Below are 72,089 nucleotides of genomic sequence, written 5' to 3'. Positions count from 1 at the left end.
CGGTGCAGGTGACACAGCGCAACAAGACACGGTGACTATCGCAAACCCGCCCACACAGCGCCTTTGCCACGGCACGAAACCTACCAGAGCAACACGTGTGAGCGCTCAAAATCCGAACAACGCCGCCATTGTGGCCCAAAAGGCGTGGCCATACAGCAAAAAATAAAAATAAAAAAGCAGCAAAAAAAAATGAGAACCTACCACGTCATTTCCGCCACACTTTTCTCCTAGCGCGCGGAGGGGGTAGGGCCTCTCCTTAGTTTCCTTCCTCCGTGACTCAAGCTCATGAAGGAACTTTAGCGTAGACGTACGTGAGCGGCCTGATCGGTCTGCACGGTCCAGCCACTTGTTGGCGCAGCGCTTAACCAGCCAAACAAAGCGCTAATATTGCTCTAACCAAGTGTAAAACATTTTAAACATTTATAAAAACAACGTGTTGATGATTACACTCCTGCGAAAAATACACACCAGCAGCAAAGAAGAATACACTTCGTTGCTGCTACTGTGTATGGTTGAGCTCTGTGCCACCAGGTAGTTGCACCGTGCATACCATTCACATTTGCGCTTCTGCTCATCTCATGGCTCATCCCGTTACGGCACAGTCAAGCGGCCAGACCCTGTCCCCTTGCGCTTGCGTTTTCCCTAATAGAGAGTTTTAGCCCAGCGGGTTTACGGCCAGCGGAGCGGAGCGGGCGAGCGGAGATGCGACTGCGCATGCGCACCACGCTGAGGCGGCCAGCGGTTTTACGGAGCAGCGTTTACGCCCGCTGGAAAGCACTCCCCAGCGGAGGGTATACGCAGCGCGCGAGCGTGCGTAAGCGCGCGCGGGCGTGTATGGGAAATGCAGGATGGCAGCCGCGAACATGAACGCCGGCAGTTCTGCATCGACGACGGCGACTGCGGCGTTGACCCGTACATTAGTACTCAGCACATTATTAACAAATAATGTACTGAGAACATGTAATATATCTTTATTCAACATTTCTTGTTTAATAAAAGCAAGCGTAATTCAATTTCATTTCTCAGTAACTCCTATTCGGACCACTAGGTGGGGCAGCAGAGCGCCCTGCTCTTTACCCCGCTCGAGCGCGGGAGAGATCCGCTGGGCTAAAATTCTTTTTTCGCTAGCCGCTCCGCTGGCGCAACGGTGGAGACCGCGAGCGGAGCGCAACGTAAACCCGCCGAGCTAAAAGTCTCTAATACCGGACTCGCGAAACGCTATTGCGTTAGTAATCTTCCGGTGTAAAGTGACGGCCACAAACGCGCAAATCCTGGCGCTGATCAGATAGCGGCAGTCCGATGCGCAGCAGCCAGTTTGCTCGTATGCTGCCTTGCAGAGGGACACGATGTCGCAGCTTGACATATTGTCACTCGCTACGTTTGCAGTCCACAAGGCAGCAAAGTCGAATCATAGTGCTCGCGAAATGACTGAGACCGACTCTGACCGCGGAGCTCTCGTCAGAATGGAGTACGTTGTAACACAAGCAGACGACACTTGCTGTGTGCCGGAAGTGCTTAAGTGTACTAAAAAATTGTTCTTGTGCATTCTCTGTATGTTACTGTCTTTTTATAAAAACAAATGAACTAACATTCCAACTATTACGAAGATCATTTGTTTACCATAAAGTTGGAAAAATTGTCGATCATGCGCCCTGGTCAGCCAATCAGATAGCTCGCCCCACTCACGTCATATGGGTGATTAGCGTCATATTGATAGGGGCGGCTTAAAATTCCGCCGCGCAGTGTGCTGCGAACGGCAGCGGTGTTCATTATTAAAACCTTATAATGAATTACATGCTTTACGCAGAACACTTAGATGCGTCAATTAATGATCAGAAGGACCTCAGAAGGACGACTCAGTACGTTTCAGGGTCCCTTTAAAGGGACTCTGAAACGATTTTGGCGATTTTCTACAAATGTGCTGAGCCTCCTCCTTATAAAATTTGTCGAGGGATCAAATACATTATTATTAACTGCATTGCCATTAGAAAAGATGCTGCAAACGAATTCTTGAGCGCTACACATCGTCAAGACAAGTAAAATATGCATTTCTTCATAAAAGAATATACTCGTATGTCTCAAAAATTGCGCTCGAAATAATTTATATCAGTGCTTCCACGTTTTCTGTCTATTTAATACGTAAAGAAAATATCACACGAACTTTAGAGTTATATCAGTTTGAAACCAGCAAAGCAGTGCATGCCGCTGATAAGAAAAATGTAAAGGCCATGAAATGAACAACTTGAGGACAAATATTTTAATGAAACTTTATCATCCTCTCTTCTTTCTCTCATTTGCATCTCTCTCTGTCTCATTCAGGAACCTCGTTTACATTTTTGTACATATACAACGACCAGGGGGAAATCTCAATGACGGTGTCCTATGTTAGAATGTATTGCGCAGGAGCTGCTGTCATCGTGTATTGTGAGTAATGCACCGAAATTATAGTCGCAACAGAGAGCACATATAAAAAGCAGGAGTTCTGCAAGATATGCGAGGGCGAGTCAAATAAAAGTGAGTCAATGCTAATATATGACTAACGGCGTACTTTATTTAAAAGCAGTATCCATGAGCATTTAGACATCTGTCCCACGGACTAACGAGTCGCGTGATTCCCGTCGCACAAAACTTCTTGGGTTGCTGCTTCGAAAAGTCTGTAACTGACTCTTTCACGGCATCATGCGACACGAATCTGGTTCTGTTAAGCTGTTTCTTTTTTCAAATGCTCCAAAATGTGGAAGCCACAAGATGACAGGTCTAGACTGTGTATGGCGGATGTTGCAGCGTTTCCCACTTGAACTTTGCCAGTTTTGTGTTAACCACATCAGCGTCGTGGAGACGGGCATTGTCGTGGAGCAAGATAGCCCATTCCTCAATTTTCCACGTCGTTTGTTCTTCATTGGGGCGCGCAGCCGATCCGACGTTTTACAATATCACAAACGATAGATAGTCTCTCCAGGTTTAGCGAATGGCCGATGACAACAACAACAAAAAAAAAAAAGTCAGGAACACCTTTCCGGCGGAAATGACAGCCTTTGCTTTCCTTGGGGGTGGTGAATTCAGATGTTTCCACTGTAAGCTCTGCCGTCGTGTTTCAGGCTCGTAGTAGTGGCACAAAGAGTCGTCACCCTCATTGTGATACCCGATTAGAATAATCAAAGCAAAGCAGCGCCGAACCTCTCAGTCTTCTGGTGGTGGTTCAAAACCTTGCGTATCCGTTGCGCACACAAGATCCGATAACCGAGATGTTCATGAATTTGGCGTGACCCAAACCGGGACTGATGTTCACACGCCCTGCCAATTCATCGATGCTTATCATTCGTCGTTCTTTAAGAATAAGTATTTGCAATTGTGTTGGGATGATTGCACAGTGGCTTTGGCACGGTCTTGGATCGTCTTTGCAACGTTGGAACCGTTTTCTCCAACGCTTCACAGTGGCCAATGAAATGCAATGTTCAACGTACACGGCAGCAATACGGCGACTAATTTATTTTTGGGAAACATCTTCAGCTGCCAAAAGCGTCACGACACCACGCTGTTAAACTTTTGGAGGGTCCATTATGCCACGAAACCAAGTTCAACTAGTGTACGAGAACATAAAAGGGCCCCTCGCCAGGCCACATAGCAAATTTTGGTTATACGCTGGAAGTTGTTACATGTCCTCTGGGGTGTGTACTGCCGCAAAAAATTTTCAGATCGCTCCATTAATAGCCGAGATAAAAATATTTCAGTGCCGCGAACCCATGATTTCAGGAGGCAAGCTCCACTGCATAGTGAGACTCTCTCAACTCGCCCCGTCTAGCCTCCGCAAGCGAAATTCTTTCCCTGCGTTCCCCCATGCCGGACCTCGAAATTCGCGTGACACGTACCTCATGGGCCCCACCTCCAGCTTTTTTTCTCCTCGCTTTTCTTTTTCGGCGTCGCGCGCGAGCTGTTATGGTTTCGCGCGTTGTGCACAAGGGCACATGACTAGCTCTACAATTCAGTGCTACACGAATAATGAGGCAGAACAAGTGGATCGCAGAACATGATCACGCGCTGGAGTACGGTAGAAAATAATGGCATAGTTTCGGTACCTGCGCACGTGATCGCACGACCATGCGAAGAAACAGACGAAGCGGAAGTACATCTCTCTTGCTTCGGTGTGAAGTAAAACAAGAAACACGCAGACATTTCGTTTGTGTGTTTTATTATTTCTCTAAACTTCAATTCGTCAATTCAAGCAACAGATCACACAGATAACAGATGTCTTGAATGACTCTCGAATTCGCATGTCACCACGAGCGACGTCACACTGCGAACACCAGTAGGTAGGCGCGGGTACCCGATAGGTATACGTCATCCTCCGGCTTGGAGCGCGTGGGCCGCGAGGAGCAGGGACAACGGCGTTCGGTTTGAAATTTCAGATCTTTCCGCGGCGCAAGATATTTAAATATACGTATAAATCTCCAATAAATCTACGTATCTAAGAAAAAGTCACTCTATATAATGAGTCAAACAAGGCATATAAACATGTTGCGCAACAACAGAAACACAGATCCTCGCTCCACTCTCCCTGATGTATCGCGTGCGACAGGAGGCGGCGCACTTCCTCCACGCGTTTCTCCCTTGTGCACAAAAGACTGAGTCAACATCGTCGGCTCACCCATTCCAGCCCCCCCCCCCTCCCCTCCCCTTACGCGTTCACTCGCAAATACAGCAGGCGGCGCACGGTCACGATGTTATCGCACTTGGACTTCATAGGGAAAATGACGACGACGGCAGGAATGCGCCTAGAGTGTCCATATAATTGCTATCGCAATAATACAGTAAGAGTATCCGGCAACTGAAGCATTCCCTGGCCCATTACTTTCCGCAAAAGAAGTAACAAAATTGAAATTTCACCATGCGACAATTTGCTGCGCCGCAACAATGCCTTTTTTTTTTCTTTTTGTGGGGCGGAGGCATGGAAATGAAATAAACGCAAGGAAAGCATTTTTATCACAATCAAATGCCTACTTTGAGCGCCTAATGTGGCTACCAAAAGAATATAGAAGAAAACGTGAGACGCTTCGTCCACAGAGAACCATAGGCATACTGCTCGGTGTTCTACACCGGCGAGACAAAATTTTGCTGAGAGGTTGCGCTCAAGCGAACGCGTTGCAAACTGTCGAGTCCCCGCAGTGATTGCGGCGAGCGATCGTGCAGTGTTTCTTTTTCTCGTCTGCTATCCAGAAAGCGTCCAAAACTATGCCAGGCGAAAATCCACTCGGCAAGAGAAAAACGAACGCGCATCGATGTGAGCCGCGCGGTGGTCGGGGCAATACGAGAAAAACGCATGCGCTCTGGCTGGTTCCGGCACCCCGCGGGTAGCGAGAACAAAGAAAAAAATGAAAGGTTCAATGTGTCCTTGCGAATAAAAGTCAAAGTATAAGAATACATGAGACCGTAGTTACATTTGCTGGCTTTAGTGCCTTGACATGGATGCTTTGGCGGAGGTGAAAAAAAATGTTGGTATTCTTTTCTGTGACATAACGGCACAAATGAACCACCACAACGTTTCGTCTCATCGGACCCCACTGCGCGCTTTGTCAACTTGTCTGATAGTATGTTGATTTGGCATGTCTCGTTGTATGATCCTATGTACGACTTTAGGAAAGTCAATGCACCTTTGGCGTCGAATGTTTATAACAACATTAAACCCAGAAAGTCCCGGAGTTGAAAATCTAAAGCACGACTTTGGAAATGTCAGTGCACCTTTCGCATCAAAACTTTATGAGAACTTTATACCGTAAAATTTCAGAATTGAAATCCGTGCGGCTCCGTAGATTCCGCGGCCTTAGCGAGATGCCGCGACGAGCCCGCTCACCATCAAAACGCCCTTGAAACGTTGTACTCGGATGGGGCTGCTTGGTGCGTTATGCGACTCCCGGTGCGTGGACGTTGCCGCGAAATCCAAAAAATCTAGCATGATTTACGGCGCCGGTGGTTGTTTTGGTCGGCGGCGCACGACAGCACGAAAACATTTCGGGGCGGGGGGCTGAAGCCCCATAAGCCCCCCCCCCCCCTGGCTACGCCCCATTATATATATATATATATATATATATATATATATATATATATATATATATATATATATATATATATATATTCTCATTTATGGGATCGAATGCGAGCGCTGTTGCTTTGTTTCTGCGTGTAGTAGTTAAGTTTAAGGGAGGAGAAAAAAAAGAAGAAAAGAATTACTGAAGCATAATTGCAGCGCCGTGGTTCTAAAGCGCACCCGCGGTCGAGAAACGGAAGGAGATATAAACTTGCGTGGCCATGGTACGCAAGCGAAAAACTGCCTTAAAGGGAAGCTGAAACACTTTTCGAAAAAAATGAGTTCTCTGCGGCATTCTACAGTTTTGAGTCCCCTGAACACGAATATCTGGTTCAAAAAGGGCGGAAACAAACGCAAGCGGCTGCTTTTTCAAGAAAACTCGCACCAGCGCCTCAGGGCATCGCGCGAACGCCGCTGTTGCCCGTGATTGGTCGGGGCCGCTGTGACGTCGTTGGCGGTAGTCGCCGGTCGGCGCCGCCGCATGTCTCCGTTTCAGAGCGTAGCACCATTCCTTTCTCTCTGGTAGCACGCGGTTCTGCTGTTCTGGCTTCATAGCTGAGTTGTAAGATGGAACGTTCTCGCTGTCTCCGACAGCTTGTATTTTCGCCGTACATGTTCGAACCGACAGCCGATACGGAAAACGATGGCGGCAACGGCGGCAACGACGATGTTGAGTGTGCCAACAGCGAGAGCGATGTGTGCACCTTCTCGCGCACTGGAAATCTTAGCTTCAAACTCTTCATTATATGCCTGTGTCACACTGGCTGCTTCAAAATCTTCGATTGGTGATGGTAGTGGAACAGGTTCATCAGGGGCTCGGTTCTCAAGGAGCTCTGCTAGTATCTGAAAGAGTGCAAGGCATGGATGTCATGAATTTCAGCATATCAGTATACATGACAGCAGTTGGATTACTTACAATAATTGAAATACTTTTTCAGTAATTTATGTGATGGATTAGTTGTCGAGTGATAGTAATGTAAAATATTTTGTTTGTAATTTCATGGCTAAAGTAATTTAGTAATTGAGCTAAATATGCACCAGTAAGCTGTGTACGGCGTCAGAACGTTGGTAATGTGGTGAGGTGTCGTTGAGAAACAGGGGGGGAGGGCATGAAAGTGTATGTTACCTTAAAGAAAGGTAGGACGAATAACAAATATCACTGAATGCGCAAGCGTACCCCCGGCCAGTTATTTCACCGTATCAGAACAGCGCCGAACAAACAGCTATAGTACAGTGTTCCGTGACAAAGCGGAGAGGCAAAACAGGATGAAAACGGCAAGCACTTTGCACGTAGGTGCATATTCCCGGCTGTGCCTCCACCTCGCTTCGTCGTAGACCGTTTGTTCGACACTAAGGTGATCATCTGGTAAAAAATTGCCCGTGTGCACATTAAAACCCTTACCTCACGCTTTCTCCTCTTGGCGAAGGCCGCTTTTGGAGGTGGCGAGGTGTTTCTCTTGTAGGAGAATATAGACGGAACAACGCCGGGCTTCAGTCGCGCCGATTTAACTGGAATACCGATTGCCCCGCATCGTTGTCAAGCTCCGATGATAGTCACTGTCGCGGAAATGGTCCGAGCACAGCACAATTGATTTCGTCGGCACGAACTTATCTCTCCTCACCGCACGTACCCACTGCGTTGCAAGCTTCTTTTCCTTCGGGAATTTGTGAAACACCACATCGTCTCGCCCGCCTGTGTTCGCGCAGCCGAATGCTGCACAGAACGAGGGCATGTTGGGCGCCCTTGGCTGTAGGCACTCACGCAGCACAGAAGGAAAGAACAGTTTACGAAAATCGCAAAACAAACGTGAGCGGCGGCGGCGGCGGCAGATCTCTCGTAGCATCGTTCAGTAAAGCGCAGGACGGAAAGAGGCATGCCAGCACATGTCAGCACGCCGGTCCGCAGCTCGGTTGGCTCGGTCTCCGCCCATGACGCCGCTCTCGCCGGTTCTCTCCTCTGGCAACAACCTCACCCGGCGCTCCGGGAAGCGATGGGGGCGTGTCCGCGCGGGTGATTTAGAAAGCGATTTCCGCCCCTTATATTAAGAAAACGAAAAAAAAATTTAGGAACCATAAATTATTAGGTCTGTTCTTCCCAATCCCAGCAATTCATGGAAATTGAAAACCGTTTCAGCTTCCCTTTAATAAATTTAGAGACTTGAGAAAAAGTTTCGTTAACAAGGCAATCGACACTCGAATGCGACAAGAGAAATTATTGAGACATGGAAAATTCCCTTGAACTAAGTATGGTTTGCGAGAGAAATGCTTCTAAGTATTGAACATTTTAAAAGGTGAGGGAACATAAGATAGTCTCCGCGCTTACCGAGAGGATGGCGTCCGCACGAGACGACACCAGGCACCTTACTGAGAGAGAGAGAGAGAAGTGGTTCTTGAAGGGATAAGGAAAGGTTGACGCTGTTTTCTGCAGCCCTTGCGGGAGCACGGCTCAGCGTGACATGGAGCTCTGCGGCCGGTACAAAGCCCCTTTCTCTGCCGGCCGGGCGTAGATAACGCGCGTTCCGATCGCCCAAGGTTGCGCGGACATTGTTTAGTTTGAATCGAGCGGCTCTAGAGACTAGAAAAAGCTTAAGCAGGTGCGAGACGAGCGCGGCACGCTTAGCGTGGGAAGCTAGCCCAAGTAACTATCCCAAGGACTGCTGCTCACGAGAGCGAAATACCTTTGTATAATTATAAAAACCCTAATATGACTATTTTCGAAAACAAAACGGCCCCAGAGGGCTGTACTACAAGTGCTATGACTTTCTCTCTCTCTCTCCCTCCCCTCCTCTCTCTCTCTCCCTATACACACACACACACACACACACACACACACACACACATATATATATATATATATATATATATATATATATATATCAGTGGCGCAGCCAGAAATTTCGTTCGGCGGGGGCTAACGCAGCGGCTGGGCCTCCAGCTGTGTCGAATTATTTTGAAAGAAACTTTCCCAGGTGGTCAGATTACTTTATTGCAGATCTTGAATGTACAAAATGTATAAAGTTGGAAATAAATAGTAAAAAAAAATTAGGAACAGTATTTTAGTGTCGGCATCACTCAGAACTGCAAAGTGTTTAATAGTATTTCAGAGTGTGGTACACCTTGAAACACTGCTCTACGCACAGCGCCTTATCGCAGTCTGCACACCTAAAATGCGTGTCTGTCCTCCTCTTGGAGCGACGAGCTGTGTTGGCGCACACATGACATCTCTGCGTGCGGCTGCCTTGGGCAGAGGTCTGAGGCACCCTCTCGCACAAGCGCGTTGCCACAGAAAGCGAGAAAACCTCGTGGGTGGTTGTAATAAACAAGCTAAGCGCAAATCAAGATAGAAATCAACTTCCGCCGCCTCTGCGAGAGCTTGCCGACAAAGAGAAAAATCGCGTTTCGCGCGCCTCCGTTGCGATCACGCAGCGGAACAGAAACCGTGAAAGCGCGTTGCCGCTGAGAGCGAGAATACCTCGCGAGCGGCGCTGATAAAGAAGCTAAGAGCAGTGCCAATCAAGATAGAAATCAACTTCCACCGCCCTGCAAGAGGGTGCCGACAAAGAGAAAAATGACGTTTCGGGCGCCTCCGATGCGATCACGCGGCGAAACCGAAACCGCAAAAGGGGTGTTGAGCTAGAAATCAGTTCTGTTTATCTCCCCAAGAAGGTAGCGCAAACTTCAAACGCATCTTCCGGTGAGGACCTCCCAGTGAGCACGCATCGTCATTATGGCTCGAAATTTCAAACGGAGGGTCGAAACCGTACCCGTACGGCAAAAACCTTCAGAGGGTTTTAAGAGAACGAGTTTAAGGGCCTGTTTATGCCTGTGCGCGGGAACAAATGTATGGATATCCGTAACTGGAGTTACTAATGCGCTGTTCTCTCTCTCTCTCTCTGTATATATATATATATATACATATATATATATATATATATATATATATATATGCGCGTAGTGCGCGCCGATGGACGCGCCACTGGTGGCGGCCTTGTGCAGAACACACGGGAGAGGAGCCAGGCGCGCGCCGTAGTTCTTTGTGTCGTTGATAGTGCTTCTCTGTCTTACTCATGTTTTCAGAGCAAAATAGGCAACACCCTTCGCATGTGTGGGGTGGCCAAAGCGTCAAGGAATGTCGAATAAGAATTTTGGCACGGTGGGGGGCTCAAATACCGGCGAAAACGTGCCGGCGACACGGTTCTAATCAATCCCCGCAAAGCCTCATCAGCGGAAGCAACGGTAGCAAAAATGGATCGTCGCTTCGGCGCGAAATTTCTTGTTCTCATCCTTTCCTTTGTCTCGTCGGTGTTTTTTTTTTTTTCACTCCATCATAGTTAGACGCGTAAGCGACAAAGTTCGTCTTCAGTGCAGCATGCGGTTTAAAGGCATTTCGCAAAGTTCGGAATGCCGTTTGCCGCTTATATTGTTTTCCGCTTCTTTACCGCGTTGCGCTAGCTAGGCAGCACGACTGCACGAGCGCATCGTGTTGTATGTTAAAGTGACTGAAGTTTGCAAGAACTGAAATTGTTGGTTTTATGTGGCCCGGTAAATCCTCGCACCGGCTTTCGCGCACTTTGTGCTTTTACATTTATTTTATGCGTGGCTACGCACATGTTTAACTGTTGCTAGTTGCTCCATGCATAACTTGTTGATTCTTTTGAGCTGCGAGGTTTTCACCCTGCCTCGTTTGTACAGGGTATAAATCACGCTGTGTCTTATCGGAATGATACCAAGGAAGTGCTTCTTTAACAGCTTTATTCTTTTCGCCCGAGGGCATCTTCGATATTGTTTTTTTTAATGTGTTAAGAAAATAAGTAGTTCAGGGCGAGAATTGCTAATAGTTGCTGCATATGGTATTTCTGTTCCATATTTCGCTGAAAAGTTCGCGTCACGTTTGGGAAGTCATCGCACCTTGATGCTTGCTGCCTGTGCAGACTTAAAACGCCGAGTGATTTGTTTGTTTCACAACGTAGTCCCTTCTTGCATGTGAATTTTGTACTCAACTTAATTCTTTCTTATTATGATTACGCTGCAGAGGACTAAACCCGGCCTTGTCGACAGCGCTCATCTACTTTGACTGGCGCTGCTCTGCCTTTAAATATATCATGTGGCACCTCTCTCTAGTAATATAAAAAAGTACTGAAAAGTTAGTCAGTCATTAGCTTTGTACGTTTCCAAGCAGCTCCCTTGGGGAATTTGAAATTGCACAAACTGCAGCGGGAACGGAAGTTCATCGGCGTATGCAGCAGAATTGCATCGGCGGTACAGTACTAACACGCGCTTTTATTAACCCGTGTGTTTAGTGACTTCGTTGACTAGTGTATTCGTTTCCATAAATTCCCAGTTACTCTTCTCGAGGCGACTTCGACTGCACTTATTCGGCGATGTCACATGTATTCATCGGCATAAAAATCACAACGGCATATGCAAACATCGCTCCATGCGGGTTTGTTTGATATAAGTCTGCACTAAGGACGGGTGCTGATTATTGAGGTACAGAAGCAGCATTACGGCAAGGGTAGAATTAAAAGAAAACAATCGAGAGATCCACTTCATGTAACGGGTTCGTGGCGTTTGGCTGCGGGACGCACGTAGCACTTATGTCGACCATATTGTCCCAAACACCGGTAACATCGGGTTCATACCCGCTCCCACAGAGGTCAGCGTCTTCCCTACAGCTGTCACCACAGAAGCAGCAGCCTGGCACCCGAAAAAAGGAGGAATCGTAGCCGTGAACTTCAGCCACCCTTGCTGCAAAGGATTGTCGTCTGCTATTGCTCCCGCGCGTACTGTTGGAAGCGCCCGCTAGGTGGCTATCAGTGGCGCCTCTATAGGCGGTGCACGAGGCGTGAGACAGAGTTGCACTGTCCACCCCTCTTCACTGTTTTATAACTGTGCAATTACCATTGTTAAGCACGAGCTAATATAGTATGTAGTATATCACTATATATAATATATGTTTATCATCATCATCATCAGCCTGGTTACGCCCACTGCAGGGCAAAGGCATCTCCCATACAACCCCGGTCATGTACTAATTGTGGCCATGTCGTCCCTGCAAACTTCTTAATCTCATCCGCCCCTCTAACTTTCTGCCGCCCCCTGCTACGCTTCCCTTCCCTTGGAATCCAGTCCGTAACCCTTAATGACCATCGGTTATCTTCTTCCCTCCTCATAACATGTCCTGCCCATGCCCATTTCTTTTTCTTGATTTCAACTAAGATGTCATTAACTCGCGTTTGTTCCCTAACCCAATCTGCTCTTTTCTTATCGCTTAACGTTACACCTATCATTTTTCTTTCCATAGCTCGTTACGTCTTCCTCAATTTGAGTAGAACCCTTTTCGTAAGCCTCCAGGTTTCTGCCCCGTAGGTGAGTACTGGTAAGACACAGCTATTATACACTTTTCTCTTCAGGGATGATGGCAACCTGCTGTTCATGATCTGAGAATGCCTGCCAAACGCACCCCTGCCCATTCTTATTCTTCTGATTATTTCCGTTTCATGATCCGGATCCGCCGTCACTACCTGCCCTAAGTAGATGTATTCCCTTACCACTTCCAGTGCCTCGCTACCTATTGTAAATTGCTGTTCTCTTCCGAGACTGTTAAACATTACTTTAGTTTTCTGCAGATCGATTTTTAGACCCACTCTTCTGCTTTGCCTCTCCAGGTCAGCGAGCATGCATTGCAATTGGTCCCCTGAGTTACTAAGGAAGGCAATATCATCAGCAAATCGCAAGTTACTAAGGTATTCTCCATTAACTTTTATCCCCAATTATCTACACTGACTGCTGTGCTGTCAAGCACTTTCAAGCTGTTTGCAACAGCTTCTCGCTCGAAGGACCCCAACAAATTGTAACGACTTGTTAGAAATAAAGTTCTGATTATTAGTTGTCTCCGTGCTCGTACTGTGACAGAAAACTGGAATGCACGTGCATAATTAAGGAACTCGTGCTGTGTCTCCTCACAGTGGCCCCTTTGCATTCGTGGTATACTTCACCGCAGTGTATTACAGCAAAGTTGACTTTAAGGAACCGAAATTTGCAACGCTTCTAGATTCGCAGATTTTTTCATCGCCGCGTCTAGCCATAACCGCTATGGTCTAGCCCCAGGGAGCCCAAACAGAGGAAACGAAGGTAGAAATGAACGATAAAGGTAATCTAAAATGACGCAGGAACTAGGCAGCCACCGTACCTGCGGTTAATCAAACATTCAAATTTTGACACTTCGCGTGCCAAAGCCGAGATCTGATAATGAGGCACACCGTAGCGGTGAACTGCGGATTAATTTTCACCGCGCGGGATTCGTTGACATGCATTCAACGCACGGTACAAGGGTGTTGCATTTTCACCCCGTCGAACCCCATCGGAATGCGGCCTCCACGACCGAATTGTGATCTCACAACCTCACTGTCGCAGCGCAACGCCAAAACCAGTAATGCAACATGGGGGGTATACAAGCCGTCAGAACAGTTTCAGTTGGCTGGACCAATATACCATATTGCTTTTCGCAAACTCCCGCAAAAGATGCGGAGTCCGACGTGACGGTCTAACGTGAGGAGTTTATTTCGAACTTGTTTCAATGCCAGGGCAGAATACTCAGACTTCGCCAACGTTACATCGCGATTGCATCTTTTGTCAGAATAGTAGATGCTTTCTGATTGCTGCAGGCGCGCGCGCGCAGCCCACGCGGTTCGTGCGCGGTTGCGGGCCGGAGGAGAGAGATATGCACAGGAGAGGATATCTCCACGCCTTTCGACGTCACTCATTCTTCGCAGAGTGACGTCAGCGTCTCTCAGCTTTTTCTTTCCTCCGTGGTCAGAGCATCCGCAGATATAAAATGCCCGCTCGCGCGCACTTTGAATAGTTACGTTATCGGTTTTTAGGAAACCCATGCATTTCTTCGCGGTCTCGCAATGGCGAAAGTTGCTTCCTTTCAATGTCAGTACTGCGACCGGCGGTTAGCGAACAATCGCAATCTGCAGAGGCACATAAAACTTGTGCACAAAATCGCTCACCCGAAGTACAACTGCGACGAGTGTGAAGAAGTGGCCCCGACTTTGAAAGAACTGGAGTCCCACCATATTAACGTGCATTTCTTCGAGCCGGAATATGAGGAGCATCACTTTCCGACAATGCCAGGTAAGAAAGACACTTGCTTATTCTCTCAAATCAACGCGCGATTATTGCTGCACCTGTTATTTTTGCATTACGGGCTTAAAGTGAGAACAATTCACTTGTTCGCTTATTGCTTGAAATGTGGTCATTTATGGTGCTTTCATGCTTTAACGTTTTATCTGACCATGCACTAGCTGCAACTTATACCGTCATACATTAAATTGTATGCTGATCATTGCTGTTTTGAATCGAGGCAACGCAGAATAATTGATGCGATTTTTTTTAGGAATCGCACTTCTAAGTTAAAAAAAAATGTACCCGCCGCGATGGCTTAGCGGCCCTGCTAAGCACGAGGTCGCGGGATCAAATCCCGACCGCGGCGGTCGCATTTAGATGAGCTAAATGCAAGAAACGCCCGTGTGGCACGTTAAAAATCCCTAGTGGTCAAAATTAATCCGGACTGCCCCACTAGCTATGGCGTGCCTCATAATGAAATCGTGGTTTTAGCGCATAAAACCCTAGAATACATTAAACTTTAAAAAAAAAGTGACTGGAAAAGCATGAATGAAGTTAATGATTTGCTATTTTTAGTATGATTAATGAAAGAGAAAAATGTACAAAGTTTGAACCCCGCTTCTAGTTCCCAACTTCTGTAAGGTAAACGATGCAGTACAATATATGCAGATGTGGTAGCATGAATATTAGCCGTAGTGGTGGCCATGCCATGCAGGGAAGCACTCGCTTTGCAAACTTGAAAACGGGTAAGCACCTATAGTATGGTACGGGAGAAATTTGCTTCTCCCCATTGCAGCAAGCACCTACTTTTTTTTTACTGCATTCTTTAGGGTCTAGAAGCAATAGTCAGGTTAGATATCATGGACAAGCCTCCTCGTGCATTATTAATAATGTGTTAAATCAGCTTTTCTGTTCAAGAAATATGGTCTAATCTTGTGCCTTAAACTGGTGCTGGAGCTTGCATATGCTTTACAGTCGTTGTATAGTTATGCACAGGCTTGCGCGGTATTGCACCGTAATGAATATAGGCAAGTGCACAGGTATGAGATTGCACTTCTGCCTAAGGTCGATCTGCAATCGACTGCATAGCTTTGTGTGAGCGAGACCTCCATACAACGGAAAGGATTGCGTCTAAAAACATGTACACACAGCAGGAAAAAATAAAGTAGATTAGTCTTAACACAAGAAGTAAAAGCTGAGCCAACCAAAGCGCAAAATTCGCATTCTTTGATTAAAGAAGTGCTAGAAGTACTGTACACTAGTTCTAATGATAGCTCCTGTGGAAAGTTTATATTTCCTGAATCCCCAACGTGCAAAAAATTTAAATCTCACTAATTTTTCAGTTAAAACACGGGGAATGCGGGAGATGGAAATTCAAGCCGATGAGCAAAACGAGAACAAGGTGAAAGCAGGAGCCAACGTTTCGACAAGTGGACTTTTCTTCAAGGCGACGTATGCTTTCCTAGCCACCATAGTATATAGGCCGTTTTTTTTTCGTAGGCGCCGCCATATTGTGAACGCAGTGGCGCCGCCTGTGAGCAGCGCCATACTGGCTTGGGTGAAAGCGGTCTTTTGTACGGCAGGTATACGCTCGGCGATAGGTTCTGTCGTTTGCTTTCGCGGAAGTGCGGTCTGTTTAGTATGACGTGCGTCTTCTACGTGGTAAACTGTTCTGTGAGACGTGCTGAAGTGGTTTAAGGCGTCATGTCATGGCCGGAATTTCTGCTGGCGTTGAGGTGGACGGAACACGCAGCGCGATGTGTGCGCGCATATTTGAGCCTACAATCAGCCTCGGAGATCAATTCCCACGAAACACAGAACCTCTTAAAAACTTCTTGGAACGGCTACAAACGGCTATAGACGTCTTGGTCTATGACAAGACTGAAAATAGAATTTCTTCTAAACATAACCTCCGCACTTGGAATATGCTAGTATATATTCTATCTGCGGCAAAACCCACTACTGGTGTCACTAGAGTGTGTTTTGGTAAACACATTCAGAATGTCTAACTCAAGAACTTTTCTAGATCTTTTTGTCTAAAAGTGCATAAAATGCCAAACGACGTGTTAAAAGTGCGGTTACCGTCGGCCGTCGGCGTTAGCGAATAAAAGACGCCACAGACAAATCGAACTCGTTGGAAGCAACATAAGTTAATTGGCTTTGATATTAAATAATTTCACATCAGAAATTCAACAATCAAGGGCGTGTTATTGTTTTCCATACGGGGCGCGCACACGACGCCAGGAAGCCATTCTATGCTCGCGCAGCTGACAGCAGCAGGAGCGAAACGCCGGCGTTGCACAGCGGTGTCACAGAGCCACCGCGCTGCTATGGTGGCTAGAGGGGGGTAGTGTGACGGGCGCCTCATCCGCGCCGTGGAGGAGGAGCGCGCGGAACGCGGTGAAAATTTAGCCACCGCTAGGGGCACTGCTGTGTTCAAAGGTGCCACGCTTGCGACGGCCGGGCACTGACAAGGCTTCGCCGGCTGCGTTGACGCTTCGCTGTCGCCTCTGTCGTCGTCTGTGAAATTTGTCTGCAGTGTTGGGTCGTCGCGTTGCCACACGAGGAATGGCCTCTTCAGATTCAGGCTGTTGGATGTAATGAACCCTGCCGTCAAGCCGCTCAAGCACGTGCTTTATACCTGGATGCAAAGGCAGGTATCGATCTTTCTCGCAAAAGCTTTCTGTGTTTGAAAGCCCCAACTGATGTCTTGCGAAGGGAGCAGTGGACCTGAAATATTAAACGGGCTGAAAAAGAGCTTACCAACGACAGCGTGGTTTGTGAACGGCACTTCGACGAAAGGTTCGTCGAAAGGACCTACCGGCACACAGTCAACGGTGAAGTTGTGGAATTGCCGCGCGATCGTCCACGTCTGAAAGAAGACGCCGTGCCCACTGTGTTCCCTGAGGCACCTAAGTATTTCACGAAGCTCCGATGAAAAGGAAAGAGAGAAATATATGCGAGCAGCTTGGACCTGCTGCAAAACGGCAAAAGCTGAACGCAATCAACAGGCAAGACGCCCAGCAAGAAGACACCGTAGCGCACACGCAGCTACGCCAGGGGCCAGATATACCAGATATCATTGCCTCAGATAAACAGCACGCCGTGCAACTTGAGCGTGCGTGTCATAATGGTTGCCTACCTGATGCAACATGGAATAAGGTAACGTTTCCAAGTGAACGCTACAGTGTGTTTTTCGGAACCAGTGAGCTCGAGGGCGAGCAGGTTGACCACATCTTGGTGCCGAAGTTAGTGAAATTCAAGTCGGAAAGCAACCAACCGGAGTCGTTGTGTTGCTCTGTATTCCTCAGGGGCCAATTGCGCTCACAGTGCACTGTTTCTTCGCCGGAGGAAGCGCAGTCAGTGCTCCACAGCACACATGGCACTTATATTGTGTGGAGGCTGCGGCGTGAAACCAGAGGAGAAAGGAAGATATATATCGTTTGCTGGGTGTTACCTTTCCATCAAGTGCACTTACGTATGTGAAAGTAACGGCCCCTGCATTCATTGCAAATACTTGAGAAAACTGCTGCAGAATCAATTTTCACGTAAGCGACGGAACGGGAGTGAAACAGTTAAAAAAATAATGAATGAAAATGTTCGGTGCGACAGAGCCCTGACTACAGCATTGCCATTTCTACTCTAAAAATATAAGCTCTCCAAAGAAAAAGAAAAGAGAAAATTCAATTTAAATTATTTCAACACTGAACAAAACCTTCGAGAGCGAAAAATAAACACGCGAACCATTGCTTCTTATAAGAAGAAATATTAAGCAGTTTACACTAAAAAAAAGCCCATAAAGAAACAAACACTCAAGACATAGTTTGACTGCGCTCACGTAAATGGATTAATTCACATGAAGTTGGCGAAACATGTCAAATCTGGTCAATGCTGAGAAACATTTAATTATAAGCTAAACGCCGCTTACCAGCTGCGTCTGTCAGAAATATTGTGGTTTTCGTTTATGTTAAGTAGCACCATTTAAGATTTCAAACGCACGCTTTTCAACGAACTAACAAAATGACTAGTTCATGTCCTTTTAACACGGACGCGGCGTGTAATTATTGGAAACAAGGTGAAAGTAAAAACACGCGGTCCAACGCGAAACCGGCCAGCCCCGCTGGCACCTGTCGCGCAGCCAGCGCCATCTACTGGGGCCGCCATCTTTCATCACAAATTTGTGCACCCCTCCGCTCCCGCCCGTCACACTACGCGCTGCGATCACTTCGGCGACACAATCCAAATTTGTCGGACATCTCATTCTGTGCTGGAAACACTGGGAGGCAGGAAGTTTGAAAAAACGGCCACTGCCGCCCCCAATGTCTCGGTCGTGGGTTCGTTATGCTACTTGTGCGTCATTCTAAGCCGTTCTGTACATTTATACTGGATATTAATTGGAGTCATTTAGCTGTGCTGATTCTGCTTGCCGTGTGTTTTGCATCAGTGCTTCGTGACATCGGCTGTATTGCGTGTTTTCGCCGACGGCTTACTACCACAATGGCGTGATCTGCGTTCGCCGCCTTCGTGTCTCGGTGCGTCTTTGTATACGTCGCACGTTCGGACAAAACTTTTTCCGGTAAGTGAAATACATTGCACTTCGTTTTTTGTCAACAATGTGAATATTTTTAGGTGTTACCCGCGACAATTCTTGATATATGGGCTCATCTGCCCTGCGAGTTTTCGTCATTACTTTTATACGAGGGTTCTTCTTGTGTTTAGCCGTTCAGCACTACCGCGCTCCACGACTTTCGCAACACCAGTCAGAACTTTGCCCTGCTTGTTAGTCTTTGTAGTTAACGTAGCACGAACCAACCGAAAGGAGTGCATTCGAAGACGACGCGCTGGCTGTAATGCTGAACCAGACTGAACTCGCCCTATTTTGTGTCCCTTTGTTGTTACGTGTGCGCGCGTGTGTGTCAGTGACTATGCAGTTTGTAGCGTTCCCACTTTATAGCAAAGCAAAAATATAACTGCAATGTTAACTTCATCTATACAATTCTAAATGAAATCGTCTGCTGATGTACAAATTTCACTTGTGTTCTAAATAAGCAGCAACACCTTTAACCTAGTAGGTGCTTCATCTGGGAGTGAAAACACGACAGCTTGGCATTTATTAATTAATGACTGTGACTGGGTCACCTTATTTGTAATTGCAAATCTGCCTTTCAACTGACTTGATGCTATCTTATTTTGTTCCTTTCACTCTATAGACGGCTGGACATCCTTCTTGTACCTTGGCGCTAGCTGGATGACGGGACCTCATCATGATCAGTGTAAGCCAATGTACTGTACCCTCTCTGGTCCTCCCAGTGCTTTTTATATGGGTTAAGGCCAGGTAGTGCTTCGTGGTAAAATAGCTAGTTGGTGTCTCACAAACGGGCATTTTTTTTTTGCACTGGTCCATTATAAACTGCCACTATTACAACCAATTTCTCAGTGCCAGTGTACATACGCAGTTCTAGTAATAATTAGTTTCCCTAAGCCTTACAAAATGTACCTGTAGGTAGTCATTGCTATGTAAGAACTCAAAAATTAAGTCTGCTGTGTCATACAAGTATACCATACATAAGTAAAAATTTGCTACAACAGTGTACATTGCACCTTGCCTCCCTAATGCACAAATGTATTCAAGCCAGTATTTGATTAGTTTGGTGTTCTAAATGTTTTCTGTGTGATTTAGTTTCTTTACGGGAATTTACTGTACAGCATCAGCAAGAAGTCTAATTTAAGATTTATGTGTGCTGCAAAAGGTGTGCTTTGCCGCTAGAATTGATAAAACATGGGCCGTGGCTTCCATACAAGGACAAACTTCAATTTCGCTCTACCACTATCAGCACTTGGCTGGCGCTTGCAAAATGAATCACATCAGGTAGCTTGTGCCAGACTGTTTTTAACCTTATTGTGAGGAGATCACAAAGTGATGTGTGGAGGCGCCTGCGTCTGAGATGTAGATTGCGCTGCAACATATGTGCATGTAGAACAGGCATGATGCTGAGGGTTCCAGCAGTTTGCTGAGGTGCTTTTAAAATTTTTTCATAACTGCAATTTTACCTGTGCTGTTTTTTATCACCTATTTCAATAATATCATTGGAGGTGTTATCAGAATTTAGCAATCTATTTGCCCTAGCCCATTAGCCTGCCACATTTGCCTTTTCACTAGGTGGGAAATTATTCAGCATGGACCATTACTTGAATACACCTTTTTGTGTGCAGTGGCTTCTCAATTGCGAGTCAACATAGATTCTCAGAATTATCTGAGGCTATAGATGCACTGATGAATTTGCTACCTATATGAATAACTTTGCACTTTCTTGCGCAAACAGCATGTTAACACTTCCAAGACAGTGGCCAATGTTATCGTTTGATCACATCATGAGATACTTTCAATGTTGTATGACGCATCATCCAAGGTGTTGCATCATTTGTGTGAGGTATTGCCCTAATCCAATTAGGGTCACATGAAAATATATCAACAAAAGTGATTGATCCAGCTAGGAGTGTTGCTTTGGAACAATACTTTATCACCAGTCCTCCTTTGCACGCTACCTGCTTACTGTGTACTGTGTCATGTTTAAGTTTGAAAGAAAGGCAACAGCTAGGCAGCGCAAAATGCCAAACTTACTTTTAGTTCAACAATTTAAAACGCTATTTAACTTTTTAATTAAGTTAGTACATCATTTACCTGCAGAGTGAATTACTGTTTTAAACTGATTATGTTTTGCAGGAAGCTTCTCAGAATTGTGTGACAGGTTGATAAGTGGCTGTTTAGCCCTAAAACACCATAAAATAATTTAAAGGCTGACTCTGCTATGAAACTTAATGACTATATGCCAGGAACAAGGTCTCCGAGTTGTGGCGCTGGCTGACACTCCCAGGGTTCTACTAGAACACATAAATATCCAAGAAAGTGGATGGGAAAACGACGCCACTGTAGCTCAATTGGTAGAGCATAGCACGCGAAATGCGAAGTTTGTGGGTTCGGTTACCACCTCCGGCAAGGTGTTTTTTCATCCACTTTAGTTTTCATTAATTTATCGTTTCTTTATTTCATTTATTAAGCACAAGTAATTTCCCCTATGTTGTCCTTGGTGTCAGTGTTTGTTGGCTTCTTATGATAGGAAATATACTAGTCATTTTAAACATCATCGCATACATACCTTAAGATACCCGTAATTTAAGAGAAAGGAGTGCTTAAATTTATTTTCATTGTGAGCCAAACTTCTTACTTAGCACATATTACTAATTGAAGTTACAATTTCAATATTCCCATTTCCTCCCTCACCTTTTTTTCCCTCTTCTGTGCAGGTATTGCTTGCCTATGTCTACAAGAACTGTCACGCGTGGCCTGTGACAGCAAGCTTTTGTGGGCAGCAAGTGCTCTCCTACGAAGGCTGGCCTACTCTGGCAGCGGCGGCAATCATCTTCAAGATTTATCCGTGATCACCTTTGCTGCTATTTGTCACTCTTGTTGATTACACTTTCTGCATCTTTTCTAATTTATTAGGTAATAAAGTATGAGTATGTGACATGGTGTGAAGTTGATGTCTTGCTGCATTTTCGCATGCAATCATCTTTTATACATGAAAAGCTCATCATACAGTTTATGAAAAAAAATAACAGCATATTATGATTTATCTTTAAGTTCTGGTAACATGCAATGGAATTCACTAATGGATGGTATGCCGAAGAACGGGCCATTATTTCTGCGTGATGCTGTGCAAGCATGTGGCGTTACTTACAAGAGGCACCCACAAAGTAAGTTACAATTTACTTTTAAATGAAGCATGGACATCAGAAAAAATATATTTATATTGCTAGTTAGAGTGGTTCGCAGAGTGTTTTTCCAGATGTGTACTATCCATTATTTTTTAACTCATTGCAGCACAGTGTTCTGTTTCGTATACTGGTGTAAGGCTATTGTGCCCCCTGTAGCTGAAACCAGGATGTAATTTTTGCCTGAACTGCAGCATCACTGACAAAATTTTTGTTTGCTAGAAGCTATTTCAATTTGGTGGAGACCCAGCAGGGCGAAGTTTTTTCAATAATGACGTGTTTCACGCAGAGATGTTCTTGTTTAGGTCAATGGGTGAACATCGGAATGATATCAGCATACAATACAGATCTTGTTTTATTTGCAAAATAATTCTGACAGGCGGCATTCAATTGATTGGTCTAATTAAAAAGCACTAATTGACCAATGAGACTGTACTACACCATTCCCATGGTTCACATCTGGAAAAACTACCCGTGCATCACGATCCGACAACATAAACTTATTTTCTGATGTCCATGCCTCGTTTAAAATAAATTGTAACTGTGGGCAAACGTCGTGCTACTGTAACAGCTGCCGCAAAAATTTGAGGGAATGTCTAATAAAAGTCTTCAGTTGTTCTTGTCAAGCTGTCCATTAGCCAACTTTTAGCGTAACGTTAGCAGGGCTTACTGAAGTACTTCTAGACGTCCATGGCTACAAAATGTCTTGATCAAGACAGCTACTAGGCTTTTGAATTAGCCGTTCAAGACATCTTTTAGACATCAAATAGCTGCTTGCGTGTTTCGTGGGTTGTGTATTTCTAAATGTTCCAATCACTAATGTGACCTTATTGCAGTAATGCAATAAGGTCACATTGGTCACAATAAGGTCACATTCCCCGTGCCGCCGAGTCCTTAGTGGACTCGGCGGCACGGCCGTGACAATGTTGGCTCACGTACCTTTGTACATGCAGATTGTCTTCGAGAGCTGCTTCATCGGTGGCAGATCAGTGGGACGGGCAGATGGAGTGCACCTTTCTGCGAAAGCGCCGCTGATCTCGCCTTCGTCTATCGTCGATCAAGGCTGTCTCCCCAATGCAAGGGCCGTTTTTGGCAAGCCATCGTTCCATCTACACGTGGACACTGTCTACCGCGCACCCACCTGGAGCACCCTGACGTCACTAAGAAGACATCGGCATGACTGTTTCTTGGGTATAAAAGAAGCTGCAGCAGTGACGGCCTTCAGTGGACTCAGCGGCACGGCCGTGACAATGTTGGCTCACGTACCTTTGTGCATGCAGGTTAGTGATAAGAAATATGTATTTCGTAGCGATTACCTTTGTCTGGTCATGCTGCCGTGTCCACATACTATTGCGAGTTGTATCGGCAAACATTTCTCTTTGGCAGGGATGTTGTCGTTATCAGGGGATGTTGAAAAAAATCCTGGGCCTACTAACACCGAAATGATCAAGGAACTTCTTGACACGTAGAAAGTGATTTTGGGTAAACTTTCTGAAATCCAGGAAAAACAAGCCTTTTCTGAAGCAAAGTTGGTTCAAATGAATACCAGGCTTTCTTCCATAGAAGAAAGTTTGAAGGAATTCGACGTTGTTAATAAGAGACTATCTAAAGTTGAGGACTATCTGCATGTACATGACCGGAATTTAGATGCTCTCAACCGAAAGGTTGATCAACTTGAAAACAGGTCCAGGCGAAATAACTTGATAATAAGAGGAATTGGTGAGGAAGCACGGGAAACTGATGTTTTGTTGAAAAAGGTGAACGGTGATGTGTTTAGCGGCATTTTGAAGCTGAAAATCAATTCAGTTGAAAGAATCCATCGCCTAGGCAAAAAGATTGAAGGTAGAGACCGTCCCATAATCTTGAGGGTGGCTGATTTCAGAGACAAATCTAAAATTTTGCGTCATCGCTCTATGCTTAAAGGTACGAATATAAGCATCAGTGACGATTATTCGAAAAGGATTGTTGAAGTACAAAAATGTCTATGGGTTTCTACACAGGAAGAAAGGTCAAAGGGAGCAAAAGTTAAACTACCATATGACAAAATAAAAGTCAATAATGTCCTTTATGCGTGGAATGAAATCACTAAAGAGCGCTATGAGTGTCAAGCACACCCTCAGGGTGACCCTGCTTGAATTTTGGAAAGCGATTCCTTCAGGATACTGAATGTGAATGCAAGAAGCATATTAAATAAGGTCGAGGATATCGAAGCTATGATTTTAGAGCATGACCCGGATATTACAATGATTACTGAGACATGGCTTCATAAAGGTATATTAGATAGCGAGGTAACTCCAAAGTCTTATGTAATGGTAAGGAAGGACCGGGATGGTAGAGGTGGTGGAGTTGCGTTAATGATTCGCGATAACATTGACTTTATTATACTTCCTGTCCCTGCTGATATTGAGGCAGTTTGGATTAAGATAATATGTAAGAATCGTTCAGTCCACATAGGCGGTATATATAGGCCACCAAATTCACCAGTCCAGGTTCTTTCTTCTCTCCGGCACTTTATGGAGAGCAATATGCAACAAGGAGACAATATTATACTTTTGGTTGATTTCAACCTACCTGGAATAAACTGGAATGCTCACTCTCCTAGAGATAGATATTTTGAATTGCAATGAGCTTCTTGATCTTGTTTTTTGTTTTGGTTTAAACCAAGCGGTGACCGACTATACTAGAATCAGTGCTCGTTTTTCGTCTATCCTTGACCTTGTTTTCGTGTCTAATAACCTGTTGCCTTTACTAATAGACTGTGAGACCAGTGATGGCATCTCTGACCATAAACTTGTAGTACTGTCTTTGAGCCTTTCTGCCAATACTGTAAACCATCCCCGCAAAAATGTCGTGTTAAACTTTGCTAGAGCTGATGATGTTGGGGTTCTAGAATTGCTCGAGGACTCTTATGAGAGATTCTCTGAACTTTATATGCGTAATCAGGGTCCTGATTGTCTCTGGGAGTACTTTGCTAATTTGGTCATGTCTTCTATAAAACTGTATATACCTAAGCGTTTAAAGAAAACTAGCAATAGAAGCCCTTGGATAAATAGAGAACTAATACACTTAAAGAGGCTAATAAAACGAAAACGTAAGAATTGTAAAAAGAATCCTAGCACTCAGACTCATTCCACCATTCAATGTCTTGGAAGGAATCTTAAGATACTTGTGAAAGAATCCAAACAAAGGTTCTTTGGCATCACAATCCCAAAATTTCTAAAAGAAGCACCGGGTAAATTTTGGAGATATATTAATCAATCATCGAATGTTCACTCCCCGACACAATCTAATGAGCATCCTTCTTCCGAGAGTTTCAATGATTATTTTGCATCTGTGTTTACAGAAGACAACGGGATTATGCCGAGTATTGAAACTCCATCTGACAGGCCGCCTATTGCTGCCGTTGAGATTTCTGAACAAGGTGTGCTCAACCTTTTGCTTCGTTTGAACATAAAGAAAAACCCTGGACCCGATGGCATCCCTAACGAGTTTCTTTATCGCTATGCCGAATGGAATTCTAAATATCTTGCATTAATTTTTCGGTCTTCACTTCATAGCGGTTTTTACCAAAGGTATGGAAGCAAGCTAAAGTGATTCCTGTCCTTAAAAGCGGCGGTGCTGATAATTTAGCAAATTATCGCCCTATATCAATCACTAGTACCTGTTCAAAGATGCTTGAACATATCGTCTCGAAACATCTGTTAACTTATATTAATGAATATAATTTGTTATCTATCCACCAACATGGCTTTCGTCAAGGCCTATCCACAACATCTCAGCTCATCGAATTAGCCCATGATCTTTCAGAAACTATTAACTCTCGGGGACAGACGGATATGATCTTCATGGACTTTGCGAAGGCATTTGATAAAGTGTCTCACCATAAGCTACTAAGAAAAATTGATGTTATGTTCAAAAATGCTGCTATTACTCAATGGTTCTCATCCTATTTTCTTTCTCGTGAGCAATATGTCGAAATTAGTGGTACAAAGTCTCAGATTTCATGTGTTAAGTCGGGAGTTCCCCAAGGCAGTGTTTTGGGCCCCCTTTTATTCCTCGTATTTATAAACGACCTCCCGAATGAAATAGACGTTTCCATCAGGCTCTTTGCAGATGACTGCATTATATACAATAAAATTGATGCGGTAGGAGACCAGGCAAAATTACAAGCAAATTTACAGAAAATAAAGAAATGGTGTGATGAATGGCAAATGGTGCTAAATCCGTTAAAAACTGTAGTTATGACAGTCTCTAGAATGTTAAATTTCTTAAACTACTCTTATTTTATTAATAATCATGAACTGATAAGAGTTGATCAGCATAAGTATCTTGGCATGATTTTCACAAGTGATCTTCGCTGGAACCACCATATAGATTATGTGTGTGCCAAGGCCAACAAGGCACTCTGGTGTCTGAGGCGAAATTTGCCATTCGCAACTCAAGAAACAAAACTTCTAGCCTATAAAACATTAATTAGACCTATAATTGAATATGCTAAGGTGGTCTGGGACCCTTACACGGCTATAAATATATCAAAAATCGAACGAATACAGCGTCTGGCAGTCAGATTTATATTCAATAAATATCGGCGGACGGACTCCCCTTCTCAACATTGTGTACAGGCAGACCTACCGACATTCCAGGCTAGATCTAAATATGAAAGACTTAAATATCTTTACCTAATCATTCATCATCATGTTCATATAAAGCATACAGACTTTTTTGAAATTCTTTCTAGTGAAACCACTAGACATCGTCATTCAATGTTTATTCGTCCCCCTGTTATACATACCGATTGTTTCAAGTACAGCTTTTTTCCAAGAGCTATCAAAGAATGGAACTCTCTGTCGGAAGAAGCCGTTTCATCCTCATCAATTGATTTTTTCGCAAAACGCATTGGAAATATCCTAGTTTGTAAATAATATACAGTCGAGTCCCGCTACAACGAAATTGACGGTGCACGAAAAAAAATTCGTAGAAGCGAAAATTTCGTTGTTGTGAAATTCAGAAAAATATGGCCAACCTGAACTGGTAAACCACAAACAAACTTTTATTTCCAGAAGTCGAGCAGTGTCGACTGCTTCCTTTTTTTTCCTAGGAGCATCATGACTCGATTTTCGCATTCGGCCAGTAGCTGCATCGCGACGTCGTCATCATGCACAGCTACGCTGTTTCTGATGACATCGAACGCATCCAGTACGCGAGATGTGGCCGGTGGGTGCATATCTGGCACTTCGTCGTCATCCGACTGCCCCCCGTCGTCGCGGACACTTTTTATGATGTCCTCATCGCTCAATTCCTCCCGGGCGATCACATTGATGTCAGCGTTGATGAAGTCGTCCAGCTCGACACTGGATGGCACACTTCCGGCACCTTGAAGGGCCGCCCAGGACGCAGTTACGTCTGCTGGCGGATGCACTGCTCCGTTGCAGTCAGCAGCATCCTCAGCGGAGTCGGTGTCTGGATCTCCGAGCTTGAAGCCAGCGTGCGTGAAACAGTTCGCGATAACTGGCCGTCCAGTTGCAGCCCATGCAGCAGCCATCATCTGCAGCGCCATGTACAGGTCTAACTTCGTGTCGCGACCGGTCTCCACATTCAATAGGAGACGCTGCATCACTCGCTGGCGGTAGGCGCACTTCAAACTTCTAATGACACCTTGGTCAAGTGGCTGTATGATCGAAGTGCAGTTCGGCGGAAAGTACTTCAGCTCCACATTTGCGAGCTCCACATCCAGAATATGATGGGCGGAGCAATTGTCCAGCAATAAGCACACCCGCCGGCCCTGCCTCCTCATGTCGCAGTCAAATGACGCGACCCACTCGGAGATAATGGCCCGCGTCATCCAGGAGCGGCTGTTGGCGACATATTTTACGGGAAGGCTCCTATTACCTTTAAAGCAACGGGGCCTTGCACTCTTCCCAATGACTAGCGGTGGGCGCTTGTCGGATCCGTCCGCGTTGGCGCACAGCAGCACGGTCACGCGCTTCTTACTGTGTTTCCCACCGTGGCAACGCTGACCTTTCATTTCGAGGGTTTTAGACGGCAGCATCTCGTAAAACAGGCCTGTCTCGTCAGCGTTGTAGATGTCACACTTCGCATAGTCTTTCAACAACGCCGAAACGTTTGTGGAGATCCAGGCGGATGCGCTGCCTGTGTCTGCCGATGCCGACTCGCCAGAGAGCGTCTTGCCGACAATGTCATGGCGGGCCTTGAATCTGCTGAGCCAGCCTGTGCTCGCCTTGAAATCGTCAATCCCCAGCAGGCAAGCGTAATTCAGGGCCTTCTGCTGCACGGCGTTTCCACTGATGGGTATGTTTTTCGCCCTCGTCTCGACAAACCACGTGTACATGGCCTTGTCGAGGTCTTCGTGCGCCGACGGCGTCAGCTTCTTCCGCTTGGCTGATGTGCCTGAAGCAAGAGCTTGCGCTATTGCTTCTTTTGACTTCAAGATGGTGGACAGCGAACTGGGAGAAATCCCAAACTTCTTCGCAACGTCACCTTTCTTCTCTCCACTTTCGACTTCGGCCAGGATCCTAGCTTTATCCTCCAGGGATAAAAACTTTCGACATGGCGGCGCCATGTCGGAAAGCACGCTAAAAATCGAACACCACAACACGGACAGCACTAACTACGCACCGACGGCGCCGAGATGCAGCATGGACTGACGAGACGACTGAGCGTCGGCTCTGGATTGTCTGCGGCTAAAAAGTTTCAAGCCAATCTCAAAGGTAGGCCAGTCTCATCGCTGTCGCCATCGAGCAATGGCGGCCCCCATGCTCGGTCATCAGCGGCAGTTTCTTGCGGTGCCAACGCGCGATGATAACTTTGCAGACGCTTTTTTATGTGCAAATTGTTCGAAATTGCGTTTCCTGCGCGGCAAAATAAATTTCGAGCCTGGAATTACTTCGTCAGATTTCGTTAAAGCGGAACGGCATAAGAAAAAGTGTTCGTTGTGGTGAGGATATTTATGCATTGACTCCTATGGGCAGCTGACGGGGAACTGAGAATTATTCGTTGAACCGGACATTTCGTTGAAGCGGCGTTCGTTGTAGCGGGGTTCGACTGTACTTAACTTTGTGTCCTTGTTATCTTCAGCGGTTTACGCTGTTACCTGTTGGTGTTATTAATTCTAATTTATTGTCCCTTTTTGTGTTTCAATGTACAATTTTCCATGTACAAAATATGTGATTTATAGTTGTTCGTATTCCTCTCCTGCTATAGCCCTGTGTAAGGGCTGGCAGTATCTGTAAATAAAAATAAATAAATAAATAATTATCCTCTATTTCGAAGCTGCGGTTTAGGAGCCATGAAACATACGCGACGATCGTAACAGCGTGGGCACCGTTCTGCTACGATAGGAGCTGTGATGTTATACTTTGACAAGCGTTCAAACTATTCACTGCAGGTTACATTGCGTGACTACTTGGTTCGATGGATGAGGTTTTCGCCCCTGAATAAAATAGTTTTGGCAAGTAATAGCAGCATACCTTAGTCTGAATTACGCTTGTCCAGCAAGAGGACTGTTAACGAACTGCGCGAGCGTCCTAAGCAGTGGTAGGTGCTGGATTACAGACATTTGTTCTATATACTGCATGGTCCAAGCATACGGCACCAGCGGTTATATATTTATAAATGTTGTGCGACATGACTATGCGAGGTCGTATTGCGGCGTTAGCCCGTTTTCTCTTGCTTTTTTTGAGAAAGAGGATGATAACCGATTTTTTTTTTTCGGTTGTGTTCGTTCCGTTCTCTACAACGCACTCACACGTATTACGGAAATTTTGTCCTCAAAAATAGGCATCGTATTCTTTTTATGCGATCCCTCTCATATATTCGGTTATCATCCTCTTTCTCTGAAAAGCAAGAGAAAACGGGCTAAGGGCCCAGTTACGCTCGAGCCGCCCATCGCCGCAAGCCGCACCGCACGCTTGCAGTCGCGCGAAAAAATGCACGTATCCAGCACTTGTGCACAAATTACACCATTTATTACACCGAGTGCACAGTGTATACCTTGCACATCGTAAACCGAAATTTGTGCAGAAGTGTTTGATACGTGCTATCTCTCGCGCGCGACCGCACGCGTGCTGTGCGGCTTGCGGCGATGGGCGGCTCGAGCCTAATCGGCCGTAACGCCGCAATACGACCTCGCATAGTCACGCTGCACAACGTTTATAAATATATAACCGCTGATGCCGTATGCTTGGACCATGCGGTATATAGAACAAATATCTAATCCAGCACCTACCACTGCTTCGGACGCTCGCGCAGTTCATAAACAGTGCCATTGCTGGACAAGCTTAATTAAGATTGTAAGGTATGCTGCTATTACTTGCCAAAACTATTTTTTCAGGGGCGAAAACCTCATCCATCAAACCAAGTAGTCACGCAACGTAACCTACAGCGAACAGTTTGAACGCTTGTCAAAGTATAACATCACAGCTGCTATCGTAGCAGAACGGTACCCACGGTGTTACGATCGTCGCGTATGTTTCATGGCTCCTAAACCGCAGCTTAGAAACAGAGGATAATTAATACTGCAATAAAGTCACATTAGTGATTGAAACATTTAGAAATACACAATTGATCTCCGAGGCTGATTGTAGGCTCAAACATGCGCGCACACATCGCGCTGCGTCTTCCGTCCACCTCAGCGCCAGCAGAAATTCCGGCCATTACATGACGCCTTAAACCACTTCAACACGTCTCACAGAACCATTTACCACGTAGAAGACGCACGTCATACTAAACAAACTCCACGACCGCGAAAACAAACGCCACAACCTACCGCCGAGCGTATACCTGCTGTGCAAAAGTCCACTTTCACCCAAGCCAGTATGGCGCTGCTCATAGGCGGCGCGCCACTGCGTTCACAATATGGCGGCGCCTACGAAAAAACGGTCTATAGGTGGGGTTCTTCTAAAGGGGGGAGGGTGTAAGGCGGGTGGGCGTGGCAATGAGGGAAGGTGTGTTAGCGCGTCGAATTGAGAATAAAGGAATGTTATGCTCAAGGCTAAGGCCTTGTGCACAACATTCCCCCCCCACCCCGTCTGTCAACCAAGCGTTAGCCGGCGTGTCAGCAGCGTCTGGCACGCCGGCTGGGGAAGAGAGATATGCCAAGAAACCAAACCAAGTGTTGCTGCCTGTAGCTTGAAATTTAGCATAGCGAATAGATTCTAAAGCTCCCTTTGAAACGTTTATGCCTATTGGTTGCAATGCCTTGAACTTGTGGATAAGATACGATTCTGTGTATTTTCTTTCTCGTTCAGAACGGAAATTTGACTAAAATGTACAGTTGTAATTTTCAGTTGTCATTTCATGCAGTTCTTGGCGTTGCTCATGAAAAAAATGTTGATGGCAGTCACTTTGTGCTGCTATAATTAGACACCATGTCACAGTGTCAACCTCAAGTTAATAAAGCAAATTAGCTTAGTTTCTATACATACTGCCTTCGCAGGAGTTTGATCTCTGTATGAAAGCTGCAAATTGTACTGCAAGCATAGTTTAAAAATGCACAAGAAGCAACCTCATTCTTGTCACTTTTTTATATCTTCTTTTTCTTTAATTCCATTGTGATTCGCTCTAAAATTTTGCCCTGAGAAAAACAAATGCTTGATCCTCATCAGGAAAAGAAAAAGGTGTCACTGAACCTCTTCTTCATAACTACAGAGTTCCACAACATGTCTACGCTTCAACTTTGAAACTCTAGTTCTGTGCATTACACATCCTGAAATGCAGACTGCACATACCAAGTGTCCAGAGCACTTAATCTTCTTTTTTCTTCTAAATTACTCCATAAGATATTCTGCAGAGCCAACGTGGGCTTACAGTAAGATGATTCCCTTTGACACACTGCATACATGTAACATTTGCTTTATTTTATTATCCCGATCAGCTTTCAAGTCGTGGAAGGAAAAGGTGGAGAAAGACACTCGCAGTCACTTCATTGCAAAGACAGGTCCCAAGACATGGGGCCCCCTGAAAAAGAAGCATTTCTACTTCGTCTGTCACCGGTCTGGAAGTTAAGCTTCACAAGGTATTGTGCAATGCCCGTATCACGACCACCAGCCCGAGTCTCTGGCTTTGATGGGTTTTTAAAAACCACAGAGATTTTTGTTCAGTCATGTTTATACAATTACTCACAGAAGCATTAACAGCATATCGGAATGAACCTCAACCTGGACAGTTATCTCGGTATGCTCACCCAAACTGGGAATCGTGTATGCCTTATTGGGCTTAAACATACTCCAAGGCCATCTTGGCCAAGGTTATACATACGATTCTATTTCCTTCATAACATTCAACATACCATCTAGGCAGTAACACTGCATGAAGTGCAAGTGATGCGAAAGAAAATAGAACAGGATAACAATTGTATACACTAGCCTGGCCCTGGTCACCTCAAAGCCTATGCATCAATATTAAACTACTTAAACCAGAATCCAAGCGTACAACTGTCCAAGTGGCTGCCCTTAAAACAAAGCTCTGGTAATGCTGGACCTTGCTGTTAAAGAACTCCTTTAATCAACCACAAGACATCGGCTGTAATCACAAACCATACCTATGACAGCACCAATGTTAAACTATTTGTTGTCACCAATATGAGTTAAGCACATTTGTTTTAGAACTACACTGTACTATTTTTGTGTCAGTGATTGCAGGGGAGTCCTTGGGCTTTGTGTTAGACATAAAAGGATTTAAAGAGATGCCTACAGAGACATTGCGAAAGTAGCTGGTATTAGTAGATTTCACCAATGATTGGAACATCTTTTTGGAGCACGTGTTCACTGCCAAGTAATAAATAGTGAACAGTGACACAATACAACCAGCGGTCAGATGTAAGTAGTACTGCTCCACATGACAACAGATCACGCTGTTCACCACTGTCAGAGTGGCAAAGTTTAAAGTTCGTTTCCAAAAGCATTGCCTGCCTGGGTTACATGTCGTCATAACCTTCCCATGTTATGAATACATAAAATTTACAGCAGGCCCATCCCAAAAATTTGGGGACGTCCAAAGACAATATATAAAAAAAAATTTCTTCTGTTTGATTCTACTCTAACCTATAGTCTACCAATTTCAAGTGACTGGCCCAGCTAGTAATGCGGGTGGCATGCAGCTCTAACAAGTGGGGCAGCTGGAATAGGAATACTTTATTGCGGCACTGGTGGCCCAAATTCAAAGCCTTTTCATTAAATAAAGAAGTTCAAAAATAACAGTGCCACAGTTATTTTTGTCTTACTGAGATTTAGCTAATAAAGGCCACACCCACAGTGGGTGTTGTATCAGCATGCAGTGGTGGCCTAGCCAGTTAAGGATTTGGACTAGGAAATGAGTAGTCGTGGTGCATTTTGGAGCAGAAAAATTGGCCCTTTTGGAATAGTTGGAGTAGTACAGCAGTAATGTGTAGCCATTTGGTGCAGCTCATTATTACTGTGCGCTCAGTAAATGCTGCTCAACAGCAAGGGACAACACAAGGCCAACAGCCAGCAGCAGCCAATTAGTACCACGTCAGTATGTTGCAAACACTTTTCTTTGCATAGCCAAGAAACCTTCATAAACAATTGAAAAATTCATGCAGAAACCCCTCTGGGACTTAAGTACGCTTAAACATTGTACCACTTGCTCATCTCCACGCAGCCCAATGTCATTATCAACCCATTTTCAAGGATACGGCAGCCTGTAATGGAAAACTTCAGAAAGACATCCTAGGGAAAGTAAAAGACGTCCAAACGAATGTTGCTGAACTCCTTTCCAAAATCGAAGGAACCTCTGGCGCCACGAGGTAATTCACATGCTTAAGGATACCCAGGACAAACTGGAAAGCATAAAATCGGAAAATCGCAACACTCAAAAGTTTGGTGGTAGACGACCTTAGTAACAGATTCCGTCACAACAACCTTATCTTTAAAGGAATCATTGAGCAAGACTCGGAGACATGGCAGGAAAAGGAAGGGCTTGTAACTGAGTTAGTTTCTAAATATTTAGGCATTGCAGCTGGTTAAATTGAACGTGCCCATAGAATAGGACAGGAAAGACCAGGCCATATATGGCTGATAATTGTAAAATTCCTAAACTTCAAAGAAAAAACACATATTGAAAAATGCATTTAAACTAAGAAAGGTTTGGATAGTCTCGTGTGGGTTGATAAGGATTTTTCACCGAGGCAGTCCATTAGGAAGAAACTCGGAGATTTCGGACGCTCCAAATAGAAGCCCGCTGAAAGATTCAAACTTCTGTTTGACAAGCTTCTACTAGACAACACGATTTGTCTTTGACCATACCACTAATGAAGTAAGTGCCCTCCCGAAACGTCACGTCCTCATGAAAACCCAGTGATGTAAAAATGAACGCTGTGATGCATATGTGTCAATTCTTGTGTGAAACTTCCGCAGCTTATTTTGTAAGCAAGATCACCTCTGTTCTTATCTTGAATCCTGTTCAGTAGACTTTGTTCTAGGCACCGAAACCTGGTTGTCGTTCGGCATTTTGGATCGTCCTTGTCTCGTCAGTTTTCATTACTTAGAAAACATAAAACTGAATTGAGAGGTGGCGGCGTGTTAATCGCAGTAAAATCTAGTTTGGAAGCTTGCGTTATTGAAACTAACTCCTGCCTCAAAATTTTGAGGGTTGCTCTCTGTCTGCCTCTGCTCTCTGTCTGCCACACATTCTACCTCTGTCATTGGAGTCTGCTATCGTCCACTTGATTCATCCCACTACTTTCCGGATTATCTGAACATGTCCAAGATTTGTTCAGAACAAGTACCCGACATCACCAATATTTCTTGTCAGCGATTTCAACTATCCCAATATTGAATGGCATTGATGCCGACCCCTGTATGGCACAGAAAAACGTCAATGCCAATATTTTCTTGACATGCTTTTAACTTTCTATTTGCATCAAATTGTTTCTGTTCCCACTCATGGTGATTCACTTTGACCTCATAGTAGCCACAGAACCAAATGTTACGAAAAATGTATTGGATTGTATCAGCGGCCACAATATCTTGCATTGTGAATTCTAGGTGCCCTGAAAAAACGTGAAAATAGAAATCAAGTAATATTTGATTACACCCGCGTGAATGTTGGCGGGCTTGTCAGTGGCCTTTCCACCTTTTCTGTCGGCTTTTTGCAGTCATTCCCTCATTGCAACATAAACACAAACTGGGTACTTCTTCGTGATGGGCTGATCACACTTAAAAGAAAAGCATACTCCAAGATTCAAAATAACAGCCTGCACAGAAAGCACTTGGTTTGCAGCGCATGTGAAACCTTTATATTGCAGAGCTAAACTATGAGCATCTGTAGAATATTGGAGGCCCTGTCATGAGCATGCACACTTATGCAGGACCGTAGTAACAACAGCCAAACATAAATTTTTCAGCCATGACATTTCAAACATGTTTTGCAATGACAGAAAAATTTAGGAAACCCAAATTATGCATCGAACTTGACGGTACCGTTATCTAAGGATGGTAACATTCTTTCTCCGGCACGTGTTGCTATTAAATTCAAAGAGCGTTTTTTTCATCCGTCACGGATGAGACTCCTGTACCTAGTAGCTTTCAGGCCCCTGTTTTGCATTCAAGCATGCACAGCATTGATATCACTTCTAAAGTAGTACAGTCCTGTATCGATTGTCTTCCAACTAACTCTGCTCCTGGTCGTGATGGCATCTGCCCTAAACTTCTTAAAATATCCAAACCTGCAATATGTCACATTTTAGCCAAGCTTTTTCAGCAACGTACTGACATGAGATGCATCCCAAATGATTAGAAAGCAGCTCGCATAATTCTCATATTTAAATCTGGTGACTCGTCTAACCCATCAAATTAGACCAATTTCTTTAACCAGCATGTGCTGCAAACTTCTCGAACACATCATTTCATCTGCTCTAATGAAGTTTCTTACAGAACATAACTTTTTCTTTATCAATCGGCATGGACTATTACACAATTGATTTGAATTCATGACTTGCATAACTGCACTCATTCTTTTTATCAAATCGATGCAATATCTGTAGACTTTGCAAAGGCTTTTGGCAAGGTTCCTCAATTCTGGCTTATTCATAAACTGACAGATCTTAACATACATGTGAGAATAACTAGGTGGACTACCAACTTTTTATTTTTAACTAACTGGTAGCAATCTGTTTTCATCAGTGACCATTTGTCTCCATTAAATCATGTCAAATCTGGAGTACCTCAAGGTTCCATGCTCAGGCCTATCTTATTTTTAGATTATATTAACGATATTAGTAATGGGGTATGCGTTTCATAGACTTTTGCTGATGATTTCGTGATCTACTAACCCTGAGGATACCTGCTACCTTCTATCTTACCTAGACAATCTCTGTAAGTGGGGCAGTAAGCAAGTGGAAACTAACATTAATATAAGAAAAGCTATCAGATTCGGGACTACAGCTAAACTTGTGTTATGCAATTACATAATTATAAAACGTGCCCCTAGCCTCTGTATTCACAATATCTGGGTGTTCATTTGTCATCCGATCTGTCGTGGAACACTCGCGTAGTTGCGATTGTCAGTAGAGTGTTCTAGTTTAGTGTGTTTACGGTCCGCCCCGCTCCAAGTTGCCCCGCTAAGCCACATGGCGGAGCGGTGGGTGATTGCATGTTTTAGTTGTATTTCTAGCCTAGCGGAGCAGAGGGATGGATGGATAGGTGCTATGAGTGTCCCCTTTGGAAAGAGGTGGTGGGTTGTGCCATGAAGCTCCTGTTATTGTATTGCCTAATGTCCTACCTATTTAACAAAGAAAAGAGAAAAAAAAAAACCACGATGAATTCCCATAACCAAACTTTCTGAACTTTGTTTTTGCAAGCCTCTGTTGTTTGTCGTTTCCCTACTTTTTGTCCACCAGTCTTCCGTTCGCCGCTTACCAATATTTACTGCATACATGTTTACTTTCCCCCTGCTCTTGCTGAACCCAAGGGCTTCAAGCAGGCCAGTGGTGCCTAAATCTACTGCTGGGGAGATATCTTCACATTCTAATGAAACATGCTCTATTGTTTCCCTAGCTGTACCACAGCAAGCACATGCTTCTTCTTCCTTATATCTTGCTGTATAAGTGCATGTTCTAAGGCATCCTAAGCTCGTTTCAGAAAGTAATGAGCTTCCCTTTGAGTTATAATAGATTGTTCCTTTCCCGATATCGTTATTTCCTCTTCAGTAGTTACTCATAGCAGGTTTATTTTCCATTGCCGCCACCCACGCGATTATCTTGTCCTCTCTGGCTTTCTGCTTGATGTTACTTTCGTATTTGCAGTGCCCTCTGGCCAATTCAGGGTAATGAAACAAAATAAAAGCACCTATTGATCACTTTTATAAGTAAAACAAATACATATAGCTTATTTGTCCACGAAGTATCTAAACGTGAACTTGTAATGCTTTACTGGTCCATTTTATCCAGTGGAAAATAAGGCCCCTTCTTGGGGAATGCCACGTGATAGCCAGTGAGCTTGCATTTTGCATCCAATCCGATCCTTTCTGATGCTAACGCGCTGCACAGCATGCATCACATACTCCCACGCTGCGAGGTTTTCAAATAGGTCAGCATGCGCACCTTCTAGCAGACATAAGTCTTCGTCTGTGCAAATCTATCTTGCAAAGAGCAAGGCAGGCAAGGTGCCTCGATGCACGTGCCTAAGAGGGCGTGCGCATCGACCACCCTTGCTAGGAAAAAAATGGCAGCAACCTTCTGCTCAGGCAGCTTGCAAGTGGACAGTGTTTCTGACTCCGCCAGCCCGCTTGCAGCTAAGCGGAGGGCGCATGTGCATTCGCGCTTCGGCTCTGCTCAGCTGCTTAGCGGAGTGTAAAAACGGCAAACTAGAACACTCTACTAAAGCAACCAGATCACTTGGCTTCATAAGGCACTATTTGCACTAGGGTAACTCTGAGACCAAATTTCTTGCTTACACCACCTTAGTATGCTCTAAAATCGAATATGCCTTCTTAATTTGGAATCCACACAAGGCCTACTTCGAGCACAAACTAGTCTCTGCAAAATAAGGTTGCTCGCTTCATCACAAGAAACTACTCGCATACATCTAGCGTTACGCAAATGAAATCTATAATTTAGCTCCTCTCAATATTAGCAGGCTTCCGACACTATTGTCCTTCTTTCATAAACTTTACTCCAATCGGTTGTCCCACGTTACTCTAAATATTAGACTAGCTTGTGACATGTCTTGACGGCTTGATCACCAACTTAATATCGCACCCATCTTCGCCCACACTAATCCGTTTTTCCACTCGCCTCTCCTCCTTGCTATCTGTCACGACTTATTTGTACATAATTTGAAGTTGTTCCTAGAAATCTGAACTACCTTTTACCTTGCTGTTACGTTCCAGTTGCATTTCCTCATGTTCTTATTTAATATGAAATTTTGCTTTCCTGTTTAGTAATGTATACCTAAATTTCTTTCCATTGTTTTTTTAATGCAAAACAGCTCATTGTGATAAGTCAAGTATTTTAGGAACCTTGAGCCTTGTCATTACTACGTTTTTTCACACATAGTATATACCCTGTAATAAGTCTTTTCGCACTAATTCATGTTGTTCCGATTCATATTTCTAGTTTAGTTGTGTACTTTTGGTATTTTTTGCTCCTTCCATTGTAATCCCTGTAAGAGTTGGTGTCTGCTATGAAAAAAATGGGTACCTGGCCCATACCGTCGTCAGACTCATTCATGCTAAGGATGTTGTTGAAGGGAGGAACTTGTTCTCATTAAGAGCGAGGAGTAGGGGATTTATTTACAATATCTACATGAAGGTTGGAAAACATTACATCTGATCAGTCTAGCACGACTGAAACGCACACTGAACAGCCGAAAATGTCTGCTTAAACACTCTCTGTCCTTACTAGATCCCTAGGCCAGGGAAAGCTCCCATCAAAGTGTCCAAAGTCGTCGGAAGTACCTGCCTTTGAGGGCGAAGGTTCACACACTCTCTTGCACTTTTGTTTCACTGAACACACCGAAACGAGTGGGGCCTCGTAGACAGGTGTTGTCACGCTTGACTCAAGCTGGCACGTCTTGGTTCCCGAGCCGACTCTGCAGTTAGATGCTGAATCTGTCAAACGACCGTGACTATTACCACAGTACATGGCGGAACGCCATAGAACAAACTTTTCTTGCTACAATTGGTCCCTGAAGGCGACAGCGAACCAGCTAACAATCCTGTCCGCCAAACGTGTCTAGCCTTACTGGATCCGAAGGGCTATCCGAAGGGGGCGTGTTGTTGGCTTCACGAAGCGATTCAATGCAGCGAAGCCAGAAGGTCACTATCCCCGCTGGCCAATCGTAACATCCCCCACCCCTATGCCTTCTGGGCTCTTTAGGATACTTGAGCAAAAAAGTGTTATGGAAGTTAATATGACCGGTATAAACAGCAGCGTCGCAGCAACACTGACTGCTGCGGACGGCGCCAGTTGTGCTGACGACGTTCTGATCATTATAAGCTGGTACTGCTCTTTAGTGCCTTATCCATCCATGTCAAACCATTATGCACCGCGTGGACCATATCTTAAACGCCGTGTTCTCGTCGCTTTGCCTTGAAGAGCGGGCCCATATCTTGAAAACGATCTGCGAAAGGGGCAGGTTGCGGTGTGTGCCGAGAGATTTGCGAGCGCTGCTTCGATCTCGTGGTAGCGACAGGCAGAGATCGGCCCAGATTTTTATCTTGCGTGATGGACGTTGGGTAAGCATAGAAAAGCTGACACATTTAAGAAAATTTTAACAACCAGAACCAGCCATTTAGTACCATGCCAGTATGCTGCAAATACTTTCATTTGGGTAGGTAGAAAGCCTTTATAAACAATTAAATAAAAATTTTATGGGCTAATGAAAGCAGCTGTGTGCCTAGGCGTTGGGAGAGGCAAGAAATTACAACTGCACTAGAACAATTTGCTCTGTCACTCGTAACAAAAAAAGTGAAGGTGAATGTCTTAAGTGCATTGCAAATGATACATGTGCTTTCATATGCACTATGGCAATATGCACAAGTGTATTACACCCGATAACAATGCAAGAAGCTCGACAAGAGACTGCCGCGAGGCTATGAACAGCGTCCAGAAGGAGGTGCTATAGCACAAATGGACGCAAAGATGGCAGTGGTGGACACGAACAACATTGCTACCATTCCATGCACTCAATTTTGTTGCGAGGTGGTTTGCGGGCCTCTGCAAATAGATATGAGTTGGTTCATCAGCTAACTGTGGCTTTAGTTGCTGATAACCAACCGACCTGCCGAAGCAGTGCTCATTAGGGCCAATGGTCAGGGTAGTGTGCCATGAAATTAGCTTTTGGTGATTGTGATAAGGGCTGCAAGCCGTCACAGAAAGCTTGGTATTAATATATTGGTACGATTGGCTAATTGGCGATTGGTTGCGAGATCATTCGTAGGGGTTTTTGATAACTGATGAAGCACTGCTGTACGAGTCCACAAGATCCACAGCAGATGTGCTTTCCACATGAAGCTTTCGTCACTTTCACTTGCATATTATTCTACTATATGCAGGGCTCACAAACCATATACTATATTTCCCGGACAATAATTTGAACCTGGCACAAGTAACCTCCCCCTCTTTTCACAAGTCAGCAACTATCACAAGTGTGCACAGAAGTTAGTTCCTGTACTTAAAAGATCAGAAATTGTCATGCAGTTTTGAACCACGTGCAAGAACACATGTATGCAATGCAAACTGTGTGCCTTCCAGTGGTCAATGGTCTTATCTTAGCGCATGCCATTGTGCTTGCTATAAATGCTGCTTTTGTCACCATACCCTGTTAGCATTGCATATAGTAATTGCTTCGATCGGTGTTGACAGCCAGGACAAAGCTTTTACTGAGAGAGGCATGCCTGATAATCAGATCGTGGTATTGGCATGTAAAAACTCAAGATTTCTTTTACTTGTGTTCTTGTTCCGACACAAACCAAGTGCCCTTGAAATGCTGCATGCAATGCATTGACCTCGAGCTATCCATTGCATTACTGCAAAGATTACTGAATATTTTAAGTCTAGTAGATGATCCATCTCAAACTAAATTACTTGCACGTTCACTATTTGGTTACTATATTTAAGTCTTCTCAAACCCCTGCTGAAAACGTGTTGCCCTGAAAGTGTGAAAATACCGCACCTTTGCGCAGTTTGCGTAGCCAGGTTTCAGGCAAGTTGAATTGTAGCCAAATGGTGTAAATGGCACAGTAGAACCACTACTAAGCATGTGTTTGAAGTCCAGTGCTTAAGTTAGAATAAACCACCCGGTTATCTTTTTCCACAGCTACAAGTAAGCTGAAGCGGCCTTCAAGTGTTAAGTGCGGGAAAAGATGTTTTGCGGCAATGGCTGTGATCGAGGACAACACAGGTGTGAATGTGGTTTTTCAATCCAAGCACAGAGGTCACGACTTTGAATTGGGTCGAGTTTTTCTATCCAAGTCGGAAAGAGCTGCTATTGCTGGTAAGAAAACGCTTTTGCTCTGCTTTATAATACATAAAGAGTGGTTGTTAAGTTTTCAACATCACAAATACAAGGCAATACTCATGCCAGACCATGCAATGAACTTGGAGCAAATGTTAGTGCATTTGAAATTCATAATGTCCACATAATTCGAGGCCACCTTTACTGACTGCAGGGCATTATAGTTAATGACATCATAAACATGTTTATCGTTTTGCTACATTGTATCAATGCCTGAAGGATTCAGAGAGAGAGAGAGAAAAAAGGGAACCGTTCTCCAATTTCACAGTGGTAACAACTACCTTGGCACAGCCAGTGGCCTTTATTTGGCCTATATGGCTATTCTTATTGCAGGCAACGACTTTAGTTATTGTTTATACTTGTTTTCATCAGTTGTTTGCATCACTTCATGTACCAAGCAGGAAGGTGTAGGGGCACTGTAGGCCACACAGCAGACTGTGGCTTTTTCCCTTTCTGCTTTATTTTTCAGGCTGACAGTTAATTGAATTAATATTGCTTATGATCCTAGTAGGATTGAATCTCCCAAAATAGCAGTAAGCTGGAATAATTTCCACTTGGGATTACTTAAGGTGCATTGTACATAATTATGTCTGCCATGTTGCCTAAATTGAAGTGCAACTATTACAGACGTCGATGAAACTGCGACCTCTAGCCACTACTGTAGGTAATCCACAGCAGATGTGCTTTCCATGTGAAACTTTCATCAGCTCAAGTTGCATTTTACTCTACTATGTGCAGGGCTCACAAACCATGTACCATATTTTCTGGACTGTAATCTGAACTGTTCTACAAGTCGCCCCTTTCCCCCCCTCTTTTCACAACTTTCAAATAAAAAAAATGTGTACATAACTCATTGTACAAGATGCATCTATTTTAACTTGGGTCAGCATCGTGAAATGCAATTGTGCATGTTTATACACTTATCCTAAAATGTCGTACTTACCCATTTCAGGGCACTAAACTTCAGTAAAAAAAAAATTTTATAAGCCGCACATTCCAGCAGACAAAATAAACTGCAAGTACATTGCTGGAGAAAAAGAATATCGCATGTTGGCCTTGCATATGCAAGTTGCACTGTGGACGAAAATTAAAAAGAAAATGGTGGCACCTATGGTTTGGAAAATACGGTACCTAAAGATTTTGAATGCTCATGAATCGGCTACGTGAATGAAACATGATTAGAACGATAACGATAGTTAGGTTTAGACGTGAACTCGTAAAATAGGTTGAAGTGTCCAGTCAGTACTCTACTTGACTGAAATAATACATTTAACTCAAAAACCCACATGACTGCATAGCCTTCAAAGCATACATTCACAGGTGTTTCTGCTCCTTGTAAATATGCATGAATGACTGATAAAGCAAATATATAAATAATTGCTGAAAGCTTTAATTGACAATTTTTATATTGACATTTATCAAATTATGTACATCAATGCAGTCAGTAACTGTGATGGTTATATTTAAGTTAATCTGGAAATGCTGCACATGTTTTCGATTGCAGACTCTGTTTTGACCTTCTATGGTGGCATGCCACTATGGAAGTGGCTATAGCTTATGCTCTGGAATGTAATTGGAAAATGAAGTTCTAACTGAAGGATAGAAATTGTAAATAATGGCAATATTTAGCAAAGGAAATAAAGGTGGAAGACATTTTTGCCCTGGATAGGATCGGAACCACAATCTTCACATGTCCAGTCCAGTGCAATGTTTTCACAATGGTTCAGTAATGTCTTTTGTTTGAACAAGGTTACCAACAGTGAAGGATGAAATTGGCAGCCTAGCTGTAAACTTTGTTAACACAATAAATTTCTTCACTTTAAATTATGGAGTTTTACGTGCCAAAACCACTTTCTGATTATGAGGAACGCCATAGTGGAGGAATCCGGAAATTTCGACCACCTGGGGATCTTTAACGTGCACATAAATTTAAGTACACGGGTGTTTTCACATTTCGCCCCCATCGAAATGCAGCCACCATAGCCAGGATTCAATCCCGCGACCTCATGCTCAGCAGCCCCACACCATAGCCACTAAATTTCTTCATTTACGTACCTCGTAACACTGGAGCAGATAATCCCTATGACTGTTTATCAATGACACCAAACCTTGAAACTTAAATATGTAATCATGTAATCGTGTAGTGTAATTCAGAAATGTAATCTTGCCTCTTCAGCAGCTGAAGGCTGCATAGCACCATGTCCTTGCAAAGAGCTGACCTAAATAGAACAAAAAATGCGTCAGCTTGAACTATTTAACACGCACCATTGCAAAAGGTTTTTGTAAGTCTGTGTAACTCGTTATTCAATTAAAGGAATTCTAAATAATGATATTAAAAATGTTCATCAGTGCCCATTTCACTTCCTTGCGTGCTCGGTAATATTACTTATGCTTGAACTGATATACACTTTCTCTTTACTCTCTCAAGAAAAGCTGCGAGGAGGCGTGTCGATGGACGCAGTGTTGGATAATGTGCGGTCCAACGTGGATGAGACGTTCCACCGCATTAACCTGCTGAGCAAGCAGGATCTCCGCAATATAATGAGGGATGCCAGAGTCTCGAAGACCGAGCGGCTGCATGATGATGACTATGTCAGCGTGCAACTCTGGGTTGAGAGGATGCATGGTGAAAAGGAAAACCCAGTGCTCTTCTTTAAACACCAAGGACAACCTGACAAGAGTGACATTTTTGAGAGAAAAAATGAGGACCTTTTGGATGACAGAGATTTCATGCTTGTCATCATGACCACACCACAACAGGAGCTTTTTAAGAGGCTTGGAACTGATCGTGTATGTGTCGATGGAACACATGGAACAGCAGGTGAGCAGTACTATATAAATGCATTAATAATAAAAGCAAAAAAGGGGGAATGCTGTTTTAGAATAATTGCAATAGATATGAGTAGTATTCCTTCACACTTATGATTTTTCTCTTAATTTTTCTCGCATTTTTTTTATTTCATGCAGTTCTCAGTTATCAGTAAACAGAGCAAGAATGAATTCGGTGCTCTGTACACTGGTGATATCATTCCATTGCTACTGTCCTCATCGCTGCATGCCCTGCATATCCTGTCTGTATTGTCACCACGCAGTTATAATAGGTCACATAATACATCTCTTATCACATTTGTCTAGAGTGCAGAAACAGTGCATTGCACTGTGTATTAGTGCCTTCTATCAGAGATACAGCTGTCAAGGCTGTTGGGCAATTAGGCGAACCACTGATTACTGCTAGTCAAAGGTGCTTTTTCTTGGGGGTGGGGGGTGGTTCCCCGAGAACTGCGAAAACAAAACATTTAAAAAATCAGGCAGTCCAAAAAAAAAAAATTTATACATGCCTTTTACTGCCATTTAAAGGGAGGTGCTAGTCTAACACAACAAGAACCTAGAACTATGAAACCCCAGCTGTTTACATACTTTTTTATGGTAATTTCAAATACTATATAACTCAGTTTTATAGCAAGTTGCACAGGTTTCGTTCTGTGCAACGACAATGTGTAAAACGTCTGCATTCTTGCCCCCAATTTTTTATCTCTAAACTTCTATGATTGCAGACCAGTGATGTCACATAATCCTCCAAATCAACTGTAGAATACCAAAATATGTTACTGAAATTGATACCGAAATCATTATGCACTGTTATGCTTTCAACAGTGCATAATATAAGAAGTGTTAAATTAGAACCTGTGAAACCATTTCAAAATGTTTAGACATCCAGTGTTACTCGAGATTTTATCTTCAGTATATAAGTGATGTTGAAGATCAACCCCTCAGTGGTGGTCAAGACAGTTTAGGATTTCAAGCAGAAAGTTGTCATTCTGGAGCAGTTTAGGAGCAGAAAATCTTTTTTCTACTCCGTGTTCCAAAAGTCTTTTTGGGACATTTGAAGTACTACAGAAGTAGTCTGTAGCCATTTGGTAGAGCTTGTTATGACTGTGCAGTCAGTAAGTGCTGCTCAAGAGTCAAGCAAGACACAAAGCCAACAGGGACCCATTAAGCTTGTATTGTTGCAAACATTTTTATTTGGGTAGGCGGGGAACTTACTTTTGTACCTGTCCTAGTTGCTTAGTGGCTGTGGTGTTGGGCTGCTGAGCATGAGGTCGCAGGGTCAGATCTTTGCCATGGCCACTGCATTTCGATGGGGGCAAAAGGCAAAAGCACCCATGTACTTAGATTTAGGTGCTCGTTAAAGAACCCCAGTTGGTCGAAATTTCCGGAGTCCCATACTACGGCATGCCTTATAATCGGAAAGTGGTTTTGGCACGTAAAACCCCGTAACTTAATTTTTCTTAATTTTGTAAACCGAAACAGTTATTAGGCTTCTTGGTGCTTGTGCTGTAACAGGAGAGAGTATGTATGTGTGTAAATAAAGAAATGTATATCATGCCATGTTACAGTGGCCCTTTCCACTGCTGGTATGCTTCACCACGATACATTCCATACACTTCTTCCTGTAGCAAGCTATATTGTGGAAAAGTTGGCGTTTGAAAACCGGCATTATGCAACACTTCCGACAATGGTTGTGCCTTCCGCACTTTGATGGCAAAGCATTTCAGCATCCGAAATTTCAGCTGTCCTTATAATTAATTGCCTCTATGGGGTACGTGGTGGTGTTTCAAAGATACCCGAATTCTCGTGCATGCCCAAAAAATAGTTGTTAAGTGTATTTCTGCTTGGTAATGAAGACGGCTAGGACAGTGCACATTAGTGACACAACAGTGGCCAAATGCTCAGATTCCTTTTAAGTAGAGTGCTGTGTGCTTTTAAGATTTTTGTGAAGTTAGCATCTGAATTTGATTTATTAAACTCACGCACACATAATAGCACTATAATGAGAAATGCATAGTGTTTTAGCTGTTCCCTGCAGCATGTTTTCAACTGCTTTGATAGATGGATGGATGAATAACTTTCTTGAGGTCCGTCGGTACGCGCAATTAGTGTGCAGCGGGCCGCTCCCACATCGGGACAGAGAGGCCATGCCCCTCCGCTGCGTCCCAGGCCAGATGGACAGCCCAGAGCTGTGCTTCAAGGTCCGAGCTGTGTAGAGCTCGGTCCCACTTTCCCTTGGTGGTCCCGGCGCCAGGGGGCAAGCCCAGAGCATGTGATCAAGGCTAGCTATATCCTTACAGTAGCGACACACATTGCGAGGGTGCGCATCCGAAAAGATTTTATGCAGGAAGGCCGGGCATGGGTAGTTGCCTGTCTGAAGCCACCTGTACGTGACTTCTTGTGCTTTATTGAGTGCTTTGTGCAGTAGCGGCATGGTTCTTTTGACTAACTTATAATGCTGGGTGAGATTGTTGTAAGTGACAAGGGGATCGCACTCGCTTGCCCAACCTGCCGAGAGCGAGTCCGAACTCGCATGGTGAGTTGGGTCTCGTGTGCTGTCTCGTTGAGGTTAGAGAGTGGCCCCTCCAATGGTCCCATGTGTGCCGGGAACCAATTGACGTAGTGTGGGGTGAGGTGATGAATACCAAGTATTCTGCCGACAGTCGGGGATATGCTCCCTGTTCCGAAGGACAGAATTGCCCTCCTGGAGTCGCAGTATACCAAACTTGTATTGTCTTCTAGGAGTGCAAGTCTGATGGCCGCCTGCTCAGCCACCTCAGGACTATATATATATATATATATATATATATATATACATACGTGGTTCTTGCTTCTCAAGCAAAAACCATATATCACAATGTTTAATTACAGTATTTACCCGGTTCTGATGTGTGCCTCGTATGTTAGCACTAGTAGAATGCAATAGTTGTACACTTTTCAATGACAGTGGTTTGACAGTGGTTTGACAATGACAGTGGTTTTCAATGACAGTCATGATTTGGTAATGCCTGCCATATGTATTCCAACCCATTTTTATTAAGTAAATTTCCTTTAATGATCAGGGTCCCTTGCGAGCAACTGACCTAGGTAAAATTACTCCTGTACAGACTCTAGAGGCTGACTGGCGATGGTGGATTCTCGGAACATTGTCTTCTGCATATTAATCTTCAAACCCACTCTAAACTTTTTTGGTTAAGGTCCTCAATCACTAGTAATTTGTCCCCACTGTTGCAGAGATATTCACCATTGATCCGCACTCTGAATGTGCTGCAACTGCAGATTTGAAATGGCATTAATCAAAGCCAACACCGCCATGTTGTCTCACCACCTCAAACTGGCACTCTCACACGCAGACCCACTGGCCTCTGTAATCACCACGGCGGGAATGCTAGGCCTAGGTACGCTATTACGGTTCTTTCCATTCGGGGCCGTCTTTTTCATTGAAAGAATTCACCGCAGTCAGCAATGGTACCCACTCTGCCTCTGCAATCCTCATAAAGCACAGTGCGTTGCATATTGCTGGTCCTCGAAAGGCAGCTTTGCCTCAGCACAGTGATGCTACGCGGTGAAGTGTATGGGACACAGTACATATTCCATAATTATATGTGCGTGCACTTGCAGTCTCCTCTCACAGTACAAGCACCTATTGCCTAATAAGTGTACTGGCAGGCCTTCAGAGCTTTTTCGGGCGTGCCTGTAACGATTTGGGCCCTTAAGGGCAGTAAAAGACGTGCATTCATTTTTTTTCTTTCGGACGTTGTAGCGACCTCTAGGGAGTCTGAATAATCGGGCTGTACAACTGACCAAAAGGATGCTTCAAATGGTCCATGGGGCGAACACGCAGTGGAACGAGGACAAGAATAGGAAGGACCATTGCATTGAGGAATGATCAGGAAAGGAACTGTGCCGCCGCCTCTTTGAAGGAGCTTGAGCTCAAAAAGCAAAGTGTTGGCTGACGCCGAGATGCAGGTTACCCACATCCAAACCAAAATAAACTCCTTAAAGCAGTGAAACGCAACACTAAGGCATGATGCGCAGGCTGAGAGTATGTTAGGACAGCTGAGGTTGACTTTCCAGCTGCTTAAAGAATCTCACTTGTGACAAAGTTCGGGCATAATACCAATGAGCTTGCTATCAGTTGATACAAATAGCTCTATTTGCTTTTGTATGCATCTCTTTTTATTCGTATTTTAAAATGTTCGACTCTATTTGCCATGAGCTAGACCACTTTTTTACAGCGAAGCTGTCTATGGCTAGGATCTGGCAGATCGCATCCGCGCATAGACCAACAATTTTTCATACGGTGGGCCGATCCCGAAGATAGTGCAATACCGGGCCAACCCGAGGCAGAAGTGAAGCAGGTATTAAGCACTCCACATATGTAGGCTGATCCCAAAGGTTGTGAAATGCCAGTCCAACCTGCAGCGGAGATGAAGCAAACTTTAAGCACTCCCCACACATGGGCCAATCCCATAGGTAGTGCAATACCAGGCTGACCCGCGACGGAGGTGCAGTTCACCATTAAGGGGCCCACATACACAGCTTCGCTGGTCATCCTTCACAGAGTAAAAGGGCACAGTTTTTTTTCGAAGATATTTTAGTATCTGTGCATTTTACAAACACCTCTATTCAGTTTTCTATTTTGAATGAAATAAACACTACTCCTTACTGTTCTGGATTGTTTTTACTGTTCTGGATTATTAAAAACTAAATTGTTTTTTATTTTTTTAACATGCTTACCAGAAAGTGACAGCATCGGGTGTCAGCCCATCTTGACATAAAGTTCTGTGAAACTTGGCGAAAACCTGGAAAAATCGGGGAATTTGAAAATGTCAACTTGGTAGACACGTTCTTCTAAGCATGCAGTATGGCACATAAGCTTGGAGGTTAACGAAGAATCTCGAGAATACGTTAAGGACCGCACAAAGAGCAATGCGATCAAAAATGTTAGAGGTAATGTTAAGAGACAGGAAGACAGCGGTCTGGATCGGAGAGCAAACGGGGATGGTCGATATTGTAGTAGACATTAAGAGTAAAAAATGAAGCTGGGCAGGCCGTGTAATGCGTAGGGTAGATAACCAGTGGACCATTAGAGTTGTAGAATGGGTGCCAAGGGAAGGAAAGTTCCGTCAAGGAAGACAGAAAACTAGGTGGCGTGATGAAATTTGAAAGCACAAGTTCGCATCAGCTAGTGCAAGACAATGATGATTGGAGATTGCAGGGAGGTGCCTTCGTCCTGCATTGAACTTTAAAATAGGATGATGTTGAATGGGTGCAACTCTTTAAAAAGAAATTTGGGCCGGAAATAGCTTGCACTGTTCACCAAGACACGAAACCAAATTCGTATGCTTTGCCACATAACACGGATGTATTCCAGCGGAGCTAACTTAAAAAAAGCGGCTACCATTGTGCAGTAATCTATTTCATTGTTGGAACAGCTTGCAAAACATGGCATAATGTGTTAGTAAAAGCCGTGTAACTTTCTTTTTTCCTTTATAGCCGGCTATAAGATGCACATGCTGAATTTTTATAATCATTGCTATGTGATGTGCAAATTAAGCAGTAATTTTATGCAGTATTACAACGTACCTTAGTGTAACAGTACAATGAGAGATGTAATCTAGAATTCGACGAAAGTTCGTCTGGTCAGGTAACATGAAGAAATTGCGGAAATTACAGACAATTCAGGACCCGTGCGGGTTCTTTGATCATATAAAAAAAATTTCCTTTCTTTAGTGTGATGAAGGAATCCATATGGGTCCCAAAACATCTATTTTCACCTCAACTCGTTCAGTGACTGCAACTTCATCACGATGAGATGTGCAGTGAATTTTGGAGACAAAAGCACCTCGGTAACTTGTTTCATTGTAAGCTATAAGACGCATGCACTCGCTTGTTATAAGTGAACTGTTGTGCTATGCAACACACCTGCAGTGCCAAGCATCTCAAGTGCTCACTTGCACGAGTTCATTCCACCTTATCAAGCTTGCATCAGTAGTGTAGGTGTTAGAGCATTGAGAGTCTGCCATGGGAGACCACGATTTATAACTGAACATAAAACTTCTTTTAATTTATTTATAGTTACAAACAACTAGTGTGCGGCAAGCTAGCCAGAAACTGACAACTTGCCGCAGGTGGGGAATGATCCCACAACCTTTGCATTACGTGTGCGATGCTCTACCAATTGAGCTACCGCGGCTCCGTTTTCCCACCCCCATTCTTGGGTATTTACGTTTCCTAGTATCTTGGGAGTGTTAGCCAGTGCCACCACCCACAAACCTTAGTGGCGGTTCCAAAGCCAAAGTTGGTCAACATGTTGCTGCAGGCGTGTATGCTTGCCTATGATCTGGTCAGCCTGTCATGGTGGTGCCATAGAAATATGAAAGTACCATAAATGTGTTCACCGAATCTTCAACCCCTGACAAAATAACAGGACCACAATTTTTAATGTCTTTTCCAGTGCCACTCCGTTTTGCATTAGAATAAAAATGTCTTTTCCAGTGCCACTCCGTTTTGCATTAGAATAAAAAAGGGAACAGTGCAACACAAGACGAGCGAGTAAAGAGCACAGAGTACTCGCTCATCCTGTGTTGCGCCGTTTGTTTTTATCCTAAGATGAACCAACCAGACCCATTGAACATATTGCTCCTTTTTGCATTTCGTCAGTGGCAAGAGCAGCGCACTGCCTGTGTTATCAATAATATAAGCCAGCGCATAGAATTGAGCAGAATGCTTAGCTACAAAAACGCAGCCTAGAAGTCGATTGCACTATCACTGCTGAACAACGGCTCTTTTTTTTTTTTTTCCTTAAGCGACAGTCATTGCACCCTCGATGTCTGCGCGAACGACGACAGTCTGCATGTCACTAACACGTGAATGAAGAAGCACTAGATGTGTGGAACCAACATCGCGGGACTTGCGAATGCCTTGTCAGGGTTCACTTATCCTGTTGTTTGGGCCAAACTTGGTTTTGCTAGTTTCTGTCCAAGGAGGTGCTGGCAACATGGCCGATGAGCATGCTGCGGCGATTCCAGCAATGTATTAAACCTGAAATATTTATATTTCTGCTTAACTCCGTGGCCAAATGAGCACGCAGTCATGCAGGTGGAATACAAATTACTGAACAGCGTGCTTTGAGGTGTCCAAAATTTCAGTCATACTTAAATTTATGGGCCAGTGCAGGTGCTTTGAAGTAGTCCAAATCGGTCAGAGCTAGTTGCTCACCAGAGGCTTCAGCTTTACAGTGAAAAAGACCATTGAAAAACGCCTGATGTCTAAAGCAATGCTCAAGTGTTACCCAGGGCTGAAGGTTAGCCTGGCGTAGAAAAGCATTGATGACACCGAGTCTAGCCAGGTGTTCCTGACTGGTGATAGATCTAGCCTTGCTCAAAACATCGCTAACTGGCAGCTGTCAATAAAAGATTCACAAGATGTAAAAGGCAGTGTCTGAGCAGCTTCACTCAGTAATAAACTAACCACAGTGCGCTGTGTGAGCAGGTTTGTTGCACTCATTTGAATGAAAGGGATACTCAGATTTAGGTTTCTCTTTTTTTTTGTATTTTGAGGCATAGCAACATTCTTTTACTGCGATAAAATACATTCTGGAATAATGCTTGTCAATTTTGCATGTTTTCGAAATAGCCCAGGAGATGTCGAGCAGTTTGCGTTTATTTGCTACAAAGAGCTCCAAACTGCTCCAAATATTGCCCCAAAACCGTGCCAGTGGCACCACTGTGTGTATATTCTATATGAAAGCAAGAAAATTAAACATGTGAAATGCAAGTTTCCATCTAGTATGGAATTGCCTATACAAATTTAATAGGTGAAAAGCATAACTACTTGAACATTAATGGGTCTTAATATTGGGGGACTGGAACAAAGAAGTTTGCTATCAGCTGTGCCAAGGAAGCGGCACATGTACGACGATATGTTTACCTATTTAAGTATGTATAAACCTCCACCTTATCTGATTGTACAAAGGACACCTTGCTATGTGCAGTCTCCATTACATCTGTAGCTGCTTGCATGAACAGCAAGTCCAGCTCCCTTGGTCTCATTTTACTGGGTCTTAACAGTGCCTGTAATGTTGCCTATGAATTACCTGTGAAATATGAAAATTTAAAGCATTTTTACCTTGCACACCTCCACCAAAACCTTTCGTTTTATTTCTTTACCTTTCAGGGTTTGACTTTCAACTTGTAACTGTGCTCTGCGTGGATGGATTTGGTGCTGGATTTCCTGTGGCATACTGTGTCACCAACCGCACAGACCGGAAAGCCATGCTCACTTTTTTCATGGCAATCGGGTCCAAGACAGGCCAAATAGCAGCTCAATCCTTCATGACTGACGATGCACCTGCTTTCTACAATGCTTGGCAGGAAGTCATGGGGCAGCCTCAGCACCGCCTGTTGTGTGCTTGGCATGTGGACAAGAACTGGCGGGAAGCCATGAACAAGCACATACGAGATAAGAACCTGAGAGCTTTCACATACAAGGTATGTTGGCCCAGAGTACAAATAATTTACCTGATTGTATTGACTCTTCAATTCAACTCTGTAAAAGGCAGTGTAGCACGGAGTCATTTTTCCTAGTAATGAAACATCACTACTACAGTATAACTTTAATATGCCTGTCACTAGGTCTGGGCATTTTAAGCTGACAAGCGTGGTGAATAGAATGCACGCCAACAATTGTCTGCTAAGTATTGCATCCCTACGTGCTACGGAAAGAGCCAACGGCCGTCAGCCAACGACCGTCGGCAAGCCAACGGCCGTCAGCTGTGCTCCTTGTGGGTGCCACACGCTCCCAGCCGGAGAGTCTACGTACATCGCGCAAGTGCACTTATGTTCACTGCAGTGCTGTGACATCACTCGTGGTGACACGCGACTTCGAGAATTACTAAAGCAACATCAGTTATCTCAACAGGCGAACTAAAGTTTTAAGAAATAATAAAATATACTAACCGAATGTCTGCGTGTTTTTTTGTTTTACTTCGATCATAGGAAGAGAGACGTACTTCCATTTCATCTGCTTGTTCACATGTCGTGCAGTTGTGCACTCAGAGAACGGAACTATATAATTTAACGTGTTCCTGTGTGCGATCATGCTCTGTGATCCACCTGCATCTACCTCAGTGTCCGATGAGGAATGGCTTGTACCGCTAGTCAGGTGTTCTCGTGCACAGCGCATAAAGTGAGAAAACCGGAAGTGCACCACTGAGCAAAAATGTGACAGAAAAATGCGGAGGCAGTGCCCGTGACATATGTGCCATAGGAGAACGCAGGGAAGGAATTTCGCTTGCGGAGGCTAGACAGGGCAAGTGGAAAGAGTGCCTGTGTTGGCAGTGGCACTCGCCTCCCGAAATCATGAGTTCGCGGCACTTCATATTTGTATCTCTGCTATTAATAAACCAAATTGAAATTTCAATTCTTGTTTCCACATATAAGCAAAATTTGCTGTGTGGCCTGGCGAAGAGCCCTTTAACAATATTACTCCCTTGTGTAACACATGGAAAATTGAACTAAATGCCACAAAGTGCAAATTAATGCGAATTTCTCATAAACCTTCTAGAAGCTATTGCAAGTCTAGAAGCTATTGTAAGTATAAAACTGACAATCCTGTTTTCAAGGAAGTGGCTGCTTAGGAATAGTTTGGCCACATTAACGCTAACCTCTCTTGGTTACAATGCTAATATTGAACTAAACTGCCCTCGGCAAGTTTTTGCTTGTTATAAAGTGGAACAAGTGTCAACTGTATGGGATCTATTAATTCAATGTGTCACTCGTGACAGTGAAGCTGTACAAAATTGTAGCGTACATTTCATTTTCCTTAACTACTCTGTGGTCTTCCTAGGGACATTAAAATTTCATTTGATCAAGAGCATAGAATATCTGCATTTGTAGTATTTTATGTCCCCACTCAATTCTGTAATGCCCCACGGGCCCTAAAGGTATTTTAACCCTTTGAGGGTCAATGATGTAAATATACGGCACCGCAAACGAACTCCAAGATGGTCAATGCCGTATATTGACAACGCCGTCTGTATATTGAAAACGCATGCAAACTTCCTATTTCTTTTCCTTCATGTCACGTATCTAAACAGATAGAAATCATAACATTTTTTTTTATTTTTTTATTTTTCCGGTGACCATGCTCTTAGTTCAGCGACTTGCTGTTAAAACACCCCATGTGACTGCCTTTCATTTTCTGCGCGTGCCCTTTATTGTATATAAACACACGATGTGGCAACGCAATTAAATGTTGTTGGAAACAGCGCTGTGTATGTCACCTTGGCAGTCCTTATCTTTCGCGCAGTACGTTGTCTCTATAGCGTGAAATTTAGCATAGCGAGTAGATTCTAAAGCTCCCTTTGAAACATTTATTCCTATTGGTTGCAATATCTTGAACTTATGGATAAGGTATGATTCTCTGTATTTTCTTTCTCATTCAGAAAGGAAATTTGACTGTAACGTGTAGTTTAAGTTCCTCAAACTTATGACCTGATTGGTTGAACTGCTCGGCGACGCCTTTGGGAAGCTTTTTAGGTGTGTCCACGCGATGTCCATTTAATCTGACGTTCATTGATTGTCCTGTTTCACCGATATATTGTTTCTTACAGAAGGAACATTCAAGCATATAAATCACATCCGAACTTGTACAAAGAAAGCTAGATTTGACTTCAACTGTATAACTATTTGCGGTGCTTTTAATTTTAATGCGACTTTGAAGGCGCCTGCAGGTTTTTCACCTGGGGAAACAACATGCTTTTATTATGGGGGAATGCCGTTGGCCGACTTTTGCGTGAACTAACATGTCTTTAAAGTTCCTGTTGCAGCGATGGGTAACCCTAGGTACACGTGGGAACGCTTTTCTCAGACGCTCGTTACGTGATAATATTGGGTGGTATTTTCGTAGGATGTTTATGTTTAGGAGTGCGTTAGAATTTTGTTATAAAGGCCAGCGGTCTGTCGGATTCTGGTGTGGACTGTTTCTTCACCAATTCAGACTGTCTCTTCAATCTTGACGCGGCATCAAAAGCTCTATCGAGAGCAACTTGGGGATAGTTCGTTTCTGCTAGCATTGTTTTAAGGTCATTTAGGTGGTGGATATAATTGTGGTCTTTGCTGCAGATTCTTCTTATTCGTTTCGCTTGTCCGACAAAAATGCCTTGCTTGCAGTGTCGTGGGTGATGACTGTTGTAGTCTAAATATTGCTGCCTATCCGTAGGCTTCCGGTAATGTGTCATTCTCAGTTTTCTGTGTAGACCGCCATGTCCAGGAAGTTGATGTGACTAGGAGCAGTAAATTTAATACTGGGGTGAAAGCGATTGAAATGGCCAATTAAGTCTGTTAACGTGCTTGTGCCATGTTCCCATATTATAAATACGTTGTCAATGTAACGAAGATATGTGTGGGGGTTTTAAAGGGTAGGATTTCAACAGGTCTGCTTCAAGCTTTCCCATGAAAATGTTCGCATACGTGGGAGCGAATGGTGTACCCATGCTAGTGCCGAAAGTTTGCTGGTAGTGAATAGAATCGGAATTCGAAATAGTTGAGCATGAGAACTAACCCAAGGAGCGACAGGCGAACTTCAGGAGCGTGCGCTTGGGGATTGATTCGAGGGATTTAGAAACAGCTTCAATTCCTTCACTCGTGGGTATGTTGGTGTAAAGGGCAGAAACATCCAGTGACTAGAATAGCGCAGTCGGAAGGGATTTTGTTGGCGTTGGTGCCATTGATAATTCGAAGGAAGTGCGGCGTTTTGAACAAAAGATGGGAGGGTGGTGGGGATGTTTGACAGGTGGTGATTTAAGAATTTAGATAGTGACTCGGTAGGTGTGTTGTTATTAGACACAATAGGCCGACCTGGAATTTCTGCTGTAAGTATTTCTTCGACCGGAACTTTATGTATTTTAGGAAGAAGATAAAAGCGGCCTGCTTTTTTGTTCTTGGGCATCATGAAGCGATATTCAGATTGTGTGATTAGTTCCCTGGACAGGAGCTCCACTATTGTGTTTTTCACAGTATTGCTGTAATCTAAAGGTGGGTTAGAGTTGAGTTTTCTGTAATGGGTGTGGTTGCTCAGTTGTTTAGAGACCTCATTCTTGTACTTTTCTGTAAGTCGGATTAGAATACTGCCGCCTTTGTCTGCTGGTTTTATTACAATATCATTCCTTTCCGCGAGCTCTTTAAGGATTTGGTGTTGAGCGGGGGACAAATTTTTTAGTTTCCAGCAATGCTGCACTGACTCTAGAATTTCCTTTCATATCAGCTTTATGTATAAATCCAGGTCTGGGCACTGTTCGGTTTCCAGTGTCTACGTGCTAGGTGGTCTAAGAGAGTCTCGTATCTTGTTTTCCTACATCTGGTCTATCGAAAAAGAACTCCTTGATGCGCATGCATCTTGAAAACTGTTATAGCTTTGACGAGTTCGTATTCGTTTACTGTGCGTGTATTCGTTTACTGTGCGCAGGCATCTTGAAAACTGTTATATCCTTGAGGAGTTCGTATTCATTTACTGTGTGGTTTGTCGGACAGAACGTTAGAACACGTTTCAGGAGATTAACTTCTTCGGGGCTTAGACTCTGGGATATGTCTACTACATTGCTGCAGTGTTGCTCGCCTGTAGGACTATCGGTGGAGCTACATGCTGCAGGGGTTACATTGGTTTCTTTAGGTGGATCTGCAGCTTTAATATCTTTGTGCTGGTATTTATCTAGTAATTTTTCCTTCCTAGTTTGGACGAATTGTCCAAGTTCTTTTCTTTTCGGTTCAGATAAATTTCTGCTGTCGAGTTGATCAGCAATTATCATAAGTTATTCCTTGCAGTGTTCTTCGAGAATATTTATAAGAGAGAGCGATGCACTTTCTAGGACAGCATTCCACTTCAATAATAGCCGGGAGGGTAAAGAACCGAGTGCGCATCTAACCTTAATTCTGACACCTTTTGGGATTTTCCTCTGTTTAATGTAGCTAGTGCAAGTTTTTAAGTGAAATGTTTTTTTGTTTGGCGGGGAAATTGTGGGATTGGAGGAAACGGTGAGATTTGTTGTTGCATGCGCTATCCCTAGTGCGTGGTAGTCATTTATGTTTGGTTCAGGCAGACCTCCGGGGCAAAAAATCTTCAGGTGGCGTCTACAACTCTACATCTTAGTCGAATTTCCTTTCTGAATGAGAAAGAAAATACAGAGAATCATACCTTATCCATAAATTCAAGACATTGCAACCAATAGGGATAGATGTTTCAAAGGGAGCTTTAGAATCTACTCGCTATGCTAAATTTCACGCTATAGACAAAAACACTTAGTTTGGTTTTTTAGTTTTTTTTTTCTTCCTTTTTTTCGTTCTTCCAGCTGGCGCGTTAGACGCCGTTGACATGCCGGCTAACATGCGGGCATTGACACGTGATTGACAGATGGCCGGGTCACTGGCCTTGTCACAGCGCTTCTTTATTCTCAATTCGACATGCTAACACACCTTTGCTCATTGCCGCACCCACCCACCTTACACTCTCTCCCCTTTAGAAGAACCCCACCTATATATACTGTGGTGAGGAAAGCATATGTCGCCTTGAACAAGACAAGTCCAGTTGTCAAAACATTGTCTCCTGCTTTTACTTTCTTCTCGTTTTGCTCATTGACCCAATTTTTTATATAGGAGTCGGACAGTGAGTCACCATGCTGACTGTCCAAGTTCAAATTATCCATAAAGGACAAATTTAAGATTGAAATAACAAAAGTTTGGGCTCATAGAAATGCATGGACGCCAGTCGAAACTTCAGTCGGGATCTAATTAAGCAAAAATTTAATTACTGTAGGCAAATTAATGGAAGTCTAGTGTATTATTTATTGCTTGAATGAAGAGAATGATTATTACCAATTGAAAGAGACAAATTTGTTCTAGCTTGTTGATATCCAGATTGCTGCTAGAATCATTCTATGTGATTAAAATATTTATATCCCCAGGCAGGCTAATTTGCTCAATGTATTGAAAGATTCGTCTAATGTATCAATAGACATGGCACCAGAGTGGTTATTCTTGAGTATTTGGGTCAGGCATCGCCTGAATGGGCAATGGTGTAAGGCCGAGGTCAATAATTCTGATATAGAATGTTTTCCGACAGAAGCACTGTGGCTGTAGTAGAAATGCTTAATACATATAGAGTGAAACTTCACTTGAACAAACTTGAAAGGACTTCAGCAAAAGGTTTGTTAAAGTAGAAGTTCACTGAACTGAAATAAGTATGTTAGAGCTTGCTATCAGGAGCTAAAGTAAACATTGGGTGTTCAAGTGATATTTCAACCCATTTATTTATCATTCTATTGATTTAAAAGTGGATTTCCATTACTTAGCTCCATGTGCAGAATGCAGTAATCTTCTGCTGCACATGTGCACTCAGGAATGCAGTGGTCATGAATTAAGTCACTATGTCCGAACTCTCATGAACCTTCTCTGGCACAACAGTTTGTTGGACAGCAAAATACTTCAGTTTTTACAACCACATCAATGCTTACTTAGCTGAAACATTTGGTGCTTCCTCTTCAAGGGATGATTCTCCTTTGTTGTCTTCTACCTAAAGTAGTACACTTGCTAAAATCTCTTCTGTAGTTACCGTGGTGCATGTCTCAACTTGAGAGTCACTGGTGGCATAGTCCTCAAAAGGCTGTTTGTACCCAGTCTTTCCGACAATTGCTTCCACTCAATGCGTTAAATGCTCTCATCAGTGTCATGTTTCTCTTTTTGAGCTTGGTGTTCATAGCAGTCCAGTTAGCAGTGTTTAGACTAGCTTTCTGCCAGCAGTTCACTATCGTTGTCGGCCTCACAGTACACCAAGCTCGTGTGAGAATTTCAGCTGCCTCTTGAATGTTCATGATTAACTAGCATGTGAATGCCTTTTCTTTGTGGTTGTAGGGTTAAAGCTGTAGCTGTGGCTATGGCTTCGGCTGGCTACACGTTTATCTAGGCAGCCAATCAAAGTAACATTGGCCGATCCAGCCTAAAGCTAAAACAGGGTCCATTATTCGTGGCGTGATTATGAATTGCAGTTCTCAATGTAAAAATATGCTTCAAAAGTGTGGGTTGTGACTCTAGTGATCAATATGACTGGCAAACATCGCATGGTATAGCAGAATATGGTCACAGAACTGAAATGCCACTGTACTAAATTTCGTTAAACTGAAAGGCATTTGCATTGGGTTGAATGGTGTTTCCATGGGGTATATAAAAAAGTTTGTACAGCTGAATAACTTAAGTGACGTTCAAGTGGTAGTTTACTGTATATTGGTTTCCTTGGATAAAAAATTTAGTTGGAGGCAGTGCCTTGTATGTCCTCATTTTTTCTGAAACATTGCTCGATGAACAAGAGGCGCAAATACATGCCTTCCTTTTTTGTCTCTTCCAATCTAACTGGCATTTGGCAATACCTCCTGCGTGCGGGAGAACGTAAGGAGGGGGGGGGGTATGTTGAAAAAAATTTGGCAGTGTCTGGCTCCTCCTGGTGTCGTGTTAGAGGTGTGTATGAACCACTGCTTAGATAACTGGAACTTGGTACCTTTTTCTCAGTACAAACATTCATGAATGTTGACTTCTTATTCCAGCAGTTTAAACATGTCTGGATAGGCCCTATACACAATATGTCCCAAGCCTCCTATTTTTTTTTACTTAAGAGGACTTGAAAGCATTCAAACTTCAATGTTAATGAAAAGAATGTTACAAGTTTGAATAGCAAGGGATTGCTATTATCGAGACTCCACAAAATGATGCAAAAAGAGCTGTTCTGCCATGAACAATTTTCAATATTGTAATTCTGAGAAGCGGTTATTAAGTTTTGAGGAGAAAGTTTGTTGAATGTATGTTCCAGCTTGTAAACCGTGCACAAACTATTTGAGTGTGGTAAGAAGATTTTCTATTGTTTAATATCAAGAGTTGACAAATAGCCACAGTTCACCAATATCATGTGTTTTCTCATTTTGAAGAGCAAGAATTATCTCAACATATCCGAGCTATCAAGACTACAATAGTTCATGACGTTGGCCATTAATCAAGCGGGGGACCAAGATTACAATTTTTATCCTGTAGACTTTTAGTTGGTATAATAGGGCGACGGTTCATCTCAATATCCCAACTCACCAGAGGGCTACAGCATTGGGACACCACCTGGGCATACGTAGGAATAAAATTAAGGCACAGGCTATGTGGGCAATGGAGCTATGAAGGGATGGTCAGAACATATGCAGTAAGCATTATCACGCTTTGTGCTGGTTGACCATGCTCCGGGACCCTTCTGGACGATTGGCACGTTGGAGTCTGCAACTACAGGAATTTAACATCACCGTCGTATAGAAGTCAGGCAGAAAACATGAAGATGCTGACACGCTATCACGAGCACCTGTTGAATCTCAGAATCTTGGCGAGGAAGACGATAGCGCCTTCCTAGGAGCCCTCAGCGGGCGGGATCTTCTCGCTAAACAGCGATCAGACGCTCAGTTAAGGCCCATAATCGATCACATAGAAGGTGGCATCGCGTCCATTCCTCGCCCTACTTCGCAACGATTGTCATCATTTTGCCTGCGAGAGGGCATCTTATACAAAAGAAACACAAGTGCCGGCGACAAACCACATCTTCTAATAGTCCCTCAAGCCCTTCGCGACGACATCCTATTAGCCTGCCACGACGAGCCGACATCTGGTTACTTGGTCTACTGAAGGACTCTGGACAGGGCATGAAAACTTCACTACTTGCCTAGACTGACTGCTTGCGTAAACGCTACGTGAAACGAAGCCCTGAATGCCAACGCCACAACTCACCTCCCTTCAAGCCTGCAGGCCTTCTACAACACATCGATGAATTCTAATCCAATGTTCCAATGTTCTAATCCATTTTCCTCAAACATGTTATGGTACGACTTTTAGTGACTAAGTAGCATTTGTATAAAGGCACCAAGCTGGTTTGCTTCAAGAAGTGTCTTCTGATCTATACTTTGAGAAAAAAAAAATGTTGCACTTATTGCTGGTTCATTGGCATGCAAGTCTTAGAAAAAATGGGATTGGCATGCATCTTACTCAGTAACAGAAACTTAGCAAGTGGAACTACTTGGCTTGGACTTTCAAGGTGACAGATAGATGGACATTGACATGTACAGTCAAAGACATAAGAAAGTGCCTGGGACCTCCAAAATCGTTCGTAATACCGGTCACTTCATTGTAAAGATTGTCACCATACCGCCGCTAACAATTGAGCAGGCTGGACATGTTAAAGATGAGAGAACCCTTATTCTATGAATTAAAGGACGCTTAGTGAAATAGGTCCCTATTTTTGTTTATAGTTTGTGTGGCTGAATGTGTGACTGCAGCAGTTTTCATCAAACGGAAGTTCATAGCACGCTCTGCCACAGAACTCGGGAGCAATACATACCAGGTAAAGTTACAGAGTGCTGAATTCATGTCTCTTTTGCCATCAAAATTTGTTGTCTATTTACAGGCTCTCCATAAGTGTTGCCTTGGTGAACATTGATGTTTTGTTTCACCCTAGAAGGCTTTCAAGGTGTCTTCAGTTGTCAGTTACAATAACATCATCACATCGCCATCAATTGCGGCATTTTCGTTAGCCGTGAACCCACTGGTGCGTTACAACAAGCAGCATACGAATTGGAGCGATTCCTGCAGCAGTAAATGAGAACTGTAAGACTACTGACATCAGCACGCTCATGGAGTCCGTCACTGGTGCTACTGATAGCGCTAGCACAGCTTAGTGGCGTCAGTGAAGGGCCGAGAATGTGGCATCCGTTGTAAAGCAACAAATTCGTCATCAGGGAGGCGAAGTCTCTTGCATTGTGTAAGCAAATTAGTTGTAGTGCTTTTCGTTAAGAGGCATTCACAGTATACATGAAAGGTAGAAATTTGCCCAGGACATAGTCAATTCTTCGTGACACAGGTGATTTCGTCCAGGAATTTGTTGTAAAAGCATTTGGTTGTACTAGAAAAGTGGCAGCCCATGTTTTACTTGTAAACCAGCTAGCGTATTATAGCAACTTGCAAACAAAACAAAGTCACTTGCTCTGCCAGCCTATAATGCCGGTTGCACACATGTTGCCTGAAACTTACCTTGCTGATGACTAGGTACGGAGATAGTGGCAGTTTTTTATTAATTGGTAGGGGCAAGCAAGGTAGGTGCAGCTGCCAATTGCATTATTTAGCAAGTTAGAGGCGACACAATTCTGTTTTCTGTGAAATGTGCTGCTAACGAAGGAGTAATAGGTGCACAACTTATTACTATTAATGTCTAAAATAGCCCTCACTGCGTAAGTTACTTTGACGATACAGATCATAAGAAGCCAACGAGACAGGTCAGATGATATTTCACATGGTTTACATTGATTAATTGACCAAAAACCTATTGCTACTTGTGCAGTGCAGGACACAAACATGCTAGCAGTAATTATTATGTGGAAAATAGATTATTTATTCTAACAGTCATTCCTACAGTGCGGTAGGAAATGCAACAAAAAAAAAAAAACAGCAGACTTCAGCAATTCCTTAGGTTTACACCTTGTTTAAATTCTGGTGTTTTACGTGCCAAAACCATTATATGATTAGGAGGCATATCAAAATGGGTGATTTGGAATTAGTGCGGACCCAAGCACAGTAAACAAACATTTTTGCATTCCACACCTATGAATTGTGCACATCATTTACTGCAAAAGCAGCATTCTTGCACAATAGAAACCAGCAGCTTATTTTCACTTAGATGGTTTTTTTTTTTCAAATATAGGTGCTCAGCAAGCAGGAAAGAATGGAGAAGCTAGCTGTTGCTTGGGGTTAGGTTATTGCAGAATGATAACCACAAATTTTGTTGCGCTATATAAGAAAACTGTTCATATTCCAATAGCGGACAGGCCACCATTGGAATATGAACCTGGCAACGTTTAACGCTAGACCGTTATTTAGTGAGGCGAGTCTAGCAGTGCTATTGGAGGAATTGGAGGGCAGTAAATGGGATATAATAGGGCTGAGTGAAGTTAGGAGGTCAAAAGAAGCATATACAGTGCTAAAAAGCGGGCACGTTTTGTGCTACCGGGGCTTAGCGGAGAGACGAGAACTAGGAGTCGGATTCCTGATTAATACGAATATAGCTGGTAACGTACGGGAATTCTATAGCATTAACGAGAGGGTGGCAGGTCTTGTAGTGAAAATAAGAGGTACAAAATGAAGGTTGTACAGGTCTACGCCCCTACATCCAGTCATGATGACCAGGAAGTCGAAAGCTTTTATGAAGACGTGGAATCGGCGATAGGTAGAATGAAAACAAAATACACTATACTGATGGGCGACTTCAATGCCAAGGTAGGCAAGAAGCAGGCTGGAGACAAGACAGTGGGGGAATATGGCATAGGCACTAGGAATAACGGGGGAGAGTTATAAGTAGAGTTTGTTGAACAGAATAACATGCGGATAATGAATACCTTCTTCTGCAAGCGGGATAGTCGAAAGTGGACGTGGAGGAGCCCGAATGGCGAGACTAAAAACGAAATAGACTTCATACTCTGCGCTAACCGTGGCATCATACAAGATGTGGACGTGCTCAGCAAGGTGCGCTGCAGTGACCATAGGATGGTAAGAACTCGAATTAGCCTAGACCTGAAGAGGGAACGGAAGAAACTGGTACATAAGAAGCCGATCAATGAGTTAGCGGTAAGAGGGAAAATGGAGGAATTCCAGATCAAGCTACAGAACAAGTATTCGGCTTTAACTCGGGGAGAGGTCCTTAGTGTTGAAGCAATGAACGACAATCTTGGGGGCATCATTAAGCAGTGTGCAATAGAAGTCGGTGGTAACTCCGTTAGACACGATACCAGTAAGCTATCGCAGGAGACGAAAGATCTGATCAAGAAATGCCAATGTATGAAAGCCTCTAACGCTACAGCTAGAATAGAACTGGCAGAACTTTCAAAGTTAATCAACAAGCGTAAGACAGCTGACATATGGAAGTATAATATGGGTAGAATTGAACATGCTCTCGGGAACGGAGGAAGCCTAAAAGCAGTGAAGAAGAAACTAGGAATTGGCAAGAATCGGATGTATGCGTTAAAGAGACAAAGCCGGCAATATCATTACTAATATGGTTGAGATAGTTCAAGTGGCTGAGGAGTTCTATAGAGATTTGTACAGTAACAGTGGCACCCACGACAATAATGGAAGAAAGAATAATCTAGAGGAATTTGAAATCCCACAAGTAACGCCGGAAGAAGTAAAGAACGCCTTGAGAGCTATGCAAAGGGGGAACGCTGCTGGGGAGGATCGGGTAACAGCAGATTTGTTGAAGGATGGTGGGCACATTGTTCTAGAAAAACTGGCCACCCTGTATACGCAATGCCTCATGGCCTCGAGCGTACCAGTATCTTGGAAGAACGCTAACATAATCCTAATCCATAAGAAAGGGGACGCCAAAGACTTGAAAAATTATAGACCGATCAGCTTACTGTCAGTTGCCTACAAACTATTTACGAAGGTAATCGCAAATAGAGTCAGGAACACCTTAGACTTCTGTCAAGCAAAGAACGAGGCAGGATTCCGTAAAGGCTACTCAACAATAGACCATATTCACACTATCAATCAGGTGATGGAGAAATGTGCGGAATATAACCAAGCCTTATATATAGCTTTCATTGATTACGAGAAAGCGTTTGATTCTGTCGAAACCTCGGCAGTCATGGAGGCATTATGGAATCGGGGTGTACACGAGCCGTATGTAAAAATACTGAAAGATATCTATAGCGGCTCCACAGCCACCGTAGTCCTCCATAAAAAAAGCAACAAAATCCCAATAAAGAAAGGCGTCAGGCAGGGAGGTACGATCTCTCCAATGCTATTCACAGCGTGTTTACAGGAGGTATCCAGAGACCTGGATTGGGAAGAATTGGGGATAAGAGTTAATGGAGAATACCTTAGTAACATGCGATGCGCTGATATTGCCTTGCTTAGTAACTCGGGGGACCAATTGCAATGCATGCTCACTGACCTGGAGAGGCAAAGCAGAAGAGTGGGTCTAAAAATTCATCTGCAGAAAACTAAAGTAATGTTTAACAGTCTCGGAAGAGAACAGCAGTTTACGATAGGTAGCGAGGCACTGGAAGTGGTAAGAGAATACATCTACTTAGGGCAGGTAGTGACGGCGGATACGGATCATGAGACGGAAATAATCAGAAGAATGGGCTGGGGTGCGTTTGGCAGGTATTCTCAGATCATGAACAGCAGGTTGCCATTATCCCTCAAGAGAAAAGTGTATAATATCTGTGTCTTACCAGTACTCACCTACGGGGCAGAAACCTGGAGGCTTACGAAAAGGGTTCTACTTAAATTGAGGACGACGCAATGAGCTATGGAAAGAAGAATGATTGGTATAACGTTAAGGGATAAGAAAAGAGCAGATTGGGTTAGGGAACAAACGCGAGTTAATGACATCTTAGTTGAAATCAAGAAAAAGAAATGGGCATGGGCAGGACATGTAATGAGGAGGGAAGATAACCGATGGTCATTAAGGGTTACGGACTGGATTCCAAAGGAAGGGAAGCGTAGCAGGGGGCGGCAGAAAGTTAGGTGGGCGTATGAGATTAAGAAGTTTGCAGGGACGACATGGCCACAACTAGTACATGACCGGGGTGGTTGGAGAAGTATGGGAGAGGCCTTCGCCCTGCAGTGGGCGTAACCAGGCTGATGATGATATAAGAAGTCTGCCTATCTTCTTTGTGATGTACGAAACTCTATTTCTGTATGCCATATTATTACAATTTATGGAATCGGAAACATCTGCCATCGACTGTTAAAGAGAACAGTTTAGGGAATATGCAGCAATCACTCCGGGTTTGCTGTGGCCAGTGGCGTAGCTAGGTCGTCTGGCACCCGGGGCCCATAGGCCTTCTGTCACCCACCCCCCCAGGGTGTAGTCGAGGAAGGCGAGGATATCGACAATTTCCAGGTGTCTTCAGACATATATGACACCCCCCCCCCCCCATTGCTACGCCACTGGCTGTGGCTACAAATGACCGCTCAAGCTACACTGATGCATCGCACACGTGTGGTGCCAGTCACAAGTTGTCTACTTGAAAGACAGGGAATTAAAGACTTGCCAGAGGGAAAAATTTCCATGGGGTCTACACTTGTGTGTTCATTTTAACAGCAGACCACACTGTATGTGGTTATGCTTTAGGAATCTCAGATTCCCTTGGTATAAGTAGGCGGTGTTGACTTAGTTGAAATTTATAGCTTTACGGAAGCTCCTGTTTCCGGCTGTTTGGCCAAAGGCTTATGCAAAATTCTTTTTTTCAAGCGAGCACAAAATTTGAATACATATTAATACAACAAAGTTGATGTAATATGTTTATTTTTGGTCCTGTCATGCTATAAATTTGAGGTTGTCCTGTGCTCAGTGTAAGAAGTTTTGAAAATTGCATACAAGTAATAGTTTTAATTTCCATCATTCAATAGAACAATGTCCAAGCACACCTAGCCCTCTAACGTGCCAGCAGCAAGGCAGTTCAGATTACTTTTAAAAGAAAGTTTTCTTACACAAGCTTAAAATTCAGTGCTTGTGTAAATATTCATAAGCCACTGTTCATGAAGTATTTGCTGCGTTAAAGGCTTCTTGGTTTCCAAACTACATGAGTCATTTTGAAGATTCCTTTAGGTATGAATCAACTCCAAAGTTGTAACTCGCTGCAACTATATTTGGCAGTTGGCAGATGTGAACCTTGTAAACTACTACATAAAAGACTATGTAGCGTTATCATTGCAGTATTGTTGTTGGAATTGACACCGTTGATGTGTTCAACGTTTTCCGCCAAATGCCAGTCATTCTTTTTTTTCATCATGCACAAATGTGGGCCTGCCAAAGAGATGGGTTTGTCTTGAATGAAAGTGCCCGGCAGTTGAGATAAGCAGACAATTCATATGCCCAGTTGGTCAAGAGCCACTATTTTAATACAATAATTACTCAGGTGACATATTTTCCTAAAATGGCTGTCTGATTTTTTTTACTTAATCTTAAATCGGTAGATGATGTCAGGCAAACCATTAAAGACAGCAGTACATAAAAAGTACTCAGACATTGCCCAAATGTTGTCTTACATGGGATAGAACAAACAACTTTTTGAATGAAGCTGACGAGCAGGCTCTTAAACATTACAGAATTGTTTAGACGAAAAATGCTTAATACAATCGTTTGTCTAAAGAGAGCAGATAAATGTGGCATATGCAACATAGCAAATACACTAGCACTTTCCTTATCGGCCGTAGCATAACATATATAGCTTGGAATACATTTTAATGGAGAGTTAACATTATGTCTCCAGCAGGAGAAAAATAGCAGCAGCAAATGCGATATTTTAAGAGATTTTAAGCTTGAGAAAAAAAAAGATTTTCTTACCAACTCGGACACAGCAGAATATTTTCAGCATGCGTTTTTAGAAAGTTGTCCACACAGATGTGATAGATGAGCATTTTATGACATGTGAGTTGCGTTGAATGTATACGGTTTGTCAGCATTGTGAAAACAAACAAGTCTTGTTTTTCTTAAACAATATTAAATTGTTGTGGTGCCACAACATTCTTTGATGACGGTCATGTTTCATATGGTTAATGGCCAGCTCATATGCAGTGTAGCATTATACTAACAGTGTGTCATCTGTACATTGGCATGTGGAGCAAAGTTCAAAGGCTAACTAAGGTGACTTACATATAGATTAAAAACATGCAATACCAAATTGATCTTTGGTGGAACTCCACATTGGAAGCAAATTGTATTGCTGCTTATTAAAGAAAGGGAAACTACCCATCTGTGGTTAGTTAAGTAACATGTTAATAGACACTGAAACTGTCCTCTAAATGCAGAATCATATAGGTTCTAAGATAATACAAGTTCGTCAAGTGAATCCAATGCCAGTGAAGCATCTACAGAAAGAGAAAAACAACTTCATTATTGTCAATGGCAAAGGAAGCTGGGTGCCTTGACTTCTGACAAAACTGTATTGATTTATAGAGGTCAGACTGACTGCTCAAGAATGCAATATTGACCAATGAAAGGTGCCTTTTAAGTATTATTGCAATTGCTTGAACGTAGAGAAATCATGGAATAGTTAAAGACAATGTTTCTGCCTCCCTGTTTATAGACAAGAAGCACTAAAGCCAGTTTCAAGCCGCCTCATACAAGTTGTGTATTATAATAGTATTAACAATTGTCAGCTGTACTGTCTTCTGATACTCAAAGTTCACAGACAATGCATCAACAGAGATAACGTCTGGACGTGGCGAGTTCCGGCTATTAAATCTCAGCAGAATACTAAACTAATACTAAACGAGGGTTTTATGGCAACAAAACAATGGGAGGATGATCGTCGGAACACTGTGGTAGAAAAGTTGAATCAGGCTTGTCTGCCGTGAAACAATAGTTTAGTTAGTAGTGTGCATGCTGCTGAAACACAATAGAAAAATTTGCTAAATTATTCTTTTAATGTTATCAAACTTAACGAAAAGTTATTATTACGTCAGCCACAGTTCTACACTTACAACCTATGAGTTCAATAAGCAAAGACAATGCTACACGGATTAGAATGCTATTCCCTAAAATTGTGAAATTGATCGCATTGTTTTTTTTTTTTTGCATGAACAAAAAGCAGCTGCTTTGTTGAGAGCGTTGTTGAGACGCAAATTATAACTTTTAGGAGAACACCAGCAACGTGCCTTCGCAAATTTGCTTTCGACTATGACTAATAAAATGTGCAAGCTGGTGCAAAGGCACTGTTCTTTTCGTTGCCTAAAATTTTTCAAGAATCTACTAGTACTGGGTAAACTTGAAGAAATGAATCATAGGTGCAATATTAAGGGATTTTTCCTAGAAATGTGTTCGAACTGCAGTTTCTTTGAGATAAATAAAGCTGATGTCTATCAGTAATCTAAAACATACCAAGGGCACTTGCACTTGATGCATTATGACGCTGCAAGAAGCGACAACTGACAAAAAAGATTTCACTTTTTTGTTCAAGAATAAATGAAACCGTATGATGTTTATCACCATACCTAGACCATGGCCGCTATCTCGTACACGTTCGAAAAGCCGACGTTCGATTTCGCCTCGCGCGATTGCCCAGGCTGCGCTGATATCACGGCCTAGGCCAATCTAGTCTAATCGCGTGAGGCGAAATCGAACATCGGCTTTTCAAACGTGTACAAGATAGCGGCCCATATAAGATTTTATGGTCTACACAGGAGGAGACAAAAGTATCAGGTAGAAACTTTACTTATGAATGTCAGTTATGAGGGAGAAATTTTACTTGTGAGTGTCAGTTAATTTTGTGGGGTCAATCTCACCACTGGCTACAATACACAAGTGTTTGACTGTAACTTAGTAAGTCAATGTTCATATATTTACTTAATCCGCAGAGTGCAATCAGGCTCTCTATATGGCTTGCATAGATTACGAAAAGGCATTTGATTCAGTAGAGTGAGAGAAGAAACTTTATTATAAAGTTAAGTGATATATGTGGTTTGATTCAGTAGAGATATTAGCAGTCATAGAGGCATTATGTAAGCAAGGACGCTTACGTAAATATCTTGGAAAGTATCTACACTGATTCCACAGCTACCTTAATTCTCCCCAAGAAAAGCATAGACATACCTATAAACGAAGGGATCAGACAGGGAGAGACAATCTCTCCAATCTTATTCAGTAGGTGCTTGGACGAAGTATTCAAGCTATTAAACTGGGAAGGCTTAGGACTGAGGATCAACGGCGAATATGTCAGCAACCTTCGGTTTTCAGGCGACATTGTCCTGTTTAGCAACACTAGGGACGAGTTACAACAAATGATTGAGGACCTTAACAGAGAGAGTGTAAGAGTGAGGTGGAAGATTAATATGCAGAAGACAAAGATAATTATCAATAACTGGGCAAGTGAACAATAGTTCACGATCGCCAGTCAGCCTCTAGAAGTTGCGCAAGAGTATGTTTACCTAGGTCAATTACTCACAGGGAACTCTGATCATGAGAAGGAAATTTAGACAATGCAAATGGGTTGGAGTGCATACAGCAGTGTCAGCTCCTGACTGGAAGCTTACCATTATTATTGAACAGAAAGGTGTACAATCAGTGTATTTTACTGGTGCTGACATATGGGGCAGAAGCTTAAAGCCTGACCAAGAAGCTTGAGAACAAGTTAAAGGCCTGTGCAAAGAGCGATGGAACAAAGAATGTTAGGCGTAAGGCTAAGAGACAGAAGAGAGTGGTATTGATCAAAGAGCAAACGGGGATACCCGATATTCTAATTCACATTAGGAGAAAGAAATGGAGCTGGGCAGGTCATGTAATGCATAGATTAGACAACCAGTGGACCATTAGGGTTACAGAATGGGTGCCAAGAAAAGGGAAGTGCAGTCGAGGACAGCAGGAGACTAGGTGAGGCGATTAAATTAGGAAATTTGCAGACGTTAGTTGGAATCAGTTGGCGCAAGACAGGGGTAATTGCAGAACGCAGGGCGAGGCCTTCGTCCTACAATGGATATAAACTAGGCTGATGATGGTGACGATGAAGTCAATGTTTACATCATTGATTATACAAATGCAGCCATTGGAAAACAAGCAAGACGTAACTGTTTTGCAACCCTGCCAAATGTCAAATTTGGAGGTTTATAGATTACAATAAATGAAAAAAAAATTAAATTATGGGGTTTTACGTGCCAAAACCACTTTCTGATTATGAGGCACGCCGTAGTGGAGTACTCCGGAAATTTCGAGCACCTGGCGTTCTTTAACGTGCACCTAAATCTAAGTACACGGGCATTTTCGCATTTCGCCCCCATTGAAATGTGGCCGCCGTGGCAGGGATTCGATCCTGCGACCTAGTGCTCAGCAGCCCAACACCATAGCCACTGAGCAACCACGGCGGGTGCCAATAAATGAAAGCACAAAAGTTACAGTGCAGATATGAAGCGGATGTTAAAGCAATGTTAAGATGCAAAGATAATGATTTATTCTTTGCGAACACAGGTATGCCACCACCTACTTTATCATTAAGTGTAAAGGTATCTTCATGGTGGCCAGATTGCAGATACTGTTTAGTCAGTTCATGAATGATAATTTTGGTTAATAAGAAAACATTAGCAAATGCACTAATAATGCCAACAATGATAATAAACCCAGGCTAGTGTTTGTGAATGCTCCTATGCATAGGTGGAGAGTTTTAATTTTTACCGGAAGGGGGGGGGGGGGGGGGCGACCAGCTCTCCGAACCCCGTGTTTGTATATATATATATATATATATATATATATATATATATATATATATATATATATATATATTTGGCATTTGAACAAACTTCTTGCGACCTTGAAGAATTGAGCGCTGAAGTAAGGCGTTATGTATACAAGACCTCATAGTAGGAGACAGCTCAATTTCACAGTCTGAGTCCTCTCAGCGGTGTAGTCTTCCTTCTGCCGCATACTTGTCTATCACTAATACTGCTCCACCCTTCCGGCGAAACTGCAGCCTTTCTGTCTCTGTTTTTCTTTTTCTGTGGGTCCAGTATATGAGCTGCTGCGCATGACTCCAGTTGATTCTGATTTCGAGTGAATCCAGCTTGGCCTCATTTTGGTTACTGAGTGAATTATACAGTCTTCCCCAACTATCATGCACCAAGACTTAAAGAAAGAGCACTTGCACTACTGGAAGAAAACTAGTGTATATTGTTTCCAGTACAGTGGAGTAGTCGCCAGTAATTCTTTCATTACTGAGACTT

At 43.5% G+C, this 72,089-nt stretch overlaps 2 protein-coding genes, 1 long non-coding RNA gene and 1 other non-coding gene across 8 annotated transcripts; 1 reads left to right on the top strand and 3 right to left on the bottom strand.

The window, feature by feature from the left end:
- The first annotated feature begins 13,645 nt into the window (after positions 1-13,645).
- Positions 13,646-53,268, top strand: LOC129381180 (uncharacterized). 5 transcript variants are annotated; one of them, XM_072285850.1, is made up of 7 exons: positions 19,342-19,485; positions 21,518-21,648; positions 22,939-23,265; positions 31,878-32,018; positions 41,281-41,457; positions 43,907-44,299; positions 52,489-53,268. In XM_072285850.1, exons 5-7 carry the CDS (start codon positions 41,340-41,342, stop codon positions 52,896-52,898), a joined length of 921 nt encoding a protein of 306 aa, XP_072141951.1. In that variant the 5' UTR covers positions 19,342-19,485; positions 21,518-21,648; positions 22,939-23,265; positions 31,878-32,018; positions 41,281-41,339; the 3' UTR covers positions 52,899-53,268. The 5 variants fall into 5 exon arrangements, with proteins under 5 accessions (XP_072141952.1, XP_072141951.1, XP_072141953.1 ...); XM_072285849.1 differs by lacking the exons at positions 19,342-19,485; positions 21,518-21,648 and adding an exon at positions 21,857-21,967; XM_072285851.1 differs by lacking the exons at positions 19,342-19,485; positions 21,518-21,648; positions 22,939-23,265 and adding an exon at positions 13,646-14,221.
- On the bottom strand, positions 27,036-28,585 carry LOC126516606 (tigger transposable element-derived protein 6-like). Its single transcript, XM_050166725.2, has one exon. It carries the CDS (start codon positions 28,563-28,565, stop codon positions 27,036-27,038), a length of 1,530 nt encoding a protein of 509 aa, XP_050022682.1. The 5' UTR covers positions 28,566-28,585.
- LOC140215153 (uncharacterized) lies at positions 48,464-49,415 on the bottom strand. The gene is made up of 2 exons (XR_011892072.1): positions 49,048-49,415; positions 48,464-48,726 (listed from the first exon to the last, which is right to left on the bottom strand). It is a non-coding gene; the product is annotated as an uncharacterized lncRNA (long non-coding RNA).
- Positions 50,434-50,506, bottom strand: TRNAT-CGU (transfer RNA threonine (anticodon CGU)). The gene has a single exon. It is a non-coding gene; the product is annotated as a tRNA-Thr (tRNA).
- Positions 53,269-72,089: the final 18,821 nt, after the last annotated feature.

The sequence above is a fragment of the Dermacentor andersoni genome, chromosome 1, assembly GCF_023375885.2.
Source record: "Dermacentor andersoni chromosome 1, qqDerAnde1_hic_scaffold, whole genome shotgun sequence".
Classification (NCBI taxonomy): Eukaryota; Metazoa; Arthropoda; class Arachnida; order Ixodida; family Ixodidae; genus Dermacentor; species Dermacentor andersoni.
Note: the sequence above shows the minus strand (reverse complement) of the source record. Positions and strands in the feature narration are given on the sequence as shown.

What these genes read in the sequence shown, in the direction of transcription:
- LOC126516606 (XM_050166725.2), bottom strand. Translation starts at nt 28,565, where the DNA reads ATGGCGCCGCCATGTCGAAAGTTTTTATCCCTGGAGGATAAAGCTAGG.
- LOC129381180 (XM_072285851.1), top strand. Translation starts at nt 41,340, where the DNA reads ATGGCTGTGATCGAGGACAACACAGGTGTGAATGTGGTTTTTCAATCC. An exon ending in GGAAAGAGCTGCTATTGCTG is followed by an intron (nt 41,458 to 43,906) that starts GTAAGAAAACGC and finishes TACTCTCTCAAG; the next exon opens with AAAAGCTGCGAGGAGGCGTG. An exon ending in TGGAACACATGGAACAGCAG is followed by an intron (nt 44,300 to 52,488) that starts GTGAGCAGTACT and finishes TTTACCTTTCAG; the next exon opens with GGTTTGACTTTCAACTTGTA.